Genomic DNA, 72,089 nt, shown 5'->3' on the forward strand with positions numbered 1-72,089 from the left:
TAGGGGAAGGTTCCCTAAAGGTTGCAACGTTTAGGGAAGGGAACGTTCCCTAAAGGTTGCAAAGGTTAGGGAACATTAACAAACTTTCCATGGGAACCAAAACGTAGTCAAAAACTAACCTTCGGGGAACGTTTGGGAACCAAAAACCAACGTTCCCGAAACCAAAAACTATGGTTCCCAGAACGTTGGGATTGTTAGCTGGGCCTCCATGTCTCAGGAGAGACTATAGTGGGCTCGCCCTTCTATGAAGATGTTAGGTTACCTGCAAGCTGGTATGATTTCATGGCTGAGTTTGCGGCAAAGTAAGCAAGAAAATGTTTTTTATTCTGAGTCAGGATATGGCGAGTCAATGTCATTTATTTGTCCAATGTTAGCCTATACAGACCAATTTCCATAGTGCACATCTTATCAATAGCCTAGTTTGAATGTCGAGTGTGTTTCTGCTCATTGACAAATAGCGTTCAGCACAATGATTCAAGCCCAATTAATTCCCCCTGTTAAAGTGCTTTGTTACACTAGTTTGGTTTCGTGATAAATGGCCTATAGTCAAATAGCCTATGTGACTTAGCTAATGTTATAGGCTATACAATCTCCCCTCTTAAAGACAAGCTGGTGTAGCCTACTATTAAAATGCACCGACAGGTAAAGTAGGCTATCGCATGACTTCATGCACGTGACGTAAGTGAAAAGGGCCTCGCACCCGTCGAGTTCGCACGGCCCTGCAGCTCTTCCTAAAACAGCGGGAAATAAAGTTCAAATAAGTGATAAACACGGAAAAGTTGTCAGGTAGCCTGTACTTCGGTTCGGGTCATTATTTGTGAAATTGTGCAAACAGCCTTTTCAAGGCATTTCAAGGAATGAGTGGTAGCATGCAAGCTCCCTAATTGACACAGTACAAAAGGCGATAAATTATTGGGGAGGGTCATGCGTTTTTTCTCAATCACTTTGGAGGGTCATAGAAAAATATCTTGCTGGCGAGGGAGGGTCACGTCTTTTTTGACTAACGCTCCCAAAACTCCTCCGGTGGCCCCTTAAATAAATAACGAACAGTCCCTAATGGCTTGACGAAACCTGTTTTTTCTGCCATGTTCCAATGCTTTTTAATGTGGTGTGTGTGTGTGTGTGTGAGTCAGTGAGTCAGTGACGGACTGGGATTAATAAATGACCCTGGCATTTTCACCAACCAGCGGCCCACACAACTTCACATGCACGGAAATAACACACACATTTGTAGCCCCATTGGTGATGAACTCTAATATACATATATACATTTATACATATATATATATATATTTATACATATATAAGTATAAGTATAAGTATAAGTATATATACTTTTTTGATCCCGTGAGGGAAATTTGGTCTCTGCATTTAACCCAATCAGTGAATTAGTGAAACACAAACAGCACACAGTGAGGTGAAGCACACACTAATCCCGGCGCAGTGAGCTGCCTGCTACAATGGCGGCGCTCGGGGAGCAGTGAGGGGTTAGGTGCCTTGCTCAAGGGCACTTCAGCCGCAGCCCACTGGTCGGGGCTCGAACCGGCAACCCTCCGGTCAACTCCAAAAAAATGAATGCAATATAAAATATGAAAGTGAAAAAATAATTGCCTAGAATAGATCATCCGAGCAACCGTTCCACAAACGTGTCTTAATTAACATCATGCAGTTAACAAGGTGCGAAGGAGCTTGCTCTTCTTCGCAACACTGTCTATCACGTCATCAGCATCCAAGTTCATTACGACCTCTTTCTCTGTCACCATCAGCATAAAGGCCTCCAAATTATCCTGTGACAATCGTGTCCTTAGGCGATTCTTGATGAATTTAAGAGTGGAAAAACTCTGTTCACATGCCACTTGAGTACATGACAGTGTTAGTAGGAGTTTATATGCTAACCATATATTGTTGTAGGCGCAGGTAAAGAGGATTAACTGCTGGAGAAGGAAATAGCAACAGAGAGCACAATTCTTGCTCACCAGGTTTATTACAGCATGTGCATGCCCTGTTCTGTTATCCCAAGTCTTCTTCTTCTTAATCTTCTTCTTATTACAGCATGGAAATGCCCTGTTCTGTTATCCCAAGTCTTCTTCTTCTTCTTCTTCTTCCCACCAAATTTCTGCGTCTAATTCAGCTTCAACCGTTTAACGTAGAAACTTCGTTCAAACTTTGTAACGTAGGTCTTGAAAAGGAATGTATTTTAATGAAAAACAAGCTTATTTTTCCCCATAGACTTTGCATTGGCACTATGACATCACAATGGGCTAATTAACTTGATTTGCACCTGTATCAACTTCCAGCTGCTCAACTAGGCCCCATCAAAAAGCCAGTTAAACTGATTGCACCTGTATCAACTGCTTTCTGCTCAACTAGGCCAACTCTCTCTGTGTATCTCCATTCTACAAGGATATAAGGCACATTCCATCCAACTTTCTATCCATTCATCCTCTTCAAAACATTCACTCATCCACCCATTAAACTATCCCATCAACATCCATTAAACAATCTGCCTATCAACATCCATTCAACTTTCTGTCCATCAACATCCATTACACTATCTACATTTTACTTTTAAACTATATACTCTGTCTCAGGCTTTAAGCATACAATCTGGCTCTCTTAAGACTACAGATCCTGTTCAAATATTTTCTCTGCCCACAACCGTTTCAAAATAAATGTCCTCACTACAATAATTCACTTTTAAATAATGTAACTATATAAACTACTCAACTATTTAACTGTTCAGCCATTTCAGCTGTCAGTTGTTATCAACTATGACTCCTGCCAACTGTTTCCTCTGCCCACAACTGTTTCCAAATAAAAGTTTGTTTTGTATTGTATATTAATATACAGTATGTTTTGCATTTTCATGCACTGGCAGGCGCGTAGAAAGCGTGGGGGATGTGGGTGTTATAACGTTCACACTTTTGCTGGAACACGATTCTATCCCCCACACTTTTTGACAGATTAAAATGAAAGTAAAATATGGAAATAAACGCTCCCGTAAAGAGTTGGAACCGTATCTACCATAACGCACACACAGAGAGACACAAATAGGTCTGTTGATTTGATTGAACGGTCATCAGCCAATCACATCAAGTTAGCCAGTGAAGAACCAGAGTCGCTCTGATCAAATTCAAAGTGTGCGTCTTTCAAGGCTGTGCTGCTGCTTGGGTCTGCATTATAACGTCTGCAGTGAGCAGATTTCAGGTTGAATTGAAATGATAATTGTTACCGCATTATGCTAATTTAGTAAACCAAAATTCACTGTCTGACTGACAGTTTTTGTCACAATGTAGAAATGCAGGGAGTCAAAGTGAAAGCGGGGGTGCGCGCACCAAGGCACTTGTTGTTTCTGCAAAAAGACCTTTGACTACTGTTCTCAGAGCATTATGCTTTTTCTGTCTATGATCTGCAGCTTTTCTCAAACTATGGGCCTCCTCAACAATTAACACAGCCGCGAAATTAAGTTATGCCCGGTGTTTCACATGCGGTATGGAACCGCGGACGGGAAAAAAAAACTAGGCTAAAAGTTTCCCCAATCAGAAATACTTATTCATTTGGTGTCATCAACTATATAGAAATAGCCCAGTCAGCACACATACGTCTCCAAGACGTTTGGAAAAGATCTGAACAGCTTAATTACATCGCGTTCCATTTAGAACGTCTTATTTGATCTGATTACAAACGTCGACGGCATTTCACTGTCAGTGTGTGTCGTAGTGCTACATCTATCGTAATATCTTAAATACGATCGCGTTCCATTTAGAACATCTTATTTTGATCTTAACGGCGGCGTCAAGACACATTTGAGTTCTACATCTGAGAACTAAGATTTCCAGCATGTAGAACTCAAATAGAACGCTTATGAGCACTCATGCAATGTGTGCGTCCCTGCAGCAAGTGAAACTGGAGGTAACGTGGGCTAGAAGCAACAATAGTTTAAACAACAACGTGGCTTCCTGTAACTATCAATGGAAAAAGCATAGAAACGGCTAATTATAATCTTTAAATTGCTTACAGTTCTGTCACTATTCTGTGCCATTTACATTTATTTAATTAGTTAAATTTAATTAGTTAAAAAGAAGGTATTAGTGATACCTCGAAATTAGGCTGCTGTCTGTTAGGCAGTTTATTGTAGCCTGCTAACCCATATGCACAAAACATAATTTCTGAAATGATTTCTTGATTTATAACATGAGATATGTCTCCAGGTAGGGTATAGTGTCAAATAGTGAAGTGATAGCAGGTAGATTATGTAGGCCTACATGTCACATGAGCCACACATATAAGGGGCACTGCTTCTTCTGTCCCTCCCAAACAGGGATGGATTACTGCACGGGCCTACCGGGCCCAGGCCCAGGGGCCCAAGGGGTCAGGGGGCCCTGAAGCCCAAACCTTTGCATGGAATCATTGCCTCAATATCAACAAATCAGGATGTAGGCTATGAATCTGATTGAATTTAGTATTGGCAAAATGCACCAGAATACAGGATATCACATCAAACAAATTAAACATGTTCTGGGGGAGGACCCCCAAACCCCCTCTCCCACATATACAACAATAAGTGGGGGGCCCTTAATACATCTGGGCCCAGGGGCCCGAAAGTTCATAATCCGCCCATGTCCTACAGTGCAAACATACCTTTCATGTATAGGCTCCCAAACTGCATTCAAATGGTGTTTAGCAATCGGAATTTCATTTTTTTTTCGGGGGAGAATCTCCCGGACACCAATATAGTCCGCACCCCTCTCAGAAAATACTTACAATGTCCCTGTAGGGAGTTATTTATAATTTGGCCAGATTGTTTCATTTTCCTATCCCACAACCCCCACACTTTTAAAAAGCTTGATACGCCTCTGTGCACTGGTAATTTCCTCGAAATTACATTTTCTAGTTTCTGTATCTTCCTCTATCTCCGCGACATCATCAAAGTCTGACGCTCTGACTGTGTAGGCCTACTCGTTTAGAGAAGACTTTTTCAGGCTGTCCCAGTGTGTAGCGAGGTGTGTCAATTCCGACTGTAGATTTTCGACCGTAGCAGCTTCACTAAATTTAAGCAAACATTCACTTATATTTCAAAGTGCATTTGGGGGCAGTTAATTAGCTTTTATAAGGGGAAAATTCCGAGGATCAAGGCATGCTAGATTGGCATACAATTCCTCGTGCTGAAGGAAGTAGACGCATTCGGTTTTGAAATTCCCAGAAGTCATTGCTTCATATAACTTTTGTAAACCAATAATAAAATAAAAGATACAGGCATATTTATTGTATTTCAATTTCAAACAATTAACTTTTTAAACATTTGATTAAATAAGGCTACAAAAGAATGTAGACTTATGTAAATATTCATCAGCAAATCACAGATGAGATGCGCGTTTAGGAGAGTTTCAATTGCACGGGAGGGAGGGGGAGGAAGTAGCGAGCTAGCTCTCTGTTTTGTTTGAATGTCAACAGAAGTGACGTTACCCAGCATCGCTTGGAGCACCTTTAACCTCCAATAGAAACATGTATTTGAGAGACAGACGTGTCTGATGTCAGGTGTGTAACTGGAGTATTGCGTCACCTGGCAGGTGGCGTCGCAGGTGAGGCGCTTGGCGTCTCCAGGCTGCGGCTCGGTGGCGGTGAAGTGGCAGCTGTTCAGCCCAGCAGCGCCCCCTCCTGTTCAGGCCCCTGCACAGGTCCACGCCCTCTTCAGCAACTGCCACACCTTGGTCTACGGCTTCGTACCCCACTGAACACATCACCCCTGTGTTGGCTGAACTGCACTGGCTCCCTATTTCCTATAGAATTGATTTTAAGGTTATGTTAATTACTTACAAAGCTCTGAATGGCATAGCACCTTCATATATCTCTGAGCTTTTAATATCTTATCAACCACAAAGGAAACTTAGATCATCCAATTCTAATCTTTTAATCGTACCCAAAGTGCTCCACAAACAAAGTGGAGAAGCTGCGTTTATCCATTATGCCCCCAAACTATGGAACACCCTGCCTCTGTACATCAAGCAGGCGAGTTCAGTAAATATTTTTTAAAAAGATCTGAAAACCTGTACAGGAAAGCTTTTACTTAACTCATCTTATCCTGTAGACTACTTTTTCAGATTATTCTACATCTGTTACTATTGGAGGGCGCAGCCAGCCAGAAGCAGATGGGCTCCCCCTATTAAGTCAGGTTCTGCTCAAGGTTTCTTCCTGGAATATGGGAGTTTTTCCTTGCCACAGTTGCCATATGGCGTGCTTGTGGGGCTAAGAGGGTTAAGGCTGCCAGTCTTATGACGTCATTTTCTATATTTTTGATATGTTGCTGAGTGGATCATAAACAGCCCCAGCAATGAAGAAAAGTGATTGATAATGACTGACTGACTATTATTGTGTTACATGCTTCAAATGTAAAGCACTTTGAGCTGCATTCTGTGTATAAAAGGTGCTATATAAATAAAGCTTATTATTACTGCACACAGGTAGAGTAACGGTTCAAGAGAATGGGGTCGTGTCAGTGTTTATTTATGTTTGTCCATTTGTGTTTATTTTTCAGATTCTACTCAAGTGACCTCTCAAATGAAAGCTGACGACATCTCTTGGAACAAAAATAGGCTATGTTGAATTAAAGAATAGACTAGTAAGGATTTGATTTGTTAGACATGAAGATGTTCCGAAATCAAAGCAAAACAGAAAAAAAGGATTTTTAGGTGTGCATTTCAGTTTGGCATTTCCTCAGGTGACAAGCAGTAAGTGTTTAATAAGTTAATCAACATTGTGTCCAGTATAATTGGTTACAAGAATCAAATTTGTCTAGATTACAGAATGTCTAGATCAGCCTAAAACTCAGATTATCTATAACATTCAATTAAAATCCATTCAGTCTAATTTACAAGTAGCCTACTTTACCTGAAGTCAAACTGTATGAGTGTGTTTAGAGTTAGCATCCAGGGGTTAATACTGTAAACTGTATCAGTGTGTTTAGAGTTAGGATCCAGGGGATAATACTGTAAACTGTATCAGTGTGTTTAGAGTTAGCATCCAGGGGATAATACTGTAAACTGTATCAGTGTGTTTAGAGTTAGCATCCAGGGGATAATACTGTAAACTGTTGTACAAATGATCTGCTGCCCATATTCCGTATGATTTTTTCAGTTCATTGAGTAGTCAGTATACAAAACAGTCCTTCTAGAAATTTAAATCTGCATTGTTTTTTTCCAGAACTTGAACGAAATTGAAAGTTGTCCCCGTCCTCCTCCTCCTCCTCCTGTCTTAGATGGTCTCACCTGTCTCTCTTCCTCTCGACGCTCTCGTACTAGAGCATGAGCTCCGGTCCTGCTCCTCCCGCTCTCCTGGGGCCTTCACCACTGCTGTTCAAGGCTCAGCTGGCTTCACTGTGTCTGGGACTCCAACCTTTGCCCCAACCCCTATGTCTTCTCCCATCCCTGAAAGAAAAGGGGAAAAGGGGAAATGAAAGCTGTCCCTCTTGCCTCAGGATAACACTCTAGCGTACAGAGACCCAGTGCACAGGCCCCAGACCGTACCCCTGTCTCTGTTCCTTCTCCTACTCGTCAAGGCTCAGTTCAAATGTTTGGCCGTGCCCCTTTGTCTTCTCCTGCGCCTGTGTCTTCTCCCATCCCTGGAAGAAAAAGGGAAATGAAAGCTGTGGAGAGCACTCTGTCATGCAGAGACCCAGTGCACAGGCCCCAGAGCACTCTAGCATACAGAGACCCAGTGCACAGGCCAGTGCACAGGCCCCAGAGCACTCTAGCATACAGAGACCCAGTGCACAGGCCCCAGAGCACTCTGTCATGCAGAGACCCAGTGCACAGGCCCCAGAGCACTCTAGCATACAGAGACCCAGTGCACAGGCCCCAGAGCACTCTAGCATACAGAGACCCAGTGCACAGGCCCCAGAGCACTCTGTCATGCAGAGACCCAGTGCACAGGCCCCAGAGCACTCTAGCATACAGAGACCCAGTGCACAGGCCCCAGAGCACTCTAGCATACAGAGACCCAGTGCACAGGCCCCAGAGCACTCTGTCATGCAGAGACCCAGTGCACAGGCCCCAGAGCACTCTAGCGTACAGAGACCCAGTGCACAGGCCCCAGAGCACTCTAGCGTACAGAGACCCAGTGCACAGGCCCCAGAGCACTCTAGCATACAGAGACCCAGTGCACAGGCCCCAGAGCACTCTAGCATACAGAGACCCAGTGCACAGGCCCCAGAGCACTCTGGCATACAGAGACCCAGTGCACAGGCCCCAGAGCACTCTGGCATACAGAGACCCAGTGCACAGGCCCCAGAGCACTCTGTCATACAGAGACCCAGTGCACAGGCCCCAGAGCACTCTAGCGTACAGAGACCCAGTGCACAGGCCCCAGAGCACTCTAGCGTACAGAGACCCAGTGCACAGGCCCCAGAGCACTCTAGCGTACAGAGACCCAGTGCACAGGCCCCAGAGCACTCTAGCGTACAGAGACCCAGTGCACAGGCCCCAGAGCACTCTGGCATACAGAGACCCAGTGCACAGGCCCCAGAGCACTCTGGCATACAGAGACCCAGTGCACAGGCCCCAGAGCACTCTGGCATACAGAGACCCAGTGCACAGGCCCCAGAGCACTCTGGCATACAGAGACCCAGTGCACAGGCCCCAGAGCACTCTGGCATACAGAGACCCAGTGCACAGGCCCCAGAGCACTCTAGCATACAGAGACCCAGTGCACAGGCCCCAGAGCACTCTAGCATACAGAGACCCAGTGCACAGGCCCCAGAGCACTCTGGCATACAGAGACCCAGTGCACAGGCCCCAGAGCACTCTGGCATACAGAGACCCAGTGCACAGGCCCCAGAGCACTCTGACATACAGAGACCCAGTGCACAGGCCCCAGAGCACTCTGGCATACAGAGACCCAGTGCACAGGCCCCAGAGCACTCTAGCATACAGAGACCCAGTGCACAGGCCCCAGAGCACTCTAGCATACAGAGACCCAGTGCACAGGCCCCAGAGCACTCTAGCATACAGAGACCCAGTGCACAGGCCCCAGACCCAGTGCACCTTCCCCGTCTCTGCTCCTACTCCAAGCCTTGCCCCTTCAGGTGTTGCCTCCCGTCTCTGCTCCTACTCCAAGCCTAGCCCCTTCAGGTGTTGCCTCCCGTCGCTTGGCATCTGAGGCACGCTCAGTTGATGTCACGAGATCCACTCTGCCTCCTCCCGTTGATCGTGCCAGTAAAAGAGTTAGCAAGGGCTATGAGACTCCTCGTCCCCAAACCTCTAGGCACCTCTCTGCTCTTGCCTTGGACTCCTTCTCACTGCCGCTTGGTGGCCGTGCTGTTTCCTCCACCCAGTCAGTTTCAGACCGCCCCCCTGCTGCCTCGGATGTCATGTCGGCTCCTTTACCTCCTCTACCCCTACGTAAACGCTGTCCGCTCCCTGCTCCTGTTTTCTATGGGGCTGCTTATTCTGCCCCACCTGTCACTGCAGGCGATGGCGATGTTTCTGACTATATTGACATTCTCGGGGGCTCCTCTCCTGTCTATGAGGCTCAAGCATTGCCCTCAGACCACCCCCCCTGCTCCCTCTCCTCTGCTCCTCCTGTTGTCCATTGGGGTGCTCAGCCTGTCCTGGCTCAGAGACACAGAAGTGCTGCTCTGGGGAGCCCCCTCAGAAGAACCAGAGGTCGGGCCTATCCCTCTAACATGGTCTTGGAGAAAGGCTCTGGGATGTCTGTCCCTCTGCTCCCACCAGTAGACGCCCAAGAACATGGTTCCCCTTTTACCCCTGGTCCCGGTATCCCGGAGTCCAGAAACGCTGCTTGCTGAGAAGGTATGCTGTCATCGATTATTCTTTGCCTGTGCACAATAAAACATATTTGACATGCAAGTTTTAAAGTAACGAGATGGAGATGTTGAATAGAAGCTACTTCACAAGGACAGGATTGTTTGGAATGTTTTTATGAGGCCGTGGTGTCGTGGTTTGATTACAAAAGCACATGTAATGAACTATGTGAGAACTCTCGGGAGTCTACTGTGGAAGTAATGTTGAGTTCACCATTACAGGAAGAGCCAATGCTTACACGATGTGAGATCACATATTGAGATCAAACCCAGTGCATCATGGGAACAGTTGGCATGTCTTCAGAGCCCAGTAAGATATCTGCTCTTCAGACTTCTTCTGCTAGTCATAGAACAGACAGTATACCTATGACACAATATGAATTGGCCACTGCTTTATATTTCTATCATCTTCAATTTCATTTCAGTATGTTAAGTTTTGTATGCTTACAGGGGGTTACTGGGAATGCACAGAGGAAGTGGGATTGCTCCTGGGTGTGGATCTGAACTTCTTTGCCAACGTTTTCCTGAAAGAAAAAGGCATCTCATCTCTGGGTGAGAAATGATTTCTGTCATATACACTCATCTACACTACACAGAAAAGTTCCAATCATATTTAGTTTAGGCTAAAATTTTGACTGATACTATAATAGCAACCTACCAATATGTTTTTTTCTACTCTTTAAATTATTTTGTATGTGTGTGTGTGTGTGTGTGTGTGTGTGTGTGTGTGTGTGTGTGCGTGTGTGTGTGTGTGTTGTCTATCAGGCCCCAAGGCCCAGGCTGATATCCTGAGGCTGGTGTCCACCCTGCTGGTATATAAGGATATAATATAACTTTAAATACTTTTAGCTATTAAAGCTATTATGGCAGAATAAATGAGTGAGAGGAGAATTAAAACAAAAGTGAGTGAAATAAAAACTCTTACTGTGTGTGTTTCTGTGTTTGTTATTTTAATTAATTACTGTGTGTGTTTCTGTGCTTGTTATTTTTGTGTGTTGACCGCAGCTCTTACTGTGTGTGTTTCTGTGTTTGTTATTTTTGTGTGTTGACCGCAGCTCTTACTGTGTGTGTTTCTGTGTTTGTTATTTTTGTGTGTTGACCGCAGCTCTTAGTGTGTGTGTTTCTGTGCTTGTTATTTTTGTGTGTTGACCGCAGCTCTTACTGTGTGCGTTTCTGTGCTTGTTATTTTTGTGTGTTGACCGCAGCTCTTCCGAGTGGGAGGCCCTGAAGCGGGCGGTGGACTGGGTACGCTGGGCAGACAGGCAGTACCCGTGCGTGTGCAGCCGGCTGGAGTTCGGCCGCGACTGGGAGTCGTCCACACAACAGCTACTGGGATTCGACCGCCCGCACCCCCTCTCTCCCCTCAACCCTCTGCTGGAAAGGAGCAGAACCATACTAGCCTGCTAGAAACACACACACACACCACACTTCCATACTGGCCTGCTAGAAACACACACACACACACACACACACACACACACACACTAGGGAAATGCCAATATCCAATATTCCCATAAACAGTTAAATATAATTAATAGACAATTAAATAGACCAACTCCTCAAAGATATCTACACAATATATACACACTTATTATCAAATATATACATAATTAGCATCATCAAAAATCTAACATGAGCAAAGAGTTTTCGGACCTCAACATGACCTAAACTAAAGCTACTTTGTCTAGGGTATGTTGATAGCTGACCTCGGACCTCAACATAACCTAAAAGAAAAGCTAGAACTAACCTACACACTGGCCCTACGTGATGTAAAGACGTGAAAGTAGAACCTACCGTGTGTGGGTGCAATGTGTGTTGTGTCAGCTTTGGCAGAGCTCTAGTGAGAGGTCACTTACCTGTGGCTCTCGCTGACCCGGTGTATCTCTCTCCCAACGCAATTACGAACAGCCCAAATGTTGGTTCCTAATAGGTTCAGTTTTGGTGTGTGGTGGTTTAAAATCCAAAGGAAAAAAAATGAGACGGGTCCAAGTTTGCCAGGCAAACGCCCATGAGGGATCACAGGCCCCTCGTCCTTTCCGAAGGCCTGGAAACTAATTGTGAGCCCCAGGACTTAGGACAGGTGTCCAATTTAACCTAATTAGCCACAGATAGTGACATCACTGAAGCCCCGCCTGTAAGTCAAAAAACACCACCAACAATTTTCTTATTTTAGTTTTTTTTATTTATTTTTTTTTATAAATTTTTTACTCTTTTTATAAATCTTTTGTGTGTTTTTTTTCCTTTTCTAAATTTCCTTTACTATATACATTCAATTTACAAAATGTTCCCTGTAACAGGAACATAATAAAATCATTCCTCTGACATCCACAAGTTCCAAAAGTGGGAAACGCTGAGAAAACTAACAAATCCATAATCTCAGACAGTCCCGAGTCAATCACAGAAATAAACCAAAGAGAACAAAGCTCTCTGCTGACACTTCAGCGCATGTCCAGGTGAGAAGGATCCACCACCCAACTCCACCTAAAACACCAGCGATGGCCTGCATAGGACTTTGCAACCTGGAGACAACTCCAGTTACTGATCCCACCAGCCAATGGTCTACATGGCTGTGATAACCCAGTTTTGACACCAAATTCTTACCCAGTCGGCCCTAAACTAAGAGACTCCAACATCTTGTCTACTAGGCCCAAACAGGTGAATGACTGCCATAAAGCAGACGTATTCAATGTGACATTAGACAAGGAGTAGGCAGAGACGACCACCAAATCAGCAGTGGGGTAAAACAGCTCTGGAGAGTCTTCACCACCAATTTTATTTGACTGCTGGTCAAACTCCCGATGACAATCCAGTATGAATAGCGCAGTCTGAGCTCCTTTTTCAGATTCAAAAGCACAAACACAATCCTCAAAACAAGTGCAAAACAAATGCTCCCCCACTCCAGCCCCTGATCGAACGTCCCCAGGCCTTCACCCTGTAGAAGTGACCGGAGGTAAAGAAAGGCATGTGATCTACAGGCGGTGGAACACTGGGCATTTCTGTGTGGGCACTAACCTTCACTTCACTGCCATGGCCAGTTCCCTGACCATTGCCACCAGCAGTACAAGTGGAATTCAGCTTAAGTGCAGGCTCCTGGTCAGCCACAAGGAGCTCTCCACTTCCTTGTTCGGATTCAAAAAGCCAAACACTGCCCGAAAGATCAACACGAGTCGACTCATTTTCAAATGGCAACTCAGAGCCACCCACAGGTTTATCTTTAGGACCCAACTCACTCAATTGGCTGCACCAATGCTCAGCATCCCCTGATCCAAAGATCCATATACTATCAGAGAGATCCACAGTGTATTCATCATCCACACATCTCATCTCATCAACGCTAATTAAGGTGCTACCTTCCGGCAATGCACCATCCGTTGAGGATACCAACAGGGGATCAGAGCCATTGGCACACTCCATGCACACAATATCCAGCCTCTCAGTCTCAGGGTCATTCCCAAACTGTTCTGCCAGGCCTCTGTGCTCTTGTTGTACCTGAGGCAGTTCCTTTTTTATTGGGCAATCTCCCTCCCAAGTTGTTGCATGTACTTCTCATGTTCAATCTCTTGAACCGCTTTAGATTGCTCTGCTATTATAGAGGGTGCTCGGTGGTAGTGGGGGAGGGGCATGAGAGTTGTAACATTCAACATTTTGGCTAAGTCCCCTCAATCTGTCAGACTTGCCTACTGCAGCTTTAAGCTGTGACCCCTAATCTACATGTAAGGTGTCAAGTCAGGGGTTCCTTTTATTCGTAATTAATAACAATTTAAGTATCTTGATTTTATTTTTTAAAATTCAGGGTTTCCTTGGTTAAGGGGGGAAATGAAGGGGAAGTAAACAAGTTCAGTTCCTTTGTCCTTAATCCGATCTGCACATTTCTACTTAAAAAATACTTTATTATAGGGTTATAGGGTTATATAGGTTAAACCTAAGGGTTTTAAGGTCAAAAGTAAGGGATGCAATTAAGGGGTTGTGTTTTGCAGTGTATGGTAAGTCACTTTGGATGAAACCATCTGTTAGTTAACCATGTTTTTGTGCAGACAGTGTTATCCAAAGCCATACAGAGTAAAGACTGTCTACCTTGTTACAAGTAGTTCTACTACTTCAGTCTGAATAAAAGCATAATAAAGGTCATTGGTCTGCAGGTTTGTTGTTGTTGTTGTTGTTACTAGGCAGTGAGCATCATTTTGCTTTGTCTGTCCTCTGTCTCCTCATGAACTCCTCTTTGTTGATAATTTGAGTTTCCTCTTGAGCTACTGTCTTCAGCTCCTCTGTCAAATTAGCTTCAGTTTGTCTGAGACTGGTCGTTCTAGTGTGGTCTTCTCTGGTAGTGTGGCTGACCGCTCACCTTTGACCTGACGGCATCACTATTATACTGGTCACCCGCCGGTGACGCCAGCTGTAGTCGCTGATCAGCATAAACAGAAGCGTTGTTAATATGAATACCTTTATGTGTTTTTCTTTGTGTTTTAACATGACAGGTTGCAAAGATACAGACCTGTAATTAGATGGCTGCTGTAGTTTTGTCAGAGAGTTTGTTTCCCCCTCAAAATAATTTCAGTAAGCAATATCTGGGGTAATGAATCTTGACTTGTTTGTAGCCCCACTAGGTTACAAGAGAAGCAACAGGAGTTTTGACATTATTGGTACTGTATAGGCCCTAGGGTATGCCTACAGGCATAACAAAGAATCACTCTCGCTTGGCACTGGTCTCTCTTTGACACAAAGACATTTTTTCTCATGTTTTATTCCATTTATCTTGTAAATGTAAACATATGCGTGCAGGAATCTTTTACATGTGTCAGTGTGTGTGTTCACAGTTGTGTAGATAGGTTACTTTACTGATGTTTACTGGTCACTTTAGATGCATTTCCTTATGTCACCGCTAGAGAGGATTATTGTTTTGTTATGATTGTAGATGGGGAGTGTCTTATGCACAACAGGACCAGGAAGCAGGCGCGGTGAAATTGCATTGGTTTCTCTCGGATTGGTTTCTTTTCACTTTATTATAGTGCTTTTTTTAAAATAACTATTCTGTTGCGTCGACTGAAAGGCAGCACATTGGTCTGCGACAGGCCAATTTGTGTGTGAGAACAAGTTGTCCCTGCTCTCGACTTAACAGAGAAGCAAATAGGTTGGTCATGAGTTTGTCTTTAATACAGGCTACTCATTCCTTTATTTTTGCAGTGACAAGCACAGCTGCTATATTGTAGACTACTTGTTTTATAGTCCTTCTTTTCGCTTGAATCTGATTGTAAGTCTGACTATATCTCACATCGTAGAACTATGACCGTTTTCACCAACTGTGCCGTGGTCTTAGAACTAAAGGATTTGCCTTTCAAGGAAAAGAAGAAAATTCGTTTGGCCATTACGGACAACGGAGGCAGCCTCTCCTATGTGGTCAACAAGCAGGTTTGTTAGTTCTTTGGTCATGACAGTATGAACTCTCAGGACTTCTAGCACGCTGACTACCCGTCATAACATGGGCATAGACATGTCTTAAGAATGTCTGTTTGGTGATTTGGTGATCCAGGATGAATGTGATCTGCTACCATAGCATGGCACATGTTCAAAGTCTAATGTAGGCACGACAGTTGTTGATAGGCTAGGAAAACATGACTGATTAATTCATTTAAATAGCCTAACCTAGCAAGACAATCCAAGACAGCTATTTTTGTTTGTTGTGTCTCTGGTTGCTTTTAACATATTTTCTGATGTTCTCGTTGCTTTTAACTAACACTTTTGATATAGCCTACTTGTGAAATAATTCAGCGTTCTCTCTATCTGCAAATTTAAATGTCTCATCTGTCCATAACGCATAATGTTCATGTCTGATTGCACCTTCCACACACACACGCACACACAGTGTAGCTTCATAGTGGTGAGCAGCCTGGGGAGTCTGAGCAACAACCGGCAGCGGAGCGCCTGGAAGCACCAGGTGCCGGTGGTGGGGCTCCAGTACGTGCAGGCTTGCCTGGAGCAGAAGGCCCTCCTGCCGGCCCTAGAGCACGTCCTGGTCCCTGTGACCCACCCAGCACCAACCATTCAGCCAGGTATGGAGTACACATTGGATGAGTCATCTGGCTCGGTTATCAGAGTATGGTAGGACTTGTTTGGCAGCAAAAACTTTTTGCCTTTTCTGTGTGTGAAAAATTGGGCATTTAAGTAGGTTAATTTATTCGATAAAGCCATGGACAAGCAGCTGAAAATCATATAGCATAGGCCTTTATCAAGGGTAAAGAGTTAATGGTTTGTCTGTTTACATGATTGAATATCTGCCTGTTTTGTCTTATTGACACCCTGAGCTGTAAGCTGATCCTTTGGCTGAATTTTCCATACACCCAGTTTGAATCCAATAGTAGCTTTATTCTTCCAAACTACTATGAATGCAGTTAATTTGAGATGGCAGAGGGCTGTGCCATGAAATGAAATGCCAGTCAGTCAGGTTGACCATCCTGGCATAAGGGGCCGTTCACACCAAGAACTATAACGATAACAGTGAAAAAGTATAGCTTCTAGCTATGAATGACGACGTCCACACATAACTATAACAATTATGACACTGATATTGCTAATATAGTTCTTGCTCCTGGTGTTTACGACCTTTACCTGCCTATAATTACTTTGTTCTGTTAGTAGGACACAGTGTGCTCTCTCTGGGCCTGTCTGTGAGGCGAGCCACACTGCAGTTCACTATAGGGCTAGGGGCTTTAACAAGTCCACCCAAGACATTGGTGTTATTTATGATCACTATCAGCTGTCACTCCCCACATGGTTCCATCTCCAGAGATACCGGTGATTCTGTGCACATTGTGTTTGCAGTCTGTCAACCTGTTGATATGGAGCTCTGATTGCTTTGTGTCACTGATTACAGTTTGCGCATGAAACAAAGCAGTGATGATTAATGGTTGCACCAGGGGTTTGTGACATGCAGTGTGTGGATGACGAGGCTGAGAATGCTCCTTTTCTTAGACAATATAAGTCATACTTATTGGACGTTTGTGCATGTGTGAGTTGAAAATAGAGAGAGTGAGACAGAGAGAAATGATTGGATTTTTGTAATGTATTCAGTATATTCATGCATAATTCACATTTACTAGCAGAAGTGTCACACAAGGCTTGGGCTTGTTACTGTTGGGTTCCGTTTGTAGTGAGACTGCTGACTGCTGAGGAGAAGTTCAAAGGTCAAGATCCACCGCAGATAAAGATAGTAAAAAATCAGGTCAAGGATGACTCCAACTATGTTTACAACCATCGGTAAGTGCTGCCTTATTTGGTAAGTAAAGAAGACAGATGAAGAAGAAGACATTTTGAAAATAAAATTAAAGGCAAAAAGCAAAAGCATTTTATCAGAGGGCAGGGTATGGGTTATACTTGCAACACATAAGGATAAATATGAAAGAGAGTAAAATACAGTTGAGACAATAGAATTTCCTTATGTGTCTTGTGTTGAATTTCCTTATGTGTCTTGTGTTGAATTGCCTTATGTGTCTTGTGTTGAATTTCCTCATGTGTCTTGTGTTGAATTGCCTTATGTGTCTTGTGTTGAATTGCCTGTTCCGGGCATCTAGTAATTTCCTGGGGCAGTGGCAGTGTTGTGGTTAAGGAGCTCGTCTAGCATAACCTGACTCTCGCCAGATGAATTTTGTTCCGCCTAGCTCCACTCATCCATCTGGGATCGATCCATTGGAGTAGTGTTTTCAGAAGGCTGGGCCTTATCAAAAATCCTTGCATATGATTGGATAAGCCACTTGTCCGTCATCTATTGACGTGCTACTTCAACCACTCACATCGAAGCCAACCCGTGATGCTGAGAACAGTCTCACAGTCGCTTCTACGCTACGTCACATGTATGAAACTCCCGCCCTGTGTCCTGATTGGCTCTACCATAAAATCTGGTGCCGAAATCACTCTCAATGGAACTGATCCCAGATGGATGTGAGTGGAGCTAGGCGGAACGAAATTCATCTGGCGAGAGTCAGGTTACGTCTAGCATGCAGTAGCCATAAAAGTAGTGGATTCAATACCAGGGGGAAGGCCCATGGCATCTGTACGTTGCTTTGGACAAAAGCATCAGCTAAATGCATACACATAAACATTCCTCATGAAAGTGGAGATTTGAAAGTGAACTTGTTTTGGCCCCAGCCTCCCCTCATTGTGCATTTACAGTGTGTGTGTTTGTTCTTCCGCCTGCACATAACTGCTTCCTCTGAGCAGAATCTACTGTGAGCGTGACAGAGACCTCCCTACGTACCCCTCTAACTTCCAGGTGGCCAAGTACTCCATCCATAGCACTGCTGCTGGGGTGAGTCAGTGGACATCTGTCACAGTGTGTCTTAGGCTGTTTAAAAATCTTAAATTCATAGGGTCATTTGTGAATTTACATATCTTTCTGTATGTGTGTGTGTATGTTTATGTGCGTGGGTGCATGTGTGTGCGTGTGTTCCTGCTTGTGTGTGTGTGTTCCTGCTTGTGTGTGTGTGTGTGTGTGTGTTCCTGTTTATGTGTGTGTTTGTGTTTGTGTGTGTGTGTGTGTGTGTGTGTGTGTTTGTGTGTGTGTGTGTGTGTGTGTGTGTGTGTGTGTGTGTGTGCGCGTGTGTGCGCGTGTGTTCCTGTTTATGTGTGTGTGTGTGTGTGTGTTTGTGTGTGTGTGTGTTTGTGTGTGTGTGTGTGTGTGTGCGTGTGTTCCTGCTTGTGTGTGTGTGTGTTTGTGTGTGTGTGTGTGTGTTCCTGTTTATGTGTGTGTGTGTGTGTGTGTGTGTGTTCCTGCTTGTGTGTGTGTGTGTGTGTGTGTGTGTTTCTGTTTATGTGTGTGTGTGTTCCTGCTTGTGTGTGTGTGTGTGTGTGTGTGTGTGTGTGTGTGTGTGTGTTCCTGTTTATGTGTGTGTGTGTGTGTGTGTGTGTGTGTGTGTGTGTGTTTAGGGCGGTTGGTGTGTCCTGGAGCTACAGAGTGCTATATGGGAGCAGGGTCATGTGTTCCGGGTTGTGCGCTACATGAAACAGGTCAGATCAAAAGCCATCACTAACCATCAACACTGTTATTAGACTCACTGTGTCCTCAAATTATTCACTTTATGGATTCATGATATCTCTGTCCTCTGTACATCTCTATAGCTTCTCATATTAACATGATATCATAAAACACTCTAGCTCTACTGTTTTGCAAATTCTACAAATTCATAAATTGTAAACACTGTAACTGATACCTTGTAACTGATAAATGTATTTAAATGTGTTCATATTCATTCATTCCCTTTCTCTATCTATCTGCCTGCCTGCCTGTCTGTCTGTCTGCCTGTCTGTCTGCCTTCCTGTCTGCCTGTCTGTCTGCCTGTCTTGTCTGCCTGTCTGTCTGCCATGTGTCCACCAGAGGGTGCTGGAGCGAGACCAGCTGGTGTTGTGCTCCTGCTCTGAGGATGCTCTGGAGGTGTATGGGCAGCTGCAGGACAGACTCAGAGCTGACAACTTCCAGCTGCAGAGACGCCTGCCTCCACAGCATGAGGACATGGGCTCTCCCAGCCTGAAGCAGGTGAGCTGCACTAGGCCACAGCCCTGATCCCTGACCCCTGACCCCTGACCTATTCCAAAGGTGTCGGACTCAAAGCAAGCGGCATACTTGGCCCGTTGATACTTTTTTCGCTTGATATCAGCAGTGTTTTGGGTCATTATCATTCTGTAGCATGATATCAGCAGTGTTTTGGGTCATTATCATTCTGTAACATCCGGCTTCTGCCAAGTTTTTGGATCATTTATGATGCCATGTAACAATGCATTATGTAATAACATTGCATTTCCCTGAGCGCCGCTGTAGCAGGCAGTTCACTGCGTCGGGATTAGTGTGTTCACTGTGTGCTGAGTGTGTTTCACTAATTCACGGATTGGGATAAATGCAGAGACCAAATTTCCTCACGGGAGTATATATACAGTACAATACTTATACTGCATTATGTAATAACTGGATAAAATGTAATACATTTTTCACGTCATTATGCAATAACCGCTGCATTTTGTAATAATCTGCCGCATTATGTTATAAACTGCCTGAATGCAATATGTAATATATTTTGCCGCATTATGTAATAAGTTGATGTGTGTGGAGAAGTTCAGACACGCCCCGGACATATGCGTGCTTAATTGGCGCCGACCACCTATGGTGAAGTCCGGCATAAGACAAAAGCTGGGCCGTTGTAGATGACAAAAGACTTGATTTGCAAATGGTCGAGGCGTGTCTTCACCAGACACAGCAGTTAATATGAGGGAGACAGGCTGATGAAGTTAAGATTACATTTGTATACAGTATGTTCTTACAAATAATTTTTACTACACAATCAGCAGCAAATGTACAGGTGAATGTGCTAGGTGACTGGAGGGCGGTCTGGAAAAAGCAAGTGCGTGTGTGAGAGTCAGGTGCTGCAGCAATGAGTTTTTTAAAAAAGGTTCCTTTGAGTGTTCAGTTATTATTAAGAAAATAATAGGTACTAGCTACTGGTGAAAATAATTGTCACGCAGTTTGACATTTTGCAGTAGTGTTCTAAAGACCAGCACGCGTACCACCAAGAGAATGCGCAAAGAAAGCCTTGCAACCTCTTTTTTTTAATTATTCAACGGATCTAGTGATATCGTTTTTTTTTTTCTCTTTGCTTATGCTCTTGGAATACCATTAAGCAATTGGATAATATATTTAGTTTGCTCTGTCGTGGCAAAATTCTTGGGCAGCAGCCTACTCGCTTCTTTGTTGGATTATAAAGGCTCTTGGTGTGATCTGGCAAAGGACATGACATCTTACGTTTGGACTTTGGATTTCGGGGACTGAAAAGAAGTGGAAATTAAAATGGTTTTCGGTTGTTTGGGGCATTTATTGATGTGCACAACCTGTGGTTATTTATTGATGTGCACAACCTGTGGTTATTTATTGATGTGCACAACCTGTGGTTATTTATTTGGTGCTGCATGCTGCACAACACAACCCATCCTGCCGAGAGCACCTGAAAAAACATCTGTTGTATACCTGAAATCCCGTGTGTGTGTGTTTGTTTTTGTGTGTTTGGCAGCTGCTGCTGGAGGAGGAGCTGAACTGCAGCACTCTGTCACAGGAAGTGGGCGTGTTTGTGGAGCTGGTGTGGACTGAAGCACTGGGGAGTCTGACCAAAGTCCTCAAAGTGCCGGCCCTCAGCATCAGCCCCAATGATGTAAGACTGACACTACAGATGAGTGTGTGTGTATGTGTGTTTGTTTGTGTGTGTGTCTGTTCCTGTGTGTGTGTGTGTGTGTGTGTGTGTGTGTGTGTGTGTGTGTGTGTGTATGTGTGTTTGTGTGTTTGCTGTGCTTGTGTTTATACTTGTGCTTACTGTATGTCCAAACTCATGCTGCCAGAGTGGTTTGGCAGCTCTGATGTTTTGTAAAACACTCTTGATGTTGTGTTCTTGAATAGAGGGACGTTTTAATCCTAGAGCTAGGTTGTATCTATGAGATATGGGTACAAACTGACTTGCAAAGATCAGGGATCTGGGCTGTTCATGTAAGTTGGTAATGTTGATATTTGGTGGCCTTGAGCATCAGTCCCAATGATGTAAGACTGACACTGCAAATTACAGGATATGGCCAATGTGTGGGCTGATACAGTATGTACTATTTGTCTAAGTATATGTGTTTGTGAAGGGGTGTGACAGAACAGTGTGTGTGTGTGTGAGAGAGAGAGAGAGAGACTGTGTGTTCATTACTTGTGTAACCACATACCAGCACATTCTGTGTGCTTATGTATCTTTGCATTGTGCCTTTTGTTTGATTTTGTGTGTAGGGATGAACATGCATGGAGGTGTGTATTTGTACGAGGGGTGTGTGTCTGGTGGTGTGTCTTCTGTGTCAAAAAATCTATTTGGTATTGTTTTTAGTATGAAAAGACTTACCTAGCGCTCTCTCAAAAGATCATTTTGACTTAATTTAAGAAGATTTTGACTTGTTTTAAGTAGTCTTATCAAGACAATTTTACTTAACGCACTGGCAGAAAAAATTTGCTTGTTTTTAGAACAAATTTGCTTAACGCACTGGCAGAAAAATTTGCTTGTTTTCAGGATGAAATGTCTTAAAATAAGTCAAACTTTTCTTAAATTAAGTCAAATGATTTCACAAGAAAGCGCTAGGTAAGTGTCTTTATACCAGTGTTTCTCAAACTTTTTTCTGGAGACCCACTTTTTAAAAATGACAGACTATCGCGACCCAACTCGTGACTGTGGTAGTTAACAAACTAGATCCTTATAGAAAGCTGTTAGCTTTCCTAAGCTATATATGGTATAAGGAACCAATGAGCTAGGCAACAAATTCCCATTATGTTATTGTGTAGCTTAGTACCCTGGGAGTGGGACAGCTATAAGTTAGTGTCTTGAGAGTGAGGCAGTTGTCCGCGTGACTTTCTGAGTCACTCCTTAGAGCAGTGGTTCTCAAACGTTTTCTTTCATTCCCCACTTTGATCAAGGGGGCATTCTCGAGCCCCACCTGTCCCTCATCGCTCTAAGAAAGTGGTAGGTCAAGCTTAAAATTGTCAAATTTATTGAAATAATGACAAGTTCTAAATATATCCTCTTCAACAGAGTTAAAATCAGCTGGTGCTGCAGATAAAATAAATAAATAAATACATAATAACACACATATTTCTGTTTTCCAGCAACATATTAGGAAGCATAGGTCATTTTACAGCATTGTACAATATATTCAATGAAATACCAACATGCTGCATTAAATGGATCCATACTCCAGTCATACTGAGCACTGCTGGTTGGGAAATATTTATGAAATAAACTTTGCAGGGATGTGATGTAGGCCTACTGTTTAACACATGGGATCACAAGAGTGGCTCCCGAATAAGACGTTTCAGCGATTTCGCTCAGCAATCTCAAAGGCATAATACTGTCGCGATCGAGGCGCCTGTCCCATACCTCAAGTTTTTTTGATGAATGCAGTAATCTTATTTGCTAGGTGAGGTAGGTGCTTGTCTTTGCCTTGTAACTGGACATTTAACTCATGTATCGCTAAGATATATCAAATATATCGCTAAGATAGGCCAGCTTCGTCAAGAAATGTTCATTAGTGAACGTGCTTGCAGATTCAAACATGCGCTCTTCCTCCAAGAAGAGGCGACTCGGAGCTCAAAAACGCGCGACAGCACTTTACCTCGGGAAAGCCACCTTGCCTCGCTGTGAAACAGTACACCCTTTTGGTCAGCTGCCATTTCTTCGCAAAGTGCGGAGAATAGACGGGCTTTTAAGGGCCGGGTTTTGATGAAATTCACCACTCTCACAACAACGTTCAAAATCTCATGTAGGTCGGGACTAACTAAGCTGCCTTGACACAAGTGCTTCCCTGTGAATAACACAGTGCGTCCATTGCGCATCGGGTGCTACCTGGGCCTAGGCTACAAACAAAAAAAATAAATAAAATAAAACTCCTGTTTTTCACGTCAGTTCGCGCCCCACCTTGCATGTCTCCGCGACCCACAGTTTGAGAAACGCTGCTTTATACTGAAAACAATACAAACTAGTTTTTTTTATCTTGATCTAGATTTTATTAGATATGCAGTTGTTGCAGTGTGTGTAACTGCTGATTGTGTGTAATGGCCTCATTTTCATGTTTATTGTGTGCTAATGTGTGTATGCCTCCCCCCTGTGGCTAAAAATGGGAACTTCAGCCCTCACAGTGGGTCCTGCTCCACTTCAATTTTTTTTTGTTTTTCATTTCATCTTTGAAAAATTAGATACTGATGTGTGTGTGTGTGTGTGTGTGTGTTTGTCTCCTCACTGCTGTGCTGTCCCTGCAGGTGAGCCGTGCGGAGGGTTTGCTGCTGCAGGTGCGGAGGTCAGAGGGGGCGGCTGAGAGGAAGGTCCTGCTGGAGGAGCTTCACTCTGTGCTGCCCCACACACTGCCCCATACCCTCCCTACTGCCAAGCTCACCTCTCAGGCACTGGACCTGTGTCAGGTACACACACACACACACACACACACACACACACACACACTGCCCCATACCCTCCCTACTGCCAAGCTCAACTGCCAACACACACTTCCTGATACCCACTGTGTGCAGGTGCTGAGGGACACGCTGTCTGTGAATGAGGCGGTGATGAGGAGCTCCAGTCCCTCCAGTGTGGGGAAGTACAGAGCCCTGGGCTGCAGCATCGAGAGCCTCCCCCCTCAGAGCCCCGCCTACCAGACCGCCACTCAACTGCTGCAGCACCACGACAAGCAGGGGTGTGTGTGTGTGTGTGTGTGCGTGTGCGCGTGTGTGTGTTTGTGTGTGTGTGCGTGCGTGCGTTTGTGGGTGTGTGTGTGCGTCTCTGACTCCCTGTGTTTCTCTTGCAGGGAGATTAAGATTCACCATGTGTTCCATGTGCAGCGTGGGGCGGAGCTTCAGATGTTCAGGGAGGAGCTTGGGAACATTAAGCCCCTCCTCCACTCCACCAGTCCTGCCAGCTTTGTTGGAATCCTCTCTCGGTTAGAAAACTCTGGAACACACAAACACACACAGAGACACACACACACACACACACACACACACACACACACACACACACAGATATATACTACATACTTACCTGATAAACACTACCAGAGCAGTTATATAAATATAACCATAAATACCCTTTTTCTATGGAGACTATGCAAAGATTATTAGTATAACTATTGCCTATACATAGGAGGATAAGCGGAATAGTGGCATATACGGAATATACGGAATTAATGGACTTGGTGGAGGAAACACCACTCAGCTGCGCGTTGTGGAGTTCTTTGCCTCCGTCTCATCCATTAATTCCGTATAGTGGGACACCTTGTTATCCCTTACATAACTAATGTAACTAGTGTTCCTAATGTAATTGTTGTCCATGCTGTAATAACAGTAGCTATATAGATATGACTATGCACTCATAACTAGTCTTACTAGTGTTCCTAATGTGAGTGTTGTCCATGCTAGTGTTACTGATGTGAGTGTTGTCCATGCTAGTGTTACTGGTGTTACTGATGTGAGTGTCATCCATGCTAGTGTTACTAGTGTTCCTAATGTGAGTGCTGTCCATGCTAGAGTTACTAGTGTGAGTATTGTCCATGCTAGTGTTACTAGTGTTCCTAATGAGACTGTTGTGTCCATGCTAGTGTTACTGATGTGAGTATTGTCCATGCTAGTGTTACTAGTGTTACTGATGTGAGTGTTGTCCATGCTAGTGTTACTAGTGTTCCTAATGAGACTGGTGTCCATGCTAGTGTTATTAGTGTTACTGATGTGAGTGTCGTCCATGCTAGAGTTACTAGTGTTCCTAATGAGACTGGTGTCCATGCTAGTGTTACTGATGTGACTGTTGTCCATGCTAGTGTTACTGATGTGAGTGTTGTCCATGCTAGTGTTACTAGTGTTCCTAATAAGACTGTTGTCCATGCTAGTGTTACTAGTGTTCCTGATGTGAGTGTTGTCCATGCTAGTGTTACTAGTGTTCCTAATAAGACTGTTGTCCATGCTAGTGTTACTAGTGTTCCTAATAAGACTGGTGTCCATGCTAGTGTTCCTAATGAGACTGGTGTCCATGCTAGTGTTACTAGTGTTCCTAATAAGACTGTTGTCCATGCTAGTGTTACTAGTGTTCCTAATAAGACTGGTGTCCATGCTAGTGTTACTAGTGTTACTGATGTGAGTGTTGTCCATGCTAGTGTTACTAGTGTTCCTGATGTGAGTGTTGTCCATGCTAGTGTTACTAGTGTTCCTAATAAGACTGTTGTCCATGCTAGTGTTAGAATTTTTTCCAGCAGCGGTGCTGTTGATTGTAGGAAGCCCCCCCCCAAAAAAAAGAGAGAAAAATTTGAATAAATGACTCCTTAAATGGTGACTTCTGGTGGATTGTGTGAAAGAAATTGACAGATTGAGTTACAAATTATGACATAACCATCAACACAAGCATTTACAAAGCATGATTATTGCAGTACTTTAAAAGGATGTTGGTTGGGATTATTCATGTTTTTCTTTCACCTTTTTCATTTACATTATTAGTAATTAGCCACTACAACTGTACACTGTAGGCCACTGTACAAACTATTACTATTGAGAATATACAGTGCTGTGCATAAGTTAAGACATTTATTTATATAATAACATTTATTCATTTACGATACATAATACATTAAAAAATAATTTATGTCCTATTTTTTTTTAAATTAAGGCATTAAGACAAAAGCATCTATTACTCAAATTCAATTAAACCCACCAATAGGCTAGCTAGACCTTAGTTTCACAGCCTAGGTATGTTAGCAACACAGGGCTTGAAAGCATTGCCTGTATCACAAACAAAAACGAAACAATGCGTGGAATTTATCTGGGAATAGGCTACTGAAGGTACAGTAGAGGCGAGCTATCTCGCTGGCGTGTTTAATTTGGTTCCTTGGTTGTAGGCTACGTTTTTTGCCCAAAATTGTGTCTGCTAATAAACCTAAACATAAACACAAACAAGCGTGATCTGTGGAATCCCTGACTGCGCCTTCAACGTTAGCCTACTATTATTTGTTGACATGAAACCTGAACGAACGGCAGCTGTTCCTGAAGTTCACTTGCGTCTATATATATATTTTTTTAATTAGGCTTTTTTTGCAGTGGCGCTTGAATTCCAGGAGCGGCGCTGCGCCGCTCATGAATACCTTGGGGAAACACTGTAGTGTTCCTAATACAGTCCCTCTAGGATTTCGCGAGGATTTTTTGAGATTGTTGCGATCTAAAATGCCTGATTTAGCGACAACTTTTCTAAAAAATTGCGATGGAAGCTGCGGTGTTTTTAGCTCTTTGTTGCGAAGAAATTGCGGGAGGAAGTGAAAATTGCAAAAATAGTTGTGATTTTTTTATTTTTTATTATTTTTTAATTGAGGGCAATTAAGGTTAGTAAGACGAAAATCACACTGATCATCTTGATGCTTATTAAAAAGGGTAAGTAAAGGTAAATAGTAAGGGTTACAGAAAATCAAGGTAGGCCTAGGCTACTTTATTTGTGTAAATACTTTGACTGGGGTAATTCACAAAGCAGTATAACCTTTTCGTAGAACTGTCCAAAAAAGACAGCCCCCTAAAAAGATGGCATCATGTCATGTTTCAATACATTCATATATGTTGTAATTCATATTAAGTTCATATATTTGTAATAATTCATATTCTGTGACTTGCATAATTACTAATAGCCAACTAAGTATCTAGTAATTTTATATTGATTTAAACTATTAGACTACACTTTTCTTTAATGTTATTACATTGGTGGTGTGTAAGTCTAATTCACTGCCTGCCAGTTTAAGGACGTGAGAGTAGCGTAATTACATTTCTAAGTGGATTGGAACGCTTGCATCTCACTGTGTTCGGCTACGAGTGGAAATAACTTTTTGCATAGTGCATTACAATATGTGGATGGATTTCGGGATGTTTCTATGTCATTAGTTAAAATAAATGTTAAAAAATAACTCGAATGAACGCATTCTTGGATCACAGAAGAGGTAAATGTCTTGCAATGTTATTCATTTCTATGATTTTGGTAGCACTACACAACTGAGCCCACAAGCTAGCAAACATGACACGAGCTAAAAGACATCTCCAGGTGTAAACGTTTGCCAATGGATTGCATACTGTAGCCTACTCAAATGTCAGTAAAAGTAGGCCTTAATTAACTTACTTTCATAGCCTAGGTAGGTTAGCAACACCAGGTTGAGAGATGCGCAAGTAAAGCAGATCATTAACGTTAGCCTTCTATTTATTGTCATTAAAACTGCAGAGGAGTGAACATAGGGCAGTCTCTGGTGTCTGCAGAAGTGAGTGTGGCATCTGACTTAATATTCTGCACGAGGGACTGTTGTGGTAGGTGAAATTTCATGGGGAAACCATGATGATTGGTCAAATTTGCGAAAAAGTTGCAGTGTTTGGATAAAATTGCGAGGTCGCCCAGAATTCACGAGGATTTGCTGAATTTGCGTTAATTGTTGCGATCGCAACATTGCGAATTCCTGGAGGGACTGCTAATAAGACTGTTGTCCATGCTAGTGTTACTAGTGTTACTAGTGTGAGTGTTGTCCATGCTAGTGTTACTAGTGTGAGTGTTGTCCATGCTAGTGTTACTAGTGTTCCTAATGTGAGTGTTGTCCATGCTAGTGTTACTAGTGTTACTGATGTGAGTGTTGTCTATGCTAGTGTTACTAGTGTTCCTGATGTGAGTGTTGTCTATGCTAGTGTTACTAGTGTTCCTGATGTGAGTGTTGTCCATGCTAGTGTTACTAGTGTTACTGATGTGAGTGTTGTCTATGCTAGTGTTACTAGTGTTCCTAATGTGAGTGTTGTCTATGCTAGTGTTACTAGTGTTCCTGATGTGAGTGTTATCCATGCTAGTGTTCCTAATGAGAGTGTTATCCATGCTAGTGTTCCTAATGAGAGTGTTATCCATGCTAGTGTTACTAATGAGAGTGTTGTCCATACTAGTGTTACTAATGAGAGTGTTATCCATGCTAGTGTTCCTAATGTGAGTGTTGTCTATGCTAGTGTTACTAGTGTTCCTGATGTGAGTGTTGTCCATGCTAGTGTTACTAATGAGAGTGTTATCCATGCTAGTGTTACTAATGAGAGTGTTGTCCATGCTAGTGTTCCTAATGAGAGTGTTGTCCATGCTAGTGTTACTAATGAGAGTGTTATCCATGCTAGTGTTCCTAATGAGAGTGTTGTCTATGCTAGTGTTACTAGTGTTCCTGATGTGAGTGTTGTCCATGCTAGTGTTACTAATGAGAGTGTTATCCATGCTAGTGTTCCTAATGAGAGTGTTGTCCATGCTAGTGTTCCTGATGAGAGTGTTGTCCATGCTAGTGTTCCTAATGAGAGTGTTGTCCATGCTAGTGTTCCTAATGAGAGTGTTGTCCATGCGGTATCTGCCCTGTCTCTGCAGGGGTCTCCTGCTGCCCCGTGTTGGAGTGGAGCATCATGGAGTCCAGCGCACAGATGTGGGGCACCTGGGAGGAGGCATCTACTTCAGCGACTCCTTCAGGTCAGTTGCCCTTGGCATTGGGGCATTAAATACGCAAGTTACGTTTTCTTCTTTCCTGCTCTTCATCTGCCAATAAGCCCCAGTGTGAGTATCTCACACTAACCGTTCCTTCTCTCCTCTCTCCCCCTTGTGGATCAGCACCAGTGTGTAGTACTCTGTATGTAAACATGTACACCCTCTCAGCCTTACGGTTCCTTCTCTCTTCCCCCCCTTGTGGATCAGCACCAGTGTGAAGTACTCCAGGCCCGGTGTGACGGACGGCTCACGCCTGCTGTTGGTGTGTGAGGTGGCGCTGGGCTACTGTAGAGAGTTCCGGAAGAAGGACACCACCCTGACCATCGCTCCTGAGGGCTACGACAGCGTCCATGGGGTCCGCAGTACCCCCAGACAACACTCTGAATTTGAGGTACTCATGCTTATGGGGGAGTCAAAGAATAACACATTGTAGAATGTTTAATGTCTTTCCACAGAAATGCTTGTATATGTAATACAGAAATGTAAATATTTCCTTGACATAGTTTGTATCAGTACCCTCACTTTTTATTTAGTTTAGTTTACAAATATTTAGTTTCTTTCTATAAATGTATCTTCATAAATACTTACAAGTAAACATACATACAGTAATACATTTTTGAATATATGAATATATTATTATTGAGCATGTGTCTTGCTGTAATTGTTCTCATCATAATGTGGTTGTCATGGTATCATATCTGTCACTCCCAGGCCGTTGATGGCTCCTGTGTTTTTCCTGCAGGACGATGAGTACGTGGTGTTCAGCCCTGACCAGGTCCGGCTGAAGTATGTGGTCCAGTACACACTGCCAGACGACCAGCTCAAGGACTTCCAGCCGTCTGTTGACACGTCTGTGGAAAACATCCCTCCAGCAGGAACTTCTGACACATGTGAGTCTCCACTGATGGCCTTTCTTTCCCCCTCATCCAACATATGAGACCGTATGGTTTGCATGCTGTAGAAAATTAATTAGACCCTACATCATAATAAGTGATGTCATTTCCTATGTACCTAGTATTCAGTTTTTATTTGGATTAGGTTACATAAGGTTATATAGGTTTGATGCAGCAACATTTTATTACATACAATATTAATATGTTATTGTTTAGAGAAGAGGCACACAATAGTGTATTAAAGTGCAATTCCATGATGATGATATTTTATAGCATTGTAGTTAATTGTACATGTATTATATAGTTAAGACAAGTGTGTGGTTATTACAATATAATAATAGTTTAGTAACATACCTTAGAAAAAGTGTTCCGTCATGAAATATAACAACGTATTAGGTACTTAAGGCACTCTACATGTGTATTTTTAGTGGGCAGTGAGGACAGTGCGGGGTTTGAGGACGTTAAGAACCCGCTGGACAGCGTGACTGCTGGTCTCCTGGACAGCGCTGGACAGACACTCCCCCTGCAGGCCGTCCATGTGAAGTGCAAGCTGGTGGATCTGCTGTCTCAGGTATAGGGCTCACAGGCCACACAGACTCAAACGCTCAACCACTTCTACTAAAACAAGAAGTATAACCATGACTTAGATATGGGGGTTCGAGTCAAAGACAAAGTTCATTGGGTTTGTTTGGTCTCCTAAATGTACTTAATGTGTGGCAAAAAGTAGGGAGTGCCCACACATTTTCCTCAGACTACTGTCTACTTTATGATATTGTTTTTACCGTGCCTTCCAGGTTTCTCATGTATTTTAACTTTTTTCCCACTGTTTTCCCATTTTAGTATTTTCCCGTAAAATATCTGTATTTTAATACTTTCATAACATTAGCCCTGCTATTGGACTACTCAGTGAAACAGATGTTTTCAAAGCATCGGTTTGCTTGCTTGAAGGCAACCTTAGAGTGATGTTAGACTATTTAAAGGAACACGCCACCCAATGTCAGTAGTAATATATGTTCTTACCTTAAAGGGAAACTTGGCAGGATTTCCCCCTCTGCTGGAGTAATTGTGCATTATGCTATTTCAAACTGTGGGAAAAGGTAACGATAAAGCACATGGATTTGTTTACAAGCTAGCGAACGGTTAGCATACGTTTGGCAGAACTATGTGAATGTTACAAGGTAAGAAACACGATTTAAAACGAGTTTCTTGTTTCTCACTTCTCTTTCCGGGACGGTAGTCTCAATGTTGTAAGGTTGGTTTTTCCGCCTGGGGACGCTAGGCGCAGCGGGGAAAGTCACCATTTTAACCGGAACAGGTCATTTAACCATCCAAATGATTTCTAAACGGGTTTATTACGTTGAAATAGTTGCCAAGTTCCCCTTTAACTTTTACGAGTTGAGTCATACCTCTCCCGTGTCGGTACGTGCACTCAAACGCTCTGGTGCACGGCGCGAATGTGTTAGCATGTTGCTATTCTAGTGGGCTCAGACGTAGCCATAGAGGGAGGAAGATAGCAGTAATTAAAAACATCCACGTTTTCCCTACTTAAATACAGTTGCTCGAGTAGTTGATAAAAATGTGTAAGGTCACACAACATGAAACGTGGCCATTTTCCAAGCGAATAAACAGGAGAACTATAATGTGTGGCGCAATAGCACTTGGGAGTACTTCAATTCTAGCATAGCAACATGCTAACACATTCGCGCCGCGCACCAGAGCGTTTGAGTGCACGTACCGACACGGGAGAGGTATGACTCAACTCGTGAAAGTTAAGGTAAGAACATATATTACTACTGACTTTGGGTGGCGTGTTCCTTTAAGATAATGGCGTGGTTGTTGTGAGAGCACGATTTGACGCCAATCTGTAAGCAACGCCATGTTAGACATAGCTACACACCTCATTTAGTTGGTGCAGCAGTTTTGAAGCCTGAATTCTTGCTGTCAGCAAAGGGATGGCAACAGAAAACCGAATGTTGAAATGTTCCCCGTATTTTGGGAGAGAATCTCGGAAAATCTTCCTTGTCTTCAGTGCTCAATGTTGACAGTTATGTGCTTTACACATATAGTACATTTTGCTGTTTAGTTTCCTCAATGTGCAGTACATTTCATTTACTCACTCATTTTTACTTGTAACCTTCGGTTATTTTCATCCACATATTATACTCAAGCAAACATTATCAGGTTGTCAGCGAGATGCATCTTTTTTCATCTCTGGCCCTCAGACATCATGACAGGAAACACTGAGATCACTTTTTAATTCTCTACTGACTGCTATTATCCTACTTCACTGCTTCTGATTGTCTCCCATCTCCTGTCTCCAGGTCATCATCTTCCAGACGTACTCCAACCCGAACCCCACTCCCATCGAGGCCAAGTATGTTTTCCCCCTGGAAGAGTCTGCTGCTGTGTGTGGCTTTGAGGCCTTCATCAACGGGAAGCACGTGATCGGACAGGTAGAATCTCCCTGCACTCTATCTACCCCCTGCCATAGGGCACCGACTCCATTCAACCATCTCCAGTCCTCTGGCTGTTCTGATGTATCTGTTCTGCATGCTGTTCTGGTGGCGTCTCCAGTCCTCTGGCTGTTCTGATGTATCTTCATGATAATCTGGTGGTGTGTCCAGTCCTCAGGTGTAGTTGTGTTCTGCTGTGTTCCTCAGGTGAAGGAGCAGGAGCAGGCCCGTAAGGACTACAAGCAGGCCGTAGAGATGGGCCACGGAGCTTACCTCATGCACCAGGAGGCTCCTGTACGTCAACACACACTTTACAAAACTACTCTTCACACAGATATAGCACAGATGTACAGTATTCAAGGAGAAATCATTCAAAATAGTTCAAGGAGTGAAATAGTTCAACTCTGATTAAAAGTCCCTATGAGAGAATGAATCCCCCCAATAGTTCATTAACTGCTTGAGAGACCTCACATTCATTTCCTTTCAATAAAACCAGCGGGTATGTTGTCTCCATGTGGATTTTAGACCTGTTACATCTTTAAAATATGACTGTTTCTACGTTACATACAGTACATTTTAATAACCAAACCAAATACCTAGATTTTCTACGGCCGTCGCTCACACCTTATTTTCACCATGTTTGCAAAAATCCCATTCATTTTTCCCGTAGAGATTTTTTCTTACGAACCAGGAAGCATTAAAATGCTAACGCTAAAAACTACAAGCTTCCGGGTTGCTTCCCCACTCTATGGAGTGAGGAGATCACTGGATATCTGTTAGTATAGTATTTGATGATGTCATAACTGTGCGCCCCATCAGGATGTGTTCACCATCAGTGTGGGGAATCTTCCACCTGGTGCCACCGTCCTCATCAAGGTCACCTTCATCTCTGAGCTGCTGGTGAAGGCTGACTCAATCTTCTTCCAGTTGCCTGGCAGCGTGGCACCATGGCAACAAAGTGCTGCGCTCAATGAGAGGACACAGGTAGAAGGAGTCTAAATTGATTGGCAGTTGTCTATTCAGTGATGAACTTTTATTTGTTTTTGTTAAATTACTCTGTGTGTGTTTGACAGGGTACTGTGGAGAAGGTGTGTGTGAGTGAACTCAATGGGTAAGGGTCTTCACCTAGTTCATATGTGCTCTACATCATCAATGGCAGATTGACACAGTGATAATAATATATGTGATTATATGTTACTGATTGATTATATATGATGATGTATCACTGATTTGAAGTACACCTCTTTCTTATTGGCTCTTCACAGGGTCTTCTCTCTCAGTCTGTCCATTGAGATGCCTTATGAGATCATCAATCTGCACTGTGATACACACCGTATTCAGACCAAGGTATGTACCAGTATGCCCTCCTGAACTGTCTTATGTGTTGCTTGAGGAAATGCTCAGTTTATTGTTTGAAATAGGAGCGCTGGTAACATAGTGGTTAAGGAGCTGGGCTAGCATGTAGTAGTCTAAAAAGTTGTGGGTTCAATTCCCGGTTTCCACCGTTGTGCCCTTGAGCAAGTCACTAACCCTAAGTTGCTCCAGGCACATTGGCCCTTGTAATATAATTGACATGTCTAAGCCGCTTTAGATAAAAAGTTTCTGCTATGTGAATAAAAATGTAAAAAAAAGTCTTGTTTGAAACTGTTGAACTGCTGAGTACAACACAAAAGTTGACCACTAAGTTGCTTTGGATAAAACACGTTTGCTAAATGAAGAAAACATTTTTAAAATATAGTCCTGTTTGAAACTGGCGAATGTGTCGTCAGACTTTTGTCTTGTTTTGACTAATGAATCTGTTGTTTTGATGAATTAATCTGTTGTGACTGATGAAGCTTTTGTTTTGACTGATGAAGCTTTTGTTTTGACTAGTTAAGTTGTAAGGGAATACTTTTCTGGTTTCCTCCAAATAATCAAAGAAAGAAGCAGAAGAACTAAGGTTGTCCTGTTTGAAAATATTAAGCCTTTATTAAACACTGATTACATGGCTACACATTTCTGCTAAGAGTTTCATCAAGGCATGATACTGTATATTTTACTTAGAGTTTACTACAATATATGTTGATATTTTAAATGATATAGTTTTGACTGTTGAAGGTGTTGTGTTGACTAGCAGATTATTGAGTGAGAGTTGACCTGTTGAAGGTGTTGTGTTGACTAACAGATTATTGAGTGAGAGTTGACCTGTTGAGTGAGAGTTGACCCGTTGAGTGAGAGTTGACCTGTGGAAGGTGTTGTGTTGACTAGCAGATTATTGACTGAGAGTTGACCCGTTGAGAGTTGACCCGTTGAGTGAGCGTTGACCCGTTGAGTGAGCGTTGACCCGTTGAGTGAGAGTTGACCCGTTGAGTGAGAGTTGACCTGTTGAAGGTGTTGTGTTGACCTGTTGAGTGAGAGTTGACCCGTTGAGTGAGAGTTGACCCGTTGAGTGAGAGTTGACCTGTTGAAGGTGTTGTGTTGACCCGTTGAGTGAGAGTTGACCCGTTGAGTGAGCGTTGACCCGTTGAGTGAGAGTTGACCCGTTGAGTGAGAGTTGACCCGTTGAGTGAGAGTTAAACCGTTGAGTGAGCGTTGACCCGTTGAGTGAGAGTTGACCTTTGACCCGTGTTCTCCCGTTCTTCAGAGAACGGACTGTAAGGCGGTGGTAAGCACGTTGCCCGGGGAGACACTTGGTTCTGACGGGTTCCACCTCTACATCACTCTGTCTGAGATGCACATGCCCCGCATGTGGGTGGAGAACCACCCTGATAAAGACAGCCAGGTCAGATCTCACACACACACACACACACACACACACACACGTACACACACACACACACACACACACACACACACACACACACACAATATCACACACAGACAGACCGCGATATATGCATGCACTCACACTACAACATACGTTTACACAAATGCACACGCCTACACAAGACGCAAACATGAATGTCGGAGAAGTACCATTGTAGTATTTGTATTCTCCCTCTCCCACTTTTGTCTTTCTTTTGGCAAAACTGTGTTACATCTTCATGCCCACACACATACACAAGGCCTTATACAGCAGACCTCACCCATCCAGGCCGATTTTCTCTCCCCAGGCCTGTATGCTGGTGTTCTACCCCGATTTCGGGCCCCCCCATAGGGCCGGAGAGGAGCCCAGCCCTGGTCCTGCTGGTGCTGCTGGTCCTGGGGGCCGTGGGGTGCAGGAGGTGCTGCTCCTGCTGGACTGCTCTGAGTCCATGCGGGGGGAGGCCCTGCTGAACGCACGGCACATCGCCCTGCACCTCCTGAGCAAACTGGATAAGAAACTCAAGATCAACATTGTGCTGTTTGGGACAGGTGGGCACTGGTAGTGTTGGGACAGGTGGGCACTGGTAGTGTTGGGACAGGTGGGCACTGGTAATGTTGGGACAGGTAGTGTTGGGACAGGTGGGCACTGGTAGTGTTGGGACAGGTAGTGTTGGGACAGGTGGGCACTGGTAGTGTTGGGACAGGTGGGCACTGGTAGTGGTGGAACAGGTGGGCACTGGTAGTGTTGGGACAGGTAGTGTTGGGACAGGTGGGCACTGGTAGTGTTGGCACAGGTGGGCACTGGTAGTGTTGGGACAGGTGGGACAGGTGGGCACTGGTAGTGTTGGAACAGGTGGGACAGGTGGGCACTGGTAGTGTTGGGACAGGTGGGCAATGGTAGTGTTGGGACAGGTAGTGTTGGGACAGGTAGTGGTGGGACAGGTGGGCACAGGTGGTGTTGGGACAGGTGGGCACTGGTAGTGTTGGGACAGGTGGGCACTGGTAATGTTGGGACAGGTAGTGTTGGGACAGGTGGGCACTGGTAGTGTTGGGACAGGTAGTGTTGGGACAGGTGGGCACTGGTAGTGTTGGCACAGGTGGGCACTGGTAGTGTTGGGACAGGTGGGCACTGGTAGTGTTGGGACAGGTAGTGTTGGGACAGGTGGGCACTGGTAGTGGTGGAACAGGTGGGCACTGGTAGTGTTGGGACAGGTGGGACAGGTGGGCACTGGTAGTGTTGGAACAGGTGGGACAGGTGGGCACTGGTAGTGTTGGGACAGGTGGGCAATGGTAGTGTTGGGACAGGTAGTGTTGGGACAGGTAGTGGTGGGACAGGTGGGCACAGGTGGTGTTGGGACAGGTGGGCACTGGTAGTGTTGGGACAGGTAGTGTTGGGACAGGTAGTGGTGGGACAGGTGGGCACAGGTGGTGTTGGGACAGGTGGGCACTGGTAGTGGTGGGCACAGGTGGTGTTGGGACAGGTGGGCACTGGTAGTGTTGGGACAGGTGGGCACTGGTAGTGTTGGGACAGGTGGCACAGGTGGGACAGTTGGGCACTGGTAGTGTTTAAGGAGCCACAGCTATGCAGAAATTAAGAGACTTTACGTGACTTATTTTTTTTAAGATGTTGACAATTATCTTAGACACCCTGAATAGCCAAAACAGTCTATGAGCCACAAGGGGTCTCCACTGCTATTTCTGTAGTTCTGTACCCATTCAGAATACACAATGATGCATTACACCATATTTAATATGTTGGTTTGTATGAATCATAATCTCAGTGTCGTCACTGCAGTTGAGCATGCGCTCTGACTGCCATACCAACGACCCTGGCTATGTGGCGTTTTGCTCGTGGCTTACAGTGGCTCATGTACTTTTTTCATTTTTTTACAGATCATAAGGATGCCTTCATGTTCTCCAAAGTTCTAGGAGATGCATATGAACCAGCCAAGAAGTTCATCAAGGTGAGTACTGACATGGTGAATAAATAAATTAGTTCAGGTATACAGAATATGTGTAAGGTTATGCATCATAACATCTTAGGATCCACCATAGCCACCATACTGATACTTAACAATAATAAACAAAGAAATACCTTTGTGAGTGTAATGAACAAATAGACACTTTTATGAGCACTTTACTCTGCTTAAAAAGTGGACCTATTCCTATGTTGTTTCAGTGAATCAGTACGTTTGTTTTCTGCTGTTCTCATCATTAGACCTCCCCACCAGTTGGGGGCAGCACTGAGCTGTGGCGGCCCCTGCGCAGCCTGAGTCTGCTGCCTCCATCCCGGGGCAGCAGGAGCCTGGTGCTGCTGTCTGACGGCCACGTGCAAAACCCCACCCTCACCCTGCAGCTGGTCCGCAACAACGCTGCACATACGCGTCTCTTCACCTGCGGCCTCAGGTGAGGTCTCTAGTACCTGACCCGAAGGGGTGTGTGTGTGTGTGTGTGTGTGTCTGTGTGTGTGTGTGTCTGTGCTCATATTTGGAAGTTTGGGTCACATACATAGGCTGGTCACTAGGGGACTCTGGATTGTTGGATTTACAAAGGTGAAACCGGCTAAATACTGTTAAATTTCATCCATTATTGGAAGTCGCCACATTTGGAGAAGGTGTTGTGTATATCCTTAATATGTGCTGTACTGCTGCTTTGTAATTGTCAACAGTATCACATGAATGAACCTTGTCTGTCTGAGCAATTATTGCGTCTGTGACATTTGTGTCCTTATGTAATATTTACGACAGAGTATTAGGGCCACACATGAAGAAAATAAATATTTTTGCCACAACAAGATTAAACTCGTCATGTCGACTTCAAAGGAGAATTCCGGTGTGATATTGACCTAAAGTGTGTTGAAACATGATACTGAGTGTGAATGTATGTCTCATAGCTCATCTCGGCTTGTCCCCTGCACTCCGAAATCTGGCGCTAGTTAGCCGATGGTACCAACAGGTTTCCAAAGGGGGTGCCTCGGGCATCGGCCTAGCCATGCAAATAAATCACTGTTTTACACCATTTACGAGGCTCAAAGTAGCTCCACACTTCATTGGTAGACTTCCGAGGTACATTTGTTTAAATCTGCTTTCACTTTGACATTAAAAATTGAATTGAATTTCCCCTTGGGGATCAATAAAGTATCTATCTATCTATCTATCTAAAAAGGGTTTTTTTATACAGTATTGTAAAAAGGGACAAATTATATTGATCAAGATTTCAGTTATAAAAGTAGTAAATGGGGAAATATCCAAGGGGGGAAAACTTTTTATAGGCACTGTATATCTGCCAAGGTAATGGATGGATGGTGAAGAGGAACATGTGAGTCGTCTGTTTCTTGGTATTTGTGAGGGTTCAGTAGTCATTTTGAATGTAAAATGTCCTTCCGTTGATATTGTCAACTCCGTCAGATGGACTTTACATTATATTTTTAAAAAAAAGAATAGCTGATCTGTTCCCTCAAGGATAATTGTCCATTAAACTAATACATTTCCAAAGTTCATGTGTAATTTTTATGCTTCTAAATATAACTGTTCATTATGAAGGTTAAAAACAAAACTTTAAAAACTGTACAACCAAAACTGTAACTCTAAACACTGACTTTTCTGACTTTAAAAATGTGATATAATTCATTTCAAAACCTGTGTGCATTGTTAAGAGAATCAAGAGACTGATAAACTGATTCTCCTTGATCTCAGTGCAGCCTTTGACACCATCTCCCACCATCTTCTCCTGGAACGTTTAGCCAATATTGGAGTGCGGGGCAGCGTTCACCAGTGGTTCACCTCCTATCTCTCTGGAAGGACACAGTTTGTACAAATACAGAGTTGCAAGTCTGAGAGCAGTGTTGTGACAAGAGGGGTACCCCAGGGGTCTGTGTTGGGCCCTCTGTTGTTTATTATCTACCTCCTCCCACTTGGCACTATCCTCAGGCAACATGGTGTTCAATTTCACTGCTATGCTGACGACACCCAGCTCTACTTATCTACAAAACCTACTGCCACTCTTCCTCCAGCTGCAATTACTGCCTGCCTCCATGACATAAACTTGTGGATGACACAAAACTACCTGAAGCTGAATAGCAGTAAGACTGAGCTCTTAGTGGTTGGCTCCAAATCAGCTCTTGCTAAGATGGAACCTTTCACCCTTTGTATAGATGGCAGCACCATCCCTTGCTCCAACCAGGTCAAGAGCCTTGGTGTCATACTGGACAACACACTTTCATTTAGTGCGCACATAAACAGTATGTCTCGAAGTGCTTTTTTCCATCTAAGGAACATTGCACGGCTTCGCCCAGCGCTCACCCAGCAGAGTGCAGAAGTCCTTGTAAATGCGTATGTGACATCGCGCCTTGACTACTGTAATTCCATCTTGTCCGGAATCCCTAACAAGCTCCTCCATCGGCTCCAACTAATTCAGAATTCTGCAGCAAGGATTATTATAGGCTCCAAATCCACTAGTCATGTAACACCATTACTGATGCAACTGCACTGGCTTCCAGTTGCCTACAGAATACATTTCAAAGTCCTACTCCTGGCATACAAGGCCCTACACAATTATACCCCCACCTACCTCACTGACCTCCTAGAAGTCTACACTCCTGCCCGCTCACTGAGATCCTCCTCAGCAGGCCTACTGCATGTCCCTAATGTGAACCTCAGCACCCAGGGAGAGAGGGCTTTCAGCTACATAGCCCCCAAGCTGTGGAATTCACTGCCAGACTACATGAGACATTGTGACTCAATTACTGACTTTAAAAGCACACTTAAAACATATCTCTTCAAGATGGCTTATGGACTGACTGACTAGATTTTTACTTTTTTATTTTTACTTTTAATTAATTTTTTTGAGATGACTATAATTTTACAACCTTTTTGTTTTGTTTATTTGTGAAGTGACCTTGGGTGACATGAAAGGCGCTCTAAATAAAATGTATTATTATTATTATTATTATAAGTCAAACTATTTGTGGGAAGTTATTCAAAAAATCATTTTATAGACATTTCTGTGTGTCTGATGGTGTTGACAAAAATTGAGTGCGGGTCCAGCAAACATGTAATTTTTAAAAAAAAATCTACAACTAGGAGGTTGAACCAAAACATGGTTAGATAGCCAAATGTACAACTGGGAGGTTGAACCAAAACATGGTTAGATAGTCAAAGCTACATTTAACAATGATGTGTTAATAGCTTTTGAAAATCTTCAAAATATTCTTTTAGAAAATTTAAATCTGTTTTGTTCCTAATCTCAAGAATCACTGAACTTTATTCTCAAAATGTTGAGTTTAATGTCGACACGTCGATATTAAAGTTGACATGATATTTCAACTTAATTCTCGAAATGTCGACATGTCGACTTTAAACTCGACATGTCGACTTTAATCTCGTCATGGCAAAAAAATTCTTCATGTGTAATACATGTAATACTCCGTTGTAAATATTTATTCTGAATTGTGGATACAAATAAAGAAGTAAACGGTGTGTGTGTGTGTGTGTGTGTGCTAACGTCTACCTATTGTGTGTGTTTCCACAGTAAAACGGCCAACAGACACATGCTTCGTGCTCTTGCCCAAGCAGGTGGTGGAGCCTGTGAGTTCTTTGACACAAAGACCCGACACACATGGTCAGAGAAGGTAGTTTGTCTCCCCGAACGCAAATTCAATCTCCCATAAACATTCATAGTGAAGGTGGAACAGGGATACAGATCTAATCAGAAGCTAAATGGGACTTAACTCCAATAGAAACATGTATTTGAGAGACAGATGTGTCTGATGTCAGGTGTGTAACTGAAGTATTGTTGTGTCACCTGGCAGGTGGCGTCGCAGGTGAGGCGCTTGGCGTCTCCAGGCTGCGGCTCGGTGGCGGTGAAGTGGCAGCTGTTCAGCCCAGCAGCGCCCCCTCCTGTTCAGGCCCCTGCACAGGTCCACGCCCTCTTCAGCAACTGCCACACCTTGGTCTACGGCTTCGTACCCCACTGCACACAGGTAGAGTAACGGTTCAAGAGAATGGGGTCGTGTCAGTGTTTATTTATGTTTGTCCATTTGTGTTTATTTTTCAGATTCTACTCAAGTGACCTCTCAAATGGAAGCTCTGTATTTTTCTGCCCATATAGATATGAAATGACAAAATCTGATGAATATCTGGTAAATGTTTTGTTTTTGACATCTTGATGCCTGTGGTCATGTATGCATATGACCACCGTAGGCCACTCTCTATGGGGACCTGTGTGGCCAGGAGATTAAGACCATGGTGTCCACCACAGAACTGCAGAAGACTAAGGGCACGGTATGAACACCTACAACTCCTTTTTTTATTTATTCTTCTTTTATATATTACATTTAGCAGACACTTTCTGACCAAAGTGACTTACATATTTCAGCTATATTACAAGGGATTACATTGTCCCCAGAGCAACTTGAGGTTAAAGGAGAATTCTGGTGTGATTTTGACCTAAAGTGTGTTGAAACATGACACCGAGTGTGAACGTATGTCTCATAGCTCATCTTGGCTTGTCCTCTGCACTCTGCACTCTCAGACAGGACCTTAAGGAATTTTACCGTTCGACGCCATCTTGAATTTAGTCATGATAATTCGAGCGACGAGTACGAATTAACAGGTATGATAAGGGATCAGATTCCAAAAATAATTCTGTGGAAATGTATGGATTCCAGTTGCTTCCAGTAGCATTCAAGATGGCGTCGAACGGTAAAATTCCTTAAGGTACTGTCTGTATAAATGGGGCAGCCGTGGCCTACTGGTTAGCGCTTCGGACTTCGAACCCCGACCAGTAGGCATGGCTGAAGTGCCCTTGAGCAAGGCACCTAACCCCTCACTGCTCCCCGAGCGCCGCTGTTGTTGCAGGCAGCTCACTGCGCCGGGGTTAGTGTGTGCTTCACCTCACTGTGTGTTCACTGTGTGCTGAGTGTGTTTCACTAATTCACGGATTGGGATAAATGCAGAGACCAAATTTCCCTCACGGGATCAAAAGAGTATATATACTTATACTTATACTTAAATCGTCTTGTAAATAAACTACCAGTGCTTTTTCAAAGTTCTAAATGTCTCGTTTTAAATGTCAAGGCCCTCGGAAGTCTACCAATGAAGTATGGTGCTACTTTGAGCCTTGTAAATGGTGTAAAACAGTAATTTATTTGCATGGCTAGGCCGATGCCCGAGGCACCCCCATCGAAAAACTGTTGGTAGCATCGGCCAACTAGCGCCAGATTTCTGAGTGCAGAGGACAAGCCGAGATGAGCTATGAGACATACGTTCACACTCGGTATCATGTTTCAACACACTTTAGGTCAAAATCACACCGGAATTCTCCTTTAAGTGCCTTGCTCAAGGGCACAATGGTGGAAGCTGGGAATTGAGCCAACAACTTTCAGGCTACTGCACGCTAGCCCAGCTCCTTAACCACTACACTACCACCACCCTACAGGCTACTGCACGCTAGCCCAGCTCCTTAACCACTACACTACCACCACCCTACAGGCTACTGCACGCTAGCCCAGCTCCTTAACCACTACACTACTGCACGCTAGCCCAGCTCCTTAACCACTATGCTACCCCCACCCTGAACTCATGAACACAACACACTAGAGAACCCTGTTCATGTGACTTGCTCTAGTAGACATCTGTTACACATGTTTGTATTTACTCCCCTCTCTCTCTCTCTCTGTGTGTGTGTGTGTGCGTGTGTGTGTGTGTGCGTGCGTGCGTGTGTGTGTGTGTTGTTTGTGAATGGGTGTGTGTACATGTGTCTGGTACCTAGTTCCTTCACAAGCTCACAGCAAGAGCAGTCATTAGAGATTATGAGGATGGCATTCTTCACATGGATGAAGCTGAACATGAGGTATGTCAGTGTTTCTCTGTGCCTGAGTGTGTGTGTGTGTGTGTGTGTGTGTGTGTGTGTGTGTTTTCTAGTTGTGTTGTGACGTGTTTGTGTTTGGTGTACGTTTGGTGATGTTGTTGATGTGTCGTGTTGAGCCCTTCAGCTCTTCTGATTGCTGGTCTGAGTGTGTGTGTGTGTGTGTGTGTGTGTGTATGTGTGGGCACTGGCGCCTTAATGCATGGGCTTACCTGGCCAGAGCCCAGGGGCCTCGACCAATGTGGGGCCTCTTAATAATAATAATAATAATAATAATGATAATAATAATAATAATAAATCAATAATGATAATAAACGTGTCTCTATTTGCGGCCTCATTACTCCGGTGCTAGGTGCTAGCAAATAATTGAGCACATCGCACTGCTATGGTGACATTGGTGCAGGTGGAGCAAGGCCTCCCTCTGTCTTCTCTTCTAAAGTGTAACAAAATGTAACAATATCCTAATAAGTCCCAACCGGTGTAGAGTAGGCTATCTACAGGAGAGGCTGAGACTGACTGACAAACTGAACCACTCTGGAGATAACGTGGGTAGGCTAAGGATATAACGAATGATGTGGATTCCTGTAACTGCACCTAGCACCTATGTGTAGCCCACCTATTAACTTTACAGCCAGTGTTGTAAATTTAAACGCTTTGTGTTTGTGCGGTAGCCTATTTGATAAGCGATGTCATGGGTAAGCTGACGTGATTAAGGAGGGCTTTCTGTTCCTGTTTATGTAAAGGTTTTACATCCTCAATAAGGATAGGCTACACTGCATGTTAGGCTACAAAAGCACACATTTTGTAAATAAGCGGTCGGATCGCGGGTCAGGTATCATTTTGTCATAATTAATATTCGCGGTTTGGGGAGGGGGGGGGGGGGGGGGGGGGGGGCTAGGGTGGTATTAAGACGCCCCTGTGTGTGGGCACGTGTGTGTGTGTGTGTGTGTGTGTGTGTGTGTGTGTTTTCTAGTTGTGTTGTGACGTGTTTAATGTAGATGCTGTAGAATTTTGTGGTACTCTTCAGCTCTTCTGATAGCTGGTCTTTCTGTATGTGTGTGTGTGTTTGTGCTGTGTTGAGCTCTTCTGATGGCTGCTCTTTCTGTATGTGTGTGTGTGTGTGTTTGTGCTGTGTTGAGCTCCTCTGATAGCTGGTCTTTCTGTATGTGTGTGTGTGTTTGTGCTGTGTTGAGCTCCTCTGATAGCTGGTCTTTCTGTATGTGTGTGTGTGTTTGTGCTGTGTTGAGCTCCTCTGATAGCTGGTCTTTCTGTATGTGTGTGTGTGTGTGTTTGTGCTGTGTTGAGCTCTTCTGATAGCTGGTCTTTCTGTATGTGTGTGTGTGTTTGTGCTGTGTTGAGCTCCTCTGACAGCTGGTCTTTCTGTATGTGTGTGTGTGTGTGTGTTTGTGCTGTGTTGAGCTCCTCTGATAGCTGGTCTTTCTGTATGTGTGTGTGTGTGTGTTTGTGCTGTGTTGAGCTCCTCTGATAGCTGGTCTTTCTGTATGTGTGTGTGTGTGTGTTTGTGCTGTGTTGAGCTCCTCTGATAGCTGGTCTTTCTGTATGTGTGTGTATGTGTGTTTGTGCTGTGTTGAGCTCCTCTGATAGCTGGTCTTTCTGTATGTGTGTGTGTGTGTGTTTGTGCTGTGTTGAGCTCCTCTGATAGCTGGTCTTTCTGTATGTGTGTGTGTGTGTGTGTTTGTGCTGTGTTGAGCTCCTCTGATAGCTGGTCTTTCTGTATGTGTGTGTGTGTGTGTTTGTGCTGTGTTGAGCTCCTCTGATAGCTGGTCTTTCTGTATGTGTGTGTGTGTTTGTGCTGTGTTGAGCTCCTCTGATAGCTGGTCTTTCTGTATGTGTGTGTGTGTTTGTGCTGTGTTGAGCTCCTCTGATAGCTGGTCTTTCTGTATGTGTGTGTGTGTGTGTTTGTGCTGTGTTGAGCTCCTCTGATAGCTGCTCTTTCTGTATGTGTGTGTGTGTTTGTGCTGTGTTGAGCTCCTCTGATAGCTAGTCTTTCTGTATGTGTGTGTGTGTTTGTGCTGTGTTGAGCTCCTCTGATAGCTGGTCTTTCTGTATGTGTGTGTGTGTTTGTGCTGTGTTGAGCTCTTCTGATAGCTGCTGTGTTCTAAATCTCAAAGGGGAAGAAAGTGCAGACGAAGTCCTTCATCGTGGAGCTCAGCAAAGAGTTCTCCGTCCTCTCCCAGTTCACCAGCTTTGTGGCCATCGAGGAGAGGGTACGTTCACTCCTGACCTCACAGACAAAGGTCAAAGGGAAAAGGTCATATTTTTCCTATCCAGCTCACAGCATCTAAAGTTTTTCATTAATACCACCAAGCCACTACAAGAATAATAAGTGAACTAAAAGCAACATGACTTGTTCAAATAATATAATGGAAACAAAATAATATTTTGGAAATGTGCTAAATATATTTTTATATATTTTCTCATATGAACTGCAACGATATTTAAAGTTTGAATACATACATAAAATGTATGTAGTCTTAAATGGATAAAATGCATACCGTATTTTCTGGACTATAAGTCACATCAGTCAAAAAATGTCTCATGAAGTGGAAAAAAACATATTTAGAAATGAATTTTGCAAAATCCAAGAACAAGAACAGATAGTGGGGTACGAATTGTATTTCCGTAGGATTTTTTTGCTAAAATTGATTTTTTTGTTTTATTTGCTTTATTTGGGGTCCTACTGTTGAAAAATGACGCTTTGTCACCTTGGCCAGGATACTGACCACACACGACATCTACTAATAATGATCACATTTTTCACAATCTTGGTGTCAATTTAGGGGTTATTGAGGATGCTGAGTCCATTTATGACAGTTTTATTGTGATCAGAAGTTGTTATGACTCATTTTTTGCAGTAATAAAGGCAAATCCAATGGGGCAAAGTCGCCAAACAGTAAGTGAGCTCATATCTTGGGAACACTTTGATGTATGTTAACGAAATTTGGTCACATGACAACTGATCCCCTCCCAAAGGTACACAACAAATTTGGTGTAATTCGGCCACTGGGGGCGCTATAATTAGCGAACCTGCGTTTAGGGGTTACAGTATATCATGATGACGTAGGGTTAGCAAAAAATTTCCAATGGCTAGTCATACTCTTCATACTCATATTGGTGATCATTGCAAATTTTCCCCACTCATTATAAACAATTGGCCATTTTGGATTTTCCTTAAAGAGAGACTAAATCATCAGCAGTCACAACTTTATTTGGCCCCCTCATTGCTGCTTGCCAATTTTTGTCAAAGATAACTATTTCAACACAAGATATATGTGTTTTAATTCTGTCTAATGACACAAAGCTGAGAATCACATTGCTAAGATACAGACAGAAGATACAAGAAGACAGAATTATCAAATGATGCCATTTGTAATGGATGCCAGCTAAAAATCGGTATATAAAAATCGATGAAAATCAATATCGGATGAAATGAGAAAATATGATCTTTTTTTGACACCTGTCATGCAAACTTTTGTTGACCTTCAAGAAGCCTTCTTGAAGCGCATTGATGGAATGATGGTCGGGTATCAGGAAGGGCATGTAATATTTGACCGTTACTTGGACCAGTCTTTAAACACGCAAGAAGAGAGCAGCAACATCAAGGGAGTTTGAAATTCATCTGGAGATGAAACTCACAATGTCTCTAAAGGAACTTTTATCTGCCTCAAGGACCAAGAAGAGTCTGACAACTATGCTGGCTGAGAGTTTACTTCAACGCTACTCCAGTTGGAGTGCTTTCAGGTTGACTGTTGTGTATGACACAAAGATTAAGGGCCTTGGTTTTGAGGAAATACACTCTCATGAAGAGGCAGATACACTTATTGCTCATCAAGCAATGGTGTGTTCAGCTGAGACTGGCTGGAGTGAAGTTAGAGTTTGGTCACCAGATACTGATGTCCTAATCCTTCTGCTTGATCTTGTTGCTGGTAAGCACCTTGGACCTCACACTCATCTCAAGAGTGCAGATTATAGGACATCAAAAATGTCAAGGCCTTATCGGTCTCCTCAATTTCTCTGGTGCTGACTGGGGTGGTAAATTTGTGGGTGTCAGCAAAAAGACCTGGGTTGATGGGTACATGAAACTTGATGATTATGATCCTGTCATCAGGTGCTTTAAGAAGCCTGGTGACGGTCCATTGCCATCTAATCTCATAAATGGTGAACTTCCCCAACAAGTCAGAGGTCTCTAGAGCAGTTTGTCTGCAGTGTCTATAGGTCAACTGGTCACACAACCCTACCAAAACTGAGGTGGGAGCTATTTCGGACCAGGAATTTGGAGGGAGAAATGTTACCTCCGACACGAGCTGCCTTGTTGCCTCATATCCTTCGTGCCAATTACATTGCCATGCGTGATAAATCCTACATTTCAAACTGTCCAGTTTTTCCTTAGATTGAAGAAAATGGTTGGACTTTCCAAGAAGGAGTTTATGTTCCTGTGACATGTCTTACACTCCCTGCCCCTAGAGCTGTGATAGAGTTGACAAAACCCAGTGCAAAACACTCAGGTGCACTTGTCACAGACATGGAATTCCCTGTACTCCTCTTTGCAAATGATTTGCTGGTGACTGTGAAAATGCGACCAAGCATTCTACAAATGAGGATGATGCTGATGAATGATCGATTTATGTAGAAGTGTATTTCTAAAGTGTTTTCTGCATTTCCTGTTCATGTTTATGCAACTTTACATTAATAATTAGTTCATTTATCAATTAGTTCATTGATTAGTTCAGTACTTAGTTAATGTACACTGCAATTGCAGTAGAGCTACAGTACATTTTGTATTAGTTTTATTTCATATTTTTTTTATGCCTTTAATGAGACAGGATTCATTCAACCTTTATTTATTCTCGGAGGGTCATTGAGGGAAGCCCTCATTTTCAATATAGCTGAGATGAAGCCGAGATTACAGAAACAATGAAGTAACAAGATGTAAAAAGAGAGAGAGAAAAGGTATAGGTCTAGGCCTGTAAATAAAATAAAACAAATTAAAATAAATAAATAATAAGATAACATACATTACATTAGAGAGGAGGTCTAGGCCTATAAAAACATACAAGACATTGTCAAAAAACAAAAGACAATAAGACAAAAAATGCCAGACGGAGCGGCGTAGTCGCCAGCGCATGACAAAAACATTAAAAAGATAACAAACACAAAAGATGCCGGACGGAGCGGCATCGCCAGCGTTCCCGTGCCACTAAGACATACAGTAGGCCTACAAGACAGACAACACAGCAACTTGAAAATAAATAAATAAAATAATAATAATAATCATGTTAAAATAGGATAGTGGAGAGTGACAGGAAGTGAGTGGGAGAGAGAGTCGGGGCGGGATCCGGAAAGGACCACGGGGCGGGAATCGAACCCGGGTCGCCGGCGTACGGTGCATGGTGCCCCAGCCAGCCGTGCCACGGCTGGGGCCTATTAGTTTTATTTCAAAGATGTTAAATGATTGATTGCTTTATTAGCTATTGCAAAGGAAAATATCAGATTGTTCACCAGGTTGTTAAAAAACACACAAAAAAAAACAACAACAACAAAAAAGTATCTAAACACATATCTGCTCACTGAGGCCTTTAGTCTCTAACTCTTTCTAAAGGCGCTATATCTAACAAAGTTATTATTACTATTATTATTATTATTATTATTACCATTACTATTATTATTATCTAAATTACTCTTCAAGTTTATACTGTGTATTAACTTCTTGAGTGCACATAACTTAGAGTGTATATAATCAATTTGACCAAAAAATATGATAAAATACCCTAGAAAAGCCTAGACCACTACCAAAAAATGAGACATAACTTTTGATCACAATGAAACTGTCATAAATGGACTCAGCATCCTCAATAACCCCTAAATTGACACCAAGATTGTGAAAATGTGATCATTATTAGTAGATATATGTGTGCAGTCATTATCCTGGCCAAGGTGAGAAAGCGCCCCCCAGAGGAGGGGCAAAACGGGGTCAGAAAATTTGCACCCCATCATTTTTCAACAGTAGGACCCCAAATAAAGCAGATAAAACAAAAAAATCAATTTTAGCTACGGGACCATTATTTCATGACAATTCGTACCCCACTAAGACAGACTATGTAACTAGACACATAGAGGCCAAAAAGATTGAGAATTCTACCGCAGGCATGCAAACTCCTCACCTTTCCGCAAAATTCACAGTTTTAAATGCAAAATGGATGACTTCCGTGGTTTGTGCAGATCCGATGAGAATATATTTTTTTTTTTGGGGGGGGGGTTGAATTTACAACTTTACAACTAATTGATGTCAGCTGGAATAATGATGTGAGCCCGGCAAGGAGAGATGCCTAGGGATGTCACAGGTGGGCTAGTTGAACCTTTTAAAGACGTTGAGATTAGTGTAGCAACGTAGCATGGGCTGTTTTCTTCTAATGTTAAAGTTAGCGATATTAGACAGAAATATAGACTTGAAGAATTATATTTGATGAAAAATATGTGCAGTTTGAGCCATCCAGATTGAGAAAAGGTGAAGCAAATAGGTAGACTTCAGACTAGGCTATAGCAGTAAGGCTAATGTGAATACCGTAAAATACCTCTCAGTCAAACCAAACAAGCTAACTGTACTGCAGGATTGCATAGCTGATGTGAAAGACTGGATGTCACAGAATTTCCTACAGCTTAACTCTGACAAAACAGTCCTTTTCTGGTGACATCCCAACGAACTAGCCCCCATCATACCCCACCCGCCTGATGCCTCCTTGCCTGGGCCTGTTGAGGTATCCACGACCATGGCAACCTTGACAGGGACAAGAAGGAAGCGGACCTGTAGTCTTAGACGGATAAAATGTGTTTTATTAAATCATATAATGTAGGCATGTTTCAAAACTGTGGGCTCCAAATTAAGTCTTTCGCCCCCCACCTCCCATCCTCCACCAGGATGCACAGAAGTCTGATGAGGGCTTCACAGACATCCCCAAACTGATTGCAGAGGAGGACGTGGACCTGCTGCCCTACATGGGCTGGGAAGATGAAGAGGAGAGACTGAAGGAGGAAGAGGAGGATCTTGGTTATTTGGTATAATGCTATATGACTATTTATGATGATCCTGTGGTATGTGTAGTGGGAGTGAATGGACAGAAATGTGGACCTGCTGCCCTATATGGGCTGGGAAGATGAAGAGCACCTGGGGGGGTTGGTTTGTCATATGCTTTATATTACATTACATTTAGCAGACACTATTGTCCAAATTGACTTACATATGTCAACTATATTACAAGGGATTACAATTGTTTTTCAGTGCGGTCCCTGCTCATCGAGTTCTGAAGAGGAAGAGTCTCACGATGATATGATGGTAGGTATGGGAGTAAAAACTCACAGACATTTTTGCAGTTTGTTAATTGGAGCAACTTGGGGTTACTGTAAGTGCCTTGCTCAATGGCACAACGGTGGAAACCAGGAATGGAACCCACAACTTTCAGACTACTGCACATTAGCCCAGCTCCTTAACCACTACACTACCACCACCCTACAGGCTACTGCACGCTAGCCCAGCTCCTTAACCACTACACTACCACCGCCCTACAGGCTACTGCACGCTAGCCCAGCTCCTTAACCACTACACTACCACCACCCTACAGGCTACTGCACGCTAGCCCAGCTCCTTAACCACTACACTACCCCCACCCTACAGGCTACTGCATGCTAGCCCAGCTCCTTAACCACTATGCTACCACCACCCTACAGGCTACTGCACGCTAGCCCAGCTCCTTAACCACTATGCTACCACCACCCTACAGGCTACTGCACGCTAGCCCAGCTCCTTACCCACTACACTACTGCACGCTAGCCCAGCTCCTTACCCACTACACTACTACCGCCCTACAGGCTACTGCACGCTAGCCCAGCTCCTTACCCACTACACTACTGCACGCTAGCCCAGCTCCTTAACCACTACACTACCACTGCCCCATTTATGATGATGCAGTAGTGGGCTTGAATGGACAGAATTTTTGATGCTCTGGTAGGTGTAGTTGGAGTGAACATGGACAGAAATGTTTTCTAAGCTGATGAACCCTTAAAGATCACAGAGAGGATAAAACACTTTGTTAAATTTAAAATGCAATTCAAACATGCTTGGCCTGTCTTCTCAGCACTCTGTTTCTGATTTGGAGGAAGATATGGGCTTTGGGCTTTTTGAAGAAGAAGAGATTCATGGCGGTATTGTGGTAGGTATAGTTGGACTGAACACAGAGAGAAATGTTTTGCAGTAGCCTGAAAAGTTTGTGATTCACTTCGGCTTCCACTGTTGTCCCCTTGATTAAGGCTCTTACCCCTGAGTTGCTCTGGGGAGAAAAGCCAGTGTAGTATAACTGACATGTGTAACTTGCTTTGGATAAAAGCGTTCGCTAAATGAATAAATGTACATTTAAGCTGCTGAACCCAATAGAGGATAAAACACCTTTTTTATTTTACACAATTTAAACTGAAATTCAAACATACATACAGTACATGCATATACTGTCTTCTCAACTCTCCCTTTATGATTGAATAGGCGCAGGAAGATATTTCATCTCCCCCTTTCCCCTCAGAATTGCAGAGGAGTTTACGCGTAAGTTTGTTAATTCAGCAATATCCAAAATATACAGCAGTTTGATCCATGACTATTCAGGAGCACATTTAGATTTGTGTGAGCTTACAACGATAAAATGCAACTCAAATATGCTTGGTCTGTCTTCTCAATGTTTTCTTCATATGCTGGGCTCTTCTGGGCGTTTTAATGCTGAAAAGATTCAAGGTGATGCTCTGGTAGGTGTAGTTGGAGTGAACATGTTTTCTAAGCTGATGAACCCTTAAAGATCACTATCATAATTTATAATATGATAAAGCATTATATTATAATATGATTAAGCATTATATTAAATGAAGTTAATTTGTATAGAGATACGTGATCCCAACGGTTTCTTTAAAAATGACTGAACATTTCAGTGGGTGTCTGGAACACCTCCTAGGCTCAAGCATCGAAAGCAGGGCAGCCAGGGACAATTTAGACGCCCCCTTCAGTCCCAGTGTATAAGGATCACCAGCTTTAGTATAAGTATATATACTCTTTTGATCCCTGCATTTAACCCAATCCGTGAATTAGTGAAACACACACAGTACACAGTGTACACATAGTGAGGTGAAGCACACACTAATCCCGGCGCAGTGAGCTGCCTGCATCAACAGCGGCGCTCGGGGAGCAGTGAGGGGTTAGGTGCCTTGCTCAAGGGCACTTCAGCCGTGGCCCACTGGTCGGGGCTCGAACCGGCAACCCTCCGGTTCCAAGCCCAGAGTGCTAACCAGTGGGCCACGGCTGCTAGTGCAGAATGTCTGGAGCAGCTTGCTGCCCATGTGATAGATAGATAGATAGATAGATAGATAGATAGATAGATAGATAGATAGATAGATAGATAGATAGATAGATAGATAGATAGATAGATAGATAGATAGATAGATAGATAGATAGCTAGCTAGCTAGCATGAGACGCTTGCAGTGACAGGGCCGGGACTAGCCTGTAGTTCTGTGTGCATGGTAAGGTGCTCAAGAAAGTGAGTGTAATAGTGAAGGTGCAAAAAGTAGTCCAACAGTAGTACTGTAGGTATGTGTGCATGGTAAAGAAAGCTTGAGCCCCAAATCTACAATCTCTCAACCTTAGGCAATATGACAAGCATCCTTGAGTGGTCTGAATCTCTCCCTTTTTTTGTTTTACAGCGCGTGGATAGAAGCCAGACCCGTGTTCGTGCTCGTGCTCGTGCTCGTGCTCGTGCCGCTCCCCGTGGTAAGGGCATAATAGATGACCATGCAGAAGGAGCGGGCACTCCCGGACATGCTGATGCTGATGCAGAAGGAGCGGGCACTCCCGGACATGCTGATGCTGATGCAGAAGGAGCGGGCACTCCCGGACATGCTGATGCTGATGCAGAAGGAGCGGGCACTCCCGGACATGCTGATGCTACCCCGGCCCCAACTCCCTCGAATGCCCTCCCCCTTCTCGGATTCCTGCCCTCTCAATCCATACCCTCTGGCCCTCTCTTCTCTGCCCATGCCCCTCCTCCTGCTGTTCGTCGCCTCTCCCAGAGGGCTTCCGGCTACGCAGCGTTTGGTTCCTCCTCACGATCTGTGCCCCCTCCGCAGCCCTTTCTGCAGCAGCAGTGGATGAACCAGATGTCACGTGCTTTTGGCCGTGCTACCTTTGGCGGTGCTCCACCTCCCCCTCCCCCTCCACCTCCACCTCCCACCACCCAGGGCTTCACCCTCGATGCTGAACACTTTGTTGGCTTTGGTCCCGGCGTTCAGTGCCCCCCCCTAGGTGCTGGGCCCCCTCGGGGTTCCGGGGGCTCCGGTCCTCCTCCTGTCTCCGATTGCCTCTTCAGTGCTCCAGGCTCTGTCATGGCTGATCTTTTTCCACCTCCCCTGTCTTCTGTCACTGAGGCTGCTACTCTTGCTCTTGCCCCTCTCCCTGTCTGTGGAGATGCACATGTAGGCCCACTTGGAGAGGACATTGGGACCTGGAGACTCAGCAAACTCACATCATTGGGCGTAGAGAAGGCTCCTGACTCTGACGTGGCAGTGGAAGGGGGGGAGGTGGACTCTGCGGCGTCTGTCCTTCTGTCCCCGCCAGCAGGCGCACCAGATCGAGACGACTCTCAGGCCTCAGGCTCACGTTTGGGCAGGAGCCGTAGATTTCCACCAAAAAAGCGGGCAATAGAGGTCCTCCGAGCTGAAGATGCAGGTAGACGTCAAAGGTAGAGTAATACACACTGGTCATACCCTGTCATTCATTTATCTTATTTTTCTGCCTTTGCCTGTGCTCTGTGTGGGGTGCATTTATAACAGTTAGGAATTATACCAAGTTGTTGGAAGTCACATGCTGTATGGCTGTTTTCCATGCCGTTCCTTTTCCTCTGGCTCACGCACTGGGAAAAAGCCTCAGTCTTCTGTTTCCATGGAGAGTTGTAATATTAGGGACATTCATTAACCAAGTCAAGACAATCAATGCTAGAAACTTCTAAACAGTGCTTAGCAAGAGTACACACATAAACTTAATTACAATGTCATTAAATTAAAGTGTCCTCAATTCAAAACAAAAGTTTTAATATGTCTGTATATTTGGTTCCTTCACAAATGCAAGTAATTTCTGTTGCTAGGAAACCCAAAATAATTATGAATTATTTGTTTTTTGTTTTTTATAATTCTCTGGTTTTCAAGATATCGCCATGGCTATGATTCGGCTGTAGATCCATTTGCTGTAACAAATTGTTATAAAATATTGTTTTGTATTCCAAGCGTCCACAGTTAAGGCCCGGTTCTACATTGCCCCACTTAAGGCCGCTGCCCATCCTCAACCCTGGAAGCAAATTAGTCCAAGGCTTTTTCTCAGTTTTACACAATAAGGGAAATATGCCAATACAGTAACTACAGCAGAGGTGTAAAAGTTTGGCTTCAGAATGTAAAAGTCCTGCCACATATTTGTCCCAACCATTCACTTAATCAGTTGATTCTGGCACAACTTTTAAGCCAGGTAGATCAGCTAATTAGTGAAATCACCTATGGTAAGCACACATGTAGAACCAATACGTGGCAGGACTTTTACACAGCTTTATCAAGATATGCTATCACAGCATAACTCGACTATCACAGCATAACTCGACAGGTAGCCTAGTTCAATACACCAGACTTTTACACCTCTAGACTACAGTGATAAGAAGAGGCTTTGTGCTGGATATTTTTGTTAGCATGCTGTTGTGTCTTGGGTGCATGAACGCACATTATGAACCATGTGAGCACGCTCAGGCGTCTCTGAAAGTGATGAGTTCTCCATTGCAGGCAGGGCAGAAGGCTCAGCCCCAGTGCATCATGGGAACAGCTGGCATGTCACCAGAACCCTGTAAGATGCCTGCTTTTCAGACTACCTTTTTGTTTCCCAACACCACAGTTACAGTACAGAGCAAACAGCCAGTATATATATGACACTGTATGGATTGGGCACTTCTACAATGCCTATAAAAAGTATTCACCCCCATGGATGTTTTCTTTTTATTGATTTTATACATGTAACCATGGTCAATAAAATATATATCAAATTTACCTATGACACTGTATGAATTGGCCACTTTTACATATTTGTTAGAGATGCACCGGTCATCAATCAGAACATTCAAACAGACAACATATAAAAAGTTAAAAAATAAATACTTATTATCAGTGCACCCTCAATATCTGAAATGTTTGCATTAATTTGCTAACTTGCTGGTTTACTTGCATACTGCCTTCATTTCCCCATTAGGAGGGTTACTGGGAATGCACTGCTGAAGTGGGATTGCTCCTGGGTATGGATCTGAACTTCTTTGCCAACGTTTTTCTAAAAGAAAAGGGCATCTCTTCTCTGGGTGAGAACATATCTCCACAAGATTTTAGAGTGACTGAATTGTTTCCCATTCATTCAGAAGAGTATTTGTGAGGTCAGGCACTGGTTTTGGACAAGAAGAGTATGTATACTGTATACATATGTGTCTATCAGGTCCCAAGGCCCATGCTGATATCCTGAGGCTGGTGTCCACCCTGCTGGTATATAAGGATATAATATAACTTTAAATACGTGTGTGTGTGTGTGTGTGTGGGTGTTGTCTATCAGGCCCCAAGGCCCAGGCTGCCATCCTGAGGCTGGTGTCCACCCTGCTGGTATATAAGGATATAATATAACTTTAAATACTTGTGTGTGTGTCTGTGTCTGTGTGTGTGTGTGTGTGTGTGTGTGTGTGTGTTGTCTATCAGGTCCCAAGGCCCAGGCTGCCATCCTGAGGCTGGTGTCCACCCTGCTGGTATATAAGGATATAATATAACTTTAAATACTTGTGTGTGTGTGTGTGTTTGTGTGTGTGTGTGTGCGTGTGTGTGTGTTGTCTATCAGGCCCCAAGGCCCAGGCTGCCATCCTGAGGCTGGTGTCCACCCTGCTGGTATATAAGGATATAATATAACTTTAAATACTTGTGTGTGTGTTTGTGTGTGCGTGTGTGTGTGTGTTGTCTATCAGGCCCCAAGGCCCAGGCTGATATCCTGAGGCTGGTGTCCACCCTGCTGGTCCTGCAGCTGGTGCGCGTCAGGAAGCTGGTCCAGGGAGAGCTGCTGCAGTCTCTGTTCCGCCTCAGAGACCCTCCTCAACACAGGTGTGTGTGTCTATGGGTGTGTGTGTGTGTGTGTGTAAGAAAGAAAGATAGAACGAAAGAAAGAAAGAAAGCTATTATGGCAGAACAAATGAGTGAGAGGAGAATTAAAAACGTGAGTTTTGTGAGATACAGAGAACACAAATGAAACAAAAGTGAGTGAAATAAAAACTCTTACTGTGTGTGTTTCTGTGCTTGTTATTTTTGTGTGTTGCCAACAGCTCTTACTGTGTGCGTTTCTGTGCTTGTTATTTTTGTGTGTTGACCGCAGCTCTTACTGTGTGTGTTTCTGTGTTTGCTATTTTTGTGTGTTGACCGCAGCTCTTACTGTGTGTGTTTCTGTGCTTGTTATTTTTGTGTGTTGACCGCAGCTCTTCCGAGTGGGAGGCCCTGAAGCGGGCGGTGGACTGGGTGCGCTGGGCAGACAGGCAGTACCCGTGCGTGTGCAGCCGGCTGGAGTTCGGCCGCGACTGGGAGTCGTCCACACGACAGCTACTGGGATTCGACCGCCCACACCCCCTCTCTCCCCTCAACCCTCTGCTGGAAAGGAGCAGAACCATACTAGCCTGCTAGAAACACACACACCACACTTACACACACACAGCGCACGCTTAAAACGTCCATGTTAAACAACGAACAAATGAGTGAGGCGGTTCAAACATGGCCAGGCCCAGGCAGACTAGCCTTAAAAAATGTTTCAGAGGCCAGACGCGATGGATGATGATAAATTGGTAACGTCTGAAGCCTCAGATGTCCGGTCAACTCCACCACCACCAGATAAAAAGTGTCGGGCGTATCTGTCGGAATCGGTGACATTGGAAGTGGAGTGCGGCCGCTCCAAGACACTGTCATTCTCCGTGTACACTGGACATGCAAAGTGTTCTTTACCCAAAGCATACAGTAGGCCTATGCGTTCTCTGTCTATGATCCGCAGGGTTAGGGCCTCCTCGACGAGGCGATTACTGGTCCGCGGATAATTTCTGGCACAATTAAACGGTATCATTGAACCGCGGCCGAAAGAAAAAGAAACTAAACGTTTCCCAGAATAGGAAACATTTCTTAATGTATTGTTATCAAATAAAGAGGCATAGCATTAGGGGGTAGTGGTGTGAGCGCTCATTCTTGTGTGCGCGCATCTGTGTACAGTCACCACTGGAGATAAGGTGGGTAGCAGCAACAAACAACGTAGCCTTTTTAAAACAACGAATGAAGCGGACTCTTGCTGTCCATGAAAAGATACTGGCTAGATCTTGTTAAGCATGTTTAAGTTAGGCTAATGAACATGTTGCATTCTATACAGCCTGATTATGTCATTCTTTAAGCTACATAGCCTGTCTCCAGTTTTCCTCAATTTGACTAATTTGACTAAGGGATAATAGGATATTTGACCGGCATCATCAAAATGTCCGGAAAACGAAACCGGCACCATTTTTTTCTAGCGGAAACTCTGACACACACACACACACACACACACACACACACGCACACACACACACACACACACACACACACACACACACACACACACACACACACACACACACACCGTCCATACTGGCCTGTTGTCTGTTTGATTTTAATCAGTCTTCTAAATCGTCTGTTAACCACTGGGGAGTGTCTGAAATTGTTGAATAATAAAAAGCCAATGTTGCAGTTAAAGTGTGATACAGGATATCATTTTATTCCAAGTTTTACATTGACAGTATCTTAAAAAATATTATAATAAGGGGTTATAATATGGCTAATAGATTTATTTCCCCTGCTGCCTGCTTTCACTGGGGATATAGAAATGCAAGAAAAAAACAAATAGGCAATCAGACAAATACAACAAAGTATTGTATTTGCATTATTTATTATTTAAACATTATTTATTATCTTGATCACGTGCAAATTCTTCAGCAGACACTTTTATCTAAATGACTACAGTATATAGCAAAGATATTCTACTTCGTTGAAGATGGCTGCACTTGGCTTGAAGAATGTGCTCGTATCGCTCCCTTTGAATACATGCCGTGACCTCTGTCTGTACGTCTGTGCTGAACAGCGATGTATCATTAGATCAGTGTATATCAGACTGATGGAAAACCATGCCAATTTTCACCGAATAGTTTATCAAGTAGAAGTATGTCTTTAGTATGATATGTATTAATCATGATCAAAGCCTGTGAGCCGATTAAAAAAAAACACATTTACATTTTATTAATGTGCAAAAGTCAAAGCTCTTTCCTTGAATATAAGTAAATAAATAACTGTCAGTAAGTATGTGATCAATGTATGTTTTGACTTGAATTTGTCTCCCTTTATTTAGATGACCCTATTTTATTTCCTCACATGGGTTTCATGTCATTTCCATCCTGACTTTGCAAACACATGACTGATTGCTGAGCTACAGTATATTGTACATTACTGCGCTGTGTTTCTTACACACACTGAGGCAGATGTATCTTGTGTTACCTGTCTTACGAAGCAGCTAAGCCTGTTATTGTAAAGTCTTCCTCCTCTCCTCTACCTGACTCCCCCTTGTTCCCCAGTATTTACCCAGAAGCCCTCTCTAACAGCTGCCCACACCCAAACACACACACACACACACACACACTAGCTTACAGTATTCTCTGCTCATAGGAAGGTCACAAAGGATGACAGAATGACTGAAGTTGTAAATATAAACAATGGTGTTGTTTTCTTACAATACAAGAATAGAACAGGAGTGAGACAATGAGAATGAATGAAGAGAGAGAAACAGAGAAGGAGGAGGGAGTGAGAGAGAAACAAGTCAGGCACACACACACACACACACACACACACAGAAGAGAGAAACAAGTCAGGCACACACACAGATACACAGAGAGAAACAAGTCAGGCACACACACAGATACACAGAGAGAAACAAGTCAGGCACACACACAGATACACAGAGAGAAACAAGTCAGGCACACACACAGATACACAGAGAGAAACAAGTCAGGCACACACACAGATACACAGAGAGGGAGAAATAGAGAAGAGAGAAACAATCACACAGCCAACGAGAGTGATCTAGCAACCCAAGGCTTCTGGGTATTCCAGGCTCTGAGGGACAAGAGGAGCTGGGAGGACAGGAGGATAGGACTATTCCCACTGATAGCAGGCCTGGAGGAGGACAGCACTGCACTGGACACTCACCCTGTTGCTCCCAGGAGCTGGGAGGACGTCACAGGATCCCAGAAAAGCATGAGTGTGTGTGTGTGTACGATGTGCCATATTTACTAAGGGATTGGAACATTTCACCTCTGTTTCAGTCCTCCGTTTTTAGCTGTAGTGCCCAACCAGTGCTAACAGAGACTCCATAGCCAACATGCATTAACTGTTAGAGGTCATGAAGGTCATTCACTCAGTTCCTTTATTATTTAGCTAAAGTGTCCTCTGCAACTCTCTGGACAGAATATGGAAATATGAGAGCAGAAAGAACAAAAACTTCTGTTTTTTTTTGGCTTATTAATGTATGCATAGTCAATAAATGTTTTTTTTTTAACAGTTATGATTTGTCAGAATCCTCAGTTTCCAGACACACACACACACACACACTACCTAGCAAAAAAGAAATAAAAAGAACAGGATTTGTTTGCTCTTAATCATTTGTACTTTATTAATGACTTGTCAGCATCAGGCAAGGCAAGGCAATTGTATTTATACAGCATACGTCACACACGGGTTATTCAATGTGCTCATCATTATCATGTAGCATCAGTATCATGTTGAGCAGTGTGTTCCACTCAGAGAGGAAAGAGTAGGAAGCCACTGAAGGTGCAGTGATCATAAGCATTATCATAGAGCATGTTGCCTGCAGGGAGTCGCATGTTAACTACTTTTCCCTCCTCCAGTTGCAGAGTCACACCACTGGACAGATAGTTGGACTGTCCATCTGTATCATGATCCCACAAATCCATTATTTTCTTTTTATTCTGATACAAAGTGATATACATATAGCGTAGGCCTGTCATGCTGCTGTAGGCCAGTCCAACATTGGTGATGATTCTAGTGAAGACCAAGTTCAAGTCAGTATTCCCAGACTCTATGTATCCTGAGTCAGTCAGACCTGCTGAGAATGCCACCTTGGGTTGCTCTGTGATCTCTTTCTCCAGATTCTCTATATCAGTCTCAGTGCCAGTCTGGTCTTCACTGCTGTCAGCTCTACAGTGCTGCAGTTTCCATCCTCAGGTTCTCCACCTCAGTCTCACTGGGAGCCAGTCTGATCTCTTGGGCTGCATTTGCTTTGATCAGGTTCATCACTTCAGTCTTCACTGCTCAGTTCTGCCTCTTGTGCTGAATTCTTGCTAGAGCCTCCACTTTAGTCTCACTGCTCAGTTCTGCCTCTTGTGCTGAATTCACTGCTAGAGCCTCCACTTTAGTCTCACTGCTCAGTTCTGCCTCTTGTGCTGAATTCACTGCTAGAGCCTCCACTTTAGTCTCACTGGCCACCAGTCTTTCATCATATTGTTCTCAGTCCCCATTGTGTACAGCAGGGATTTGGCGTTTTGTAGCTCATTCTGGATGACAGTCAGCAGCCCTCTCTGCTCCACCACCATGTCTCAGAGTTCCCTGAGCTCTGCAAATATATCTACTGGCTCAGTAACTGCAGCAGCAGCAGCCCCAGTGCTCTGGCTCTCTGTCTGAAACTTCAGTCTGGGTGCTCCGAGCCTGAGCTCCACACATGAAGAACAGCAGTACCAGCAGTGGGATGACGACCCTCATCGTTGTTACAACTCTGTCTGTCTAACACAGTAGCAGCAGCAGCATTAGTTAATAACAGTAGTAGCTCTTGTGGTGGTGATGGTAGCAGTAGTGTTAGAAGAAGTGTGTGAGTGTCTCTCCTTCTTTTATATACCATAATTGCTTGTTATATATGAAATAACATCACTTTTGGGGTAAAATAAAGTCCAGGGACACACAGATTTAGACATTTTCCAGCACATATCTGTGCATTCAGCTATCAACGGTGTGGGAAAGTACAATCTGTCACCTGTCACGTAGGACAGGACAGCAGGGCCTTCATGTTGCTTTATGACATGAGTTCATTCTGTTCTGTATTCTATTATAAGAAAATAATAGAATACAGTACATGCAAACCACACGTTTAAATCTATGAGACCCAACTCTAGTAGACAGCATGTTTGTGTGTGTGTGTATGTGCCCCACTTCGCCGCCACTAGGGCCAGCCTCGGGCCAGCCTCGGGCCTTACCCAAGCAAACCCCTTTGTTTTTTCCACTCCCTGGGGTGAGAGAGCAGGAGTGAGTGCCTGGCTGCAGAGGTCTAGGCCTTGTTTTGTAGTGGCTCCTGGTCAGTTTTTCCACACTGTTTTTTTGTTATTTAAACTATTTTTGTATTAATAAATACACATTAATGTTACATTCCGTTGTCTGCCCGTTCTCCACGACTCGGAACATGTGTCCACTGCAGCCGAGATGTGTGCACTGCAGGCTGCTGTGAGTTAAAAAAATGAATACAAATAAAAAAGGATCAAAATGTCTTTGGAATGAAATAAATGTATTTGAAAGCAGTATCTAGGCTCGTGTACAGTAAGTGCAGTGCCAAATCTGTTGTTTGGATGTAATGCAAAATATATCGTAGCCTAATTGGTAAAGGAAGATTACGTTGGCTTTCTCCGCTCTACTGGAGCGACTCACTGGGGTAAGCAAAGTTTTGCCTGCAGCCAAAAAAAACGATTTGCTCATACAAGCATTGCTTGCATGGTTACATCTCACACCACTGTAATAGTTTTTCAGGGCTGCCCTGATGTACCTACCCACGTGTTGTTTCAACCCCAGAAGTTCTCGAACATTGCCATGACTGGGACGGCCCTGTAAAAACAATTTGTGCAAACGGCCGAGACCCTGTAGAAATAGAGTTCCTCTAATGGAAACCCCACTTATGTTTCTGTGTTTGTTATTTTTGTGTGTTGACCGCAGCTCTTACTGTGTGTGTTTCTGTGTTTGTTATTTTTGTGTTTTGCCAAAGCTCTTACTGTGTGTGTTTCTGTGTTTGTTATTTTTGTGTGTTGACCGCAGCTCTTACTGTGTGCGTTTCTGTGCTTGTTATTTTTGTGTGTTGACCGCAGCTCTTCTGAGTGGGAGGCCCTGAAGCGGGCGGTGGACAGGGTGCGCTGGGCAGACAGGCAGTACCCATGCGTGTGCAGCCGGCTGGAGTTCGGCCGCGACTGGGAGTCGTCCACGCGACAGCTACTGGGATTCGACTGCCCACACCCCCTCTCTCCCCTCAACCCTCTGCTGGAAAGGAGCAGAACCATACTAGCCTGCTAGAAACACACACACACACCACACTTCCATACTAGCCTGCTAGAAACACACACACACACACCACACTTCCATACTGGCCTGCTAGAAACACACACACACACACACACACACACACACACCACACTTCCATACTGGCCTGCTAGAAACACACACACACACACCACACTTCCATACTAGCCTGCTAGAAACACACACACACACCACACTTCCATACTAGCCTGCTAGAAACACACACACACACAGACACACACCACACTTCCATACTGGCCTGCTAGAAACACACACACACACACCACACTTCCATACTAGCCTGCTAGAAACACACACACACACACACACACACACACACACACACCACACTTCCATACTGGCCTGCTAGAAACACACACACACACCACACTTCCATACTGGCCTGCTAGAAACACACACACACACACACACACACACACCACACTTCCATACTAGCCTGCTAGAAACACACACACACACACACCACACTTCCATACTGGCCTGCTAGAAACACACACACACCACACTTCCACACTAGCCTGCTAGAAACACACACACACACACACACCACACTTCCATACTGGCCTGCTAGAAACACACACACACACACACACACACACCACACTTCCATACTAGCCTGCTAGAAACACATACACACACACACAAACACACGCATGGTCTTGCAGACTCTCTACTGTAGCTTCCCTGAATGTGCTGGAGTGAATATTGAGGACAATGTTCCTGTTACAGTCATGTGTTATTTCCTTCCATGTTTCATAATAATGGCTGACAGACGAGTGTATTTATTTTTATATACAGCATATTTCACATTCCATCTAGTTACTTAAGTTTTTTATCATAAACTGTTACTTTTAATGCCACCGTAATGTTTACTCTTATTTTAGTACCACTACAAAACATGATGAACTCAAATGTACTTTAAATTACCCCTGAAAACATACCTAAACCACTACATTTATATTAAGTGGCCCTTCATTTGTAATTTGTAAAACATGTACCTTAAAATGCCCTTATTCTACATTTAAGGTGTCAAGTGAGAGGTTCCCTTTATTCGTAATTAAGGACAATTTAAGTATATCTTTATTTTAAAGTGTTAATTCAGTGATTCCTTGATTAAGGGGGGGAAGTCGAAAAAGTAAGGGGTACATTTACTTTTCGATCTCTGAGGAAGGGTGGTAAACAACTGCCCTATGCGTCGTCGGTTCAGGTGTTTCAGTTCAGTGATGGCCTTTTGTCGCTTGCAGATTTGCCACTTTCTGGGATGGAGAGAACCAATTCCAAATATGCCACATAATATATGACATATTTAAATGTCAAAATTGTCTGTAGTAGGCTTACATGCACTGGACCATGAATATGACACCAAAAAGTAGGCACTTCCTAACATTAACTCCTCGTGGGTATTGAACCCGCTACTAAATTAAGCCTTCTAACCAATTGCGCCATTGACTTATAGGATGAAAAGACGTCAGCTGATGTCATTATGATTCTAGCAAGTTAACACATCATGTCACCGTGTTATAATGATTAACCCTTGTAAGGTGTTCATATTTTTGTTACACAGCCAATGTTAGCTCAATTGAAAAATAATGTTGGCTAAGCCGTATGCCCAGCAGATGTGCGTGCACTCCACTCTTTGACTACTTTAGCTCAATTACTCAATTAATTATTGATATAGACATAATTTATGGTTCATATTTGCCATTTACCTCTGTGAGATCACATTTATGAAAATATGATCATTTTCAGTACAGTAGACATATGTACGCATGCATGCACATGCACATGCACAAACACACATACGCAGGCAAACACACAAGCACGCACACACACACACGCACACACCCACACACATAAACATAAACATAAACGTGCTGTACCTTTCGGGGGGTCCAGTACAGCGGGGGGGCTATAGATCAAAACAAAAAACGATGGTTCCATGCTATTCATGTGGGGTTACATGCCCACCAAGTTTCGTGTACCCCGGTCTTTCAGTGTCCCGGGAATACTTGTTGGTGTACGGTCACTAATGGTACGGTGTCATAATGATCCTACACTTTCAATTTCGTGCAGTTTTGACCATGTCAGCCAGAGATATTGTGATGAAAACACCTAATTTTTTGCTTTTTAATTTTTAACTAGGTGGCGCTATACATGAAATAAGTGGTAATGGGATGGGTTGACATGCCCCCTTAAGACCAACATACAAAAAAATGTGGACCTCCTAGGCCAGGGGTGGGCAAACTTTTTGGCTCAAGGGCCACATTGGGTTTTGAAAATTGGCCGGCGGGACGCACAACAACCACCCCGACCCCCCCACGGCACATAAAAAAATGTATAGCCTATAATTTAGTATTAAAAATATTTGTTTTAAAATATTAATTGCTTAAAAATACTGCTAATTTTATGCTGTTTAACAAATGTATAAATTGTGCACTATCGCTTTAAGACAGTCGCTTTAATTCACGTTTATTTCTCAATGATCTTCTGCCTGCTCCGCTATGGCTTGTGCTGTACCTACGGCTGGGCCCTCTCACAGTTTATAAATGGTCAGTAGTGGGAACTACTGTTGCCTTCATGATTTCCTTTTAAAACTTTCTTATAAGGAGATATCAATTATCAACAATCACAAGCCAGCTGGAACCTGCGGCTCTCTCTCCCTCTTGTGAGTGCAGACGCGTTCCCAATTAAATGGATTGCATAATGTTCACGTTAGATCTGCTGCAAAGGAGATAACTAAGAGTTAACTTAGTTTAACATGATGTCATCTCTATTTAACATGATGTTTTGACATTGACGTTGTAAACGTTATCTAAGGAGAGTGAAAAGCAGTTCGCAGTAAAGCTAACCAACGTCGTCTCTATCGCAGGAAAAAAATAGCGAGCAGCCTGATAACTAAATGAAATGCTCAGCGGGCCCGGATGAAAGTGCTTGGCGGGCCGGATCCGGCCCACGGGCCGCAGTTTGCCCACCCCTGTCCTAGGCCCTACGGTTCTCGAGATATTCACAGAAAACTGTCTCCGGCCACCTACAGGCCAGTTGGTGTATAGTAACATGAATTAATTTATTGTGTGGCCCCCCATTAACGGAATTCCACGAAACTTGGCGTGTATTCAGAGGGTGTCATAATGATCCTACACTTCCAATTTCGTGCAGTTTTGACTATGTTAGGTCACAGATACCTTACAACACCTCATTTTTACTTTTTTGTGTTTAACTAGGTGGCGCTATACATGAACTGAGTGATTATGGAATGGGTTGACATGGCCCCTTGAGATCAACATACAAAAAAAATGGTCCTCCTAAACCTTACGGTTCTCGAGATATTCACAGAAAACGGTGTCTGCCCTACCCTCCTTTCGGGGGTCCAGTCCAGTGGGGGGGCTACAGATCAAAACGAAAAATGATGGTTCCATGCTATCCATATGGGGTTACATGCTCACCAAGTTTCGTCTACCCCGGTCTTTCAGTGTCCCGGGAATCCTTGACGGAAATTTGGACATTGGAAAAAGAAAAAATAACGCAATGAGCCAACATAAACATAAGTCTGTTTGAATATGGGAGCGTGTGTGTGTGTATGTGTGTTTGACAAAAGTATCTCTCTCCATCTGTAAAGCGATTAAAAGCAAAAGCAAAGAAAAAGTTAATTTGTGAGTGCAAGACGATGAGAAGGGAGGGTTCGCACAAGGACGTTTGGGCGTGGAAGTGCTACTGTCTCCTCTCTGGCCCTCTGTCTCATGTTCACTCTGTCAATCTCATGCTCATCCCCTTCACTCTCTGTGCTCCTAGCTGTGGAGGGGACAGAGAGAATGCAATCTCATGCTCATCTCTGTGCTCCTAGCTGTGGAGGGTTTATCACTAGGTGGCAGTCTCGCCAGGTCTCGCTAGGTTTTTTTTCGCCAGACAACGCTGGATGAGTCCTTTCTACTAAGACAAGATGACTCTGACCACGACAATCAGGGGAGACCAGAATCACCACACAATCAGGGGAGACCATGTACATGCTGAAGGGCAAATGGAATATCAAAATGTTTTACTCTGGCCTTTTATGGGGTATGTATTGGCAGACAGCCCTGGTACCTTACCGTTGTCGTTGACACACACACGCTCACTTGACTGCCAGTGCTTTGACACTCTGTGTGTGTACGTGCGTGTCCGATAACCCCTCTCCCTCCCCCTCGGTTTTTCAGCCAATCAAATGACGACGTTTCTTGTACTGTCGTGCTGGCTGTCGGAATGATCAGCAGCACAAATGAGTTCACTAAAATATTGGTGGGGACAGTTTTGTCATCTTAAAATGTTGATTAGGACTAGTCCTTAGCGTCCCATTCTAAATCTACTCCCTACGACCACACACCAGGTCCAAGACATTAGAAAGAGTGACTGAACACTGTTCCATCTCCACAACGGGCCGAGCGGAGTGGGTGATAGGCCAAGTCACTTGCAAGAGGGCGATAGCGACACAGACGTTACCGACGAAGACGAGGAGCAGAATTATAGAGAGAGAGAGAGAGTTTTTTCTATATATTTTTCTTATATTACCTTGCCTACTCGCTGATATGTCCATATTTATTTTATGCTGGTCTCTAGACTTTATTCTTGCACTGTTGGACTTACTCATTTGCACCATCACCATGACACTCACTCACACAGAGCACCTTACCTTACCTTACTATGCACAGAGAATCACAGGCTCAGTCCCTGCCTCAGTCATTGCAAGCGACTCTTGATTAATCACCCACTATGTGGATACTGTTAGAATTTATTTAGATTAAGTGTTATTTAGTATAATTTGTATTTTAGTATAGTATATTCTTTATCTTCTACTGTCCTTATTGCTTAGTTGTGTATTTTATATTATATACTTTTAATTACTTTTTTCTGCTATTAGTGAATGTGTGTGCGATGTCTGTTTGCTACTGAGACCTTGAATTTCCCCTGGGGATCATGTATGTATGTATGTATGTATGTATGTATGTATGTATCTATCTATCTATCTATCTATCTATCTATCTATCTATAGCAACCAAAGATCTTAGCTGTGATACATGCATGCAATGTGATGCAAAATATAGAAAAGTAATGAAATATACAGAGACAGGTCAAGAAATATAGTGCAATGTAGACAGTAGTATACAGTTGATTTACAGAAGGTGGTTTAGAGTAATATGAAGTATTCCTTTATTCTGAGATACATCAATAGGCTCTCAAAACAATCCCAGGCTCTCAAAACTATCCCAAACAGACACAAGGTCTTTATAGAGCAAATCCATATAGATTATGTCAAATAAACCAGTAAAACAGAATTAGGGGATGGAATATATAACATTCAGAGGCGCACCTTGTCAACAGGCAAGGCAAGCAACTGCTTGGAGCCCTGAGCTGCTAGGGGGCCCCCGACTCACGTTTGCCGGAGAATTTCGTCCATAGAGATTGAATGATGTATTTTGCGTGTTCCTGTCCTGTTGTACAAACATTACATCTGTACATATGTAGGCCCTATGCTATGGCCTAACATCGGAGTTTGGCATTTAGCCTACTCAATGAAGTTATAGTAGGCTAATGTTAATTGGCAGAAAGATTGAACATGGTTTGCTACATCTATACGACAGTAAATTTCAGCTAGCTAGCGACAGTTACAACTAGTTAAGCAAGGAGATGGTTAACGTTATGTTTGTATTAGGGCTGTCAGCCATAACATGCTAATTGTGATGCAGTAAGGACCAAGCATACGCGTTAATTTTTTAGAACCCAATTGACACAAAGTGCGTCAAAAAACACACCCTTTCTTCTTTGTTACATTGCTCCGGAACTGTTCATCGCAGCAAGATGAAACCTCTATGGCGTGACAGAGCAGAAGTGGGTCTTTCCAACGAGACCACGCACTTATATGTACGATCAAGTATGAAAATAAAAAAAACATGAAATTAAATCAAATTGCATCATATTTACAGTCTATACTTCTCTGCGTCCACCCATTACTCTCGTTTGAATTACTCGTGATCGCATAGATCAGTGTTTTTCAACCTTTTTGAGCCACGGTACATTTTTTCACAGAATTACACACTGTGGCCTAATATTGTAAAAATAATGACAATTTAGTCTCTCATTTGTTTACAGTTCAGTTCAGAGTCGGCATTTTCTCTTTTCAAGGAGGCCTATTTATTTATGTTTAGCCTGATTTGCTGTTTTAGGCCCTACGTCTTTTCATCCATATTAGAAAGCTATACCGGACTGTCCGTCGAGTTCTAGCCTATTAAGTGGCATAGGCTACATGAACGCAGCCATCATATTGCTGGAGGCAAGCACCTACACGCTCTGGGCAACACTAGCTGACAATCAGAGACACCTGTCTGATTTCCAATCAGAGACACCTGTTTCTCCATTGGCCTCCACTAATTGTTGCCCCCATGATGGCATCGCTATTTACGTATGTTCTGGAGCCCAATGCGTTATCTAGCTTTCCAATATCTATTTTTCACCACCAGTTCTCGTGTGCATCACTTGATTAACAAGGCCATTATTGCGCTATTAGTCACCCACGGACATGAAAGAGTATTTACTTAGCAAGTCACTACATTGCAGGCACAGATGCTCAACAATGGCATATCCTAGCCTACTATTTGCAACAACTAAAGTTTTTGGACCAATTAAGTGAAATTGGACAATTTCCCATGGCACACCTGATGATCTCTCACGGCACACTGGTGTGCCAAGGAACAGTGGTTGAAAATCACTGGCATAGATTACATTCCATTTGGCTGACGCTTTTTTAGCCAAAGCAACTGGTAAATTTGGTAAACAGTTTAAGTTTTAGAGCAATTCTCAACAATTTTAGGACAATTTAAAAACATTAGAGTACAGTAAGAATAAGTGCATCAGTGAGTGCTGTTTTTAACAGTTACTTGTCAGTTTAAGACGGCTGGTGAGTGCTAGGATCAGTAAGACTTGTTGTAAGTGTTGCTATGAGAGGAGATGTTCTCTAAAGAGCTGGGTCTTCAGGAGTTTTTTGAAAATGGAGAAGGATGTCCCTGCCCTTGTAGGAACTGGCAGTGTGTTCCACCAACGAGGAACAACAGATGAGAAAAGTTTGGATTGGCTTGAGTGTACCGGTGGTAGAGCTAGACGTCGTTCGTCTGAGGAGCGCAGCGGTCTGGAGGTAGCGTATGTCTGTATGAGGGCATTCAAGTAGGTGGGAGCAGAACCGGAGACTACTTTGTAGGCAAGTGTTAGAGCCTTGAATTTGATGCGGGCCGCCATAGGTAGCCAGTGTAGCCTTTTGGGTTGGTTGTAGACCAGGCGTGCCGCCGCGTTCTGGATCATCTGAAGTGGTTTCACTGCGCAGGCTGGGAGACCTGTCAGGAGGGCATTGCAGTAGTCGAGTCGTGAGATGACTATTGCCTGAACCAGAAGTTGGGTAGCATCTTGAGTCAAGTAAGTCCTGATTTTCCGTATGTTGTAGAGTGCGAAACGGCATGACCGGGTGACTGAGGCAACATGATCTGAGAAGTTTAGTTGGTTGTCGAGAACAACTCCTAGATTTCTTGCAGTCCTGGTAGGTGAAACAGACAGGGAGTCAAATTTGATGTTGATGTCGTGGTGTATGGTAGGTTTATCTGGGAGGACCAGCAGTTCAGTCTTTGAGAGGTTCAGCTGGAGGTGGTGTGCCTTCATCCATGTAGCTATGTCTGAGAGGCAATCCGAGATCCGTGCTGAAACCAAGGGGTCATCAGGTGGAAAGGACAGATAGAGCTGTGTGTCGTCTGCATAGCAGTGGTATGAGAAGCCATGCGAACGGATAATCTGTCCCAAGGAGGTGGTGTAGATAGCAAAGAGGAGGGGGCCCAGCACTGAGCCCTGGGGGACCCCTGTGGTGAGATGGTGAGGTGCAGATAGCTGACCAAGCCATGATACGTTAAACGAGCATCCTGTGAGGTAGGATTCAAACCAGGAGAGAGCAGAACCGGAGATTCCCATGTTAGCGAGTATAGAGAGAAGGATGCGGTGATTAACCGTGTCAAAGGCAGCCGATAAGTCAAGCAGAATGAGTACTGATGACCGAGCGGTCGCCCTGGCTTCTTTTAAGGCTTCTGTTACAGACAGCAGAGCCGTTTCAGTAGAGTGGCCGCTTTTGAACCCAGACTGATTTGGATCCAGAAGGTTGTTCTGTGAAAGGAAGTCAGAGACCTGTTTGGAGACTGCTCGTTCAATGCCTTTGGATAGGAAAGGCAGGAGTGAGGATATGGCAAGCATATCAGATGAAAGAGGAGACACAGGGCTATCCATTGGCATCATGTATATGTATCTGGCTTATAAAAACAGATGAAGTGACGGCAAAATAGTAACTTCATATAGCTGGACTTACCCCACGTTTCTGTCTGTTTTTGTGGCAAAGCATGTTTATAATCCAACTATTGTATGTTTCTCTATGGCAAAGCATGTTCATAATCCGGTTTTGAGATCCTAGCAAATTTCTGCATGGCATCCAATTCAAGGCTCACATTGCATCCCAATGTTCAACAAAGAAACCCCTTTTTTTCCTCTACTTTGTTCATGGCAATGCAGTAAAAATTACACCATAGGGCCTAGGCACACACAGGCTAACATGCAAACTCGGTCCAAGTCAGGTCAGATCAGTTCGTGTCACAGATATGGAGCACAGAAAGGTCATTTTTCATCACTAAATAAAAAAAAAGGCATTTATTTCTGCAAGGCGCACACCACATATGTCTGTAAATTGCTCAGCCCCAGAGAATCCCTCCACCATGGCAATGATATTGCCAGATTCAGGACAGTCTGCTTCACACACACATGTAAGGCAAGTCGAGCTGCCAGCTTGCAGTGGTGAGATACATGTCAAAATATAAGAATTTTTATAAAACGCTTTTTGTATTTTTATTATTTAACATAACCTAATGGTGATATCACATAATGGTGAAAACACTTGTCGGTAGGGCCCCCTTGGATTTTTTGCTTGGGGCCTCACAGACTCTAGAATCGCCTCTGATAACATTCACACTCATAGCTCATATATTTTTTAAATAAATCAGTGGAAAAAGTATCCTGACAAGCAAGCAGCATTTTAATGCCTTGGTCATATTTCATAATTTCAATTCTTCTGTAGGTTACCTGATAGCCCAGTTTGAGAGGCGCAAGACGCATGACATTATTTATTTTTGCAGTCAATCACTGCTGTCATTTTATTTTATTGATTTCATCTTAGTCATAGAAGCTAAATTCGAAGGCAGGCCACAGGTGAAATCCAACGAACCGCAATCACCCCGCAAGCCAATAGTTGAATAGCCCTCTACTAGAGCTTTTGAGATATTGCCACTGCTCCAACACTGAAAGGCACTGTTACAATGCCTGGATCAAGCCAGGTTCAGCATAGCGTATGCCACTGTCTGCTCACGTTGGTGACCGGACCAGGGCAAGCACACTTTCGGAAATGCAGTCTAGTTTTTTATACTACCTTGTCTACATTATACATTACTCTCTTATTTGTCCATATTTATTTATGCTGGTCTCTAGACCTTATTCTTGCACTGGTGCACTGTGGACTACTGTTGGACTGCTTTTTGCACCTTCACCATGACACTCACTCTCTTGAGCACCTTACCATGCACACAGAATCACAGGCCCAGTCCCGGCCCTGTCACTGCAAGCGCCTCATGCTTGATCATCCTTAAGCACACTTTTTTTTTA

General features: G+C 43.6%; 1 protein-coding gene and 2 long non-coding RNA genes across 6 annotated transcripts in view; 2 read left to right on the top strand and 1 right to left on the bottom strand.

Annotated features, from left to right (window-relative positions):
- Nucleotides 1–6,680: 6,680 nt before the first annotated feature.
- LOC121694490 lies at nt 6,681–11,975 on the bottom strand. 3 transcript variants are annotated; one of them, XR_006025777.1, is made up of 6 exons: nt 10,980–11,665; nt 10,266–10,341; nt 10,057–10,181; nt 9,760–9,832; nt 7,524–7,618; nt 6,681–7,424 (listed from the first exon to the last, which is right to left on the bottom strand). It is a non-coding gene; the product is annotated as an uncharacterized LOC121694490 (long non-coding RNA). The 3 variants fall into 3 exon arrangements; XR_006025776.1 differs by lacking the exon at nt 6,681–7,424 and adding an exon at nt 11,674–11,975 and having other exon boundaries at nt 10,980–11,257; XR_006025780.1 differs by lacking the exon at nt 6,681–7,424 and adding an exon at nt 11,674–11,975 and having other exon boundaries at nt 10,980–11,260.
- Nucleotides 11,976–13,419: 1,444 nt separating this feature from the next.
- On the top strand, nt 13,420–58,327 carry LOC121693567 (protein mono-ADP-ribosyltransferase PARP4-like). 2 transcript variants are annotated; one of them, XM_042073107.1, is made up of 40 exons: nt 14,550–14,945; nt 15,094–15,223; nt 15,678–15,864; nt 16,963–17,068; nt 18,029–18,116; nt 18,734–18,814; nt 19,182–19,340; nt 20,863–21,000; nt 23,622–23,780; nt 23,889–24,052; nt 24,164–24,295; nt 28,747–28,845; nt 29,068–29,251; nt 29,603–29,750; nt 30,182–30,324; nt 32,075–32,206; nt 32,414–32,500; nt 33,026–33,190; nt 33,280–33,317; nt 33,472–33,553; nt 34,830–34,967; nt 35,299–35,539; nt 36,884–36,954; nt 37,209–37,396; nt 40,520–40,619; nt 40,800–40,970; nt 41,191–41,271; nt 42,761–42,841; nt 44,989–45,084; nt 49,793–49,930; nt 50,154–50,207; nt 51,007–51,081; nt 51,408–51,464; nt 52,608–52,734; nt 52,852–53,641; nt 54,723–54,783; nt 55,183–55,285; nt 55,931–56,063; nt 56,432–56,645; nt 57,571–58,327. In XM_042073107.1, exons 2-39 carry the CDS (start codon nt 15,098–15,100, stop codon nt 56,631–56,633), a joined length of 5,325 nt encoding a protein of 1,774 aa, XP_041929041.1. In that variant the 5' UTR covers nt 14,550–14,945; nt 15,094–15,097; the 3' UTR covers nt 56,634–56,645; nt 57,571–58,327. The 2 variants fall into 2 exon arrangements, with proteins under 2 accessions (XP_041929049.1, XP_041929041.1); XM_042073115.1 differs by lacking the exons at nt 55,931–56,063; nt 56,432–56,645; nt 57,571–58,327 and adding an exon at nt 55,531–55,923 and having other exon boundaries at nt 13,420–15,223.
- A 10,032-nt stretch (nt 58,328–68,359) lies between these two features.
- The window catches only part of LOC121694654, a 13,060-nt gene continuing 9,330 nt past the window's right edge, over nt 68,360–72,089 (top strand). Inside the window, exons 1-2 of the long non-coding RNA XR_006025863.1 lie at nt 68,360–68,383; nt 69,108–69,109. This is a non-coding gene — a long non-coding RNA (uncharacterized LOC121694654). The remainder of the gene's footprint in view (nt 68,384–69,107; nt 69,110–72,089) is intronic.

This window comes from Alosa sapidissima, chromosome 2, assembly GCF_018492685.1.
Source record: "Alosa sapidissima isolate fAloSap1 chromosome 2, fAloSap1.pri, whole genome shotgun sequence".
Taxonomy (NCBI): Eukaryota; Metazoa; Chordata; class Actinopteri; order Clupeiformes; family Clupeidae; genus Alosa; species Alosa sapidissima.

What these genes read in the sequence shown, in the direction of transcription:
- LOC121693567 (XM_042073107.1), top strand. Translation starts at nt 15,098, where the DNA reads ATGACCGTTTTCACCAACTGTGCCGTGGTCTTAGAACTAAAGGATTTG. An exon ending in TTGTGCGCTACATGAAACAG is followed by an intron (nt 18,815 to 19,181) that starts GTCAGATCAAAA and finishes TGTGTCCACCAG; the next exon opens with AGGGTGCTGGAGCGAGACCA. An exon ending in AGCAGGAACTTCTGACACAT is followed by an intron (nt 29,751 to 30,181) that starts GTGAGTCTCCAC and finishes GTGTATTTTTAG; the next exon opens with TGGGCAGTGAGGACAGTGCG.